This window comes from Crinia signifera, chromosome 6 (genome assembly GCF_055691185.1).
Source record: "Crinia signifera chromosome 6, ASM5569118v1, whole genome shotgun sequence".
In the NCBI taxonomy this organism is placed as follows: domain Eukaryota; kingdom Metazoa; phylum Chordata; class Amphibia; order Anura; family Myobatrachidae; genus Crinia; species Crinia signifera.
The window spans coordinates 214,392,386-214,464,474 of record NC_139222.1 but is presented as its reverse complement, the minus strand read 5'-3'; the positions used below and the strand labels follow the sequence as shown (position 1 = coordinate 214,464,474).

At 42.1% G+C, this 72,089-nt stretch overlaps 2 protein-coding genes across 3 annotated transcripts; one reads left to right on the top strand and one right to left on the bottom strand.

Moving 5' to 3' along the window:
- Window positions 1-515: 515 nt before the first annotated feature.
- Window positions 516-11,554, top strand: TSPAN10 (tetraspanin 10). The gene is made up of 3 exons (XM_083145565.1): window positions 516-725; window positions 10,145-10,758; window positions 11,207-11,554. The coding sequence occupies exons 1-3, from the start codon at window positions 624-626 to the stop codon at window positions 11,511-11,513; spliced, it is 1,023 nt and encodes a 340-aa protein (XP_083001691.1). The 5' UTR covers window positions 516-623; the 3' UTR covers window positions 11,514-11,554.
- A 24,640-nt stretch (window positions 11,555-36,194) lies between these two features.
- On the bottom strand, window positions 36,195-65,960 carry PDE6G (phosphodiesterase 6G). 2 transcript variants are annotated; one of them, XM_083148779.1, is made up of 4 exons: window positions 65,728-65,960; window positions 45,382-45,611; window positions 43,348-43,388; window positions 36,195-41,368 (listed from the first exon to the last, which is right to left on the bottom strand). In XM_083148779.1, exons 2-4 carry the CDS (start codon window positions 45,525-45,527, stop codon window positions 41,292-41,294), a joined length of 264 nt encoding a protein of 87 aa, XP_083004905.1. In that variant the 5' UTR covers window positions 45,528-45,611; window positions 65,728-65,960; the 3' UTR covers window positions 36,195-41,291. The 2 variants fall into 2 exon arrangements, with proteins under 2 accessions (XP_083004905.1, XP_083004906.1); XM_083148780.1 differs by lacking the exon at window positions 65,728-65,960 and adding an exon at window positions 59,657-59,719.
- Between the last annotated feature and the right edge of the window lie 6,129 nt (window positions 65,961-72,089).

The window sequence follows — 72,089 nt, the reverse complement described above, 5'->3', positions numbered from 1 at the left end:
CCTCTCCAGGTGGGACACATTGTTCTGTTCCTGCACTTCCCTGGTAATGTATGATTGTCATCACCTGTGGTGAAACACCTTTCTTATCGATGAACCTGTTTCACACAGATGAAGGTAATCATGCATTAAGAAGAAAGTTCAGGAGCAGAGCATTGTGTCCCTCCTGGAGAGGATCATGTTAGGAGGTATGTATCTTGGTCCTCAGGGAACATTTCCGGTCCAGGTTTTAAAGATAACCATACATGGGCACAGGTGTCCAAAGTATGATCTCAGTCTATTTGATTTAACCATCTGTGCTCAGCCATGGATAGCTTTGAACCTGGACCTTTAGGGTGCCTTGAATATACGTTTGGGATCCACTGAAATAAAAAATATAGGTTACAGTTTTTTTATGTCTTCAAGGAAGTATAGTGGTAACTATGTATCCTGTGTCATCATTTACGAATAAACAATCTAAACCAAGGCCATTATGGGTTAACAAACTGAGATTAATTGTGCTTTTTTTTTCCTCCCAGAAAGGGAGCACTCACATGATGAGGGGCTGACCAACAGTCTGCTGATTGCACTGCAGGGAGATGGGGTCGGATAATCAGTAGAACAGTTAAAATATATTTTTAAACAAGATGGGTGCAAAAATATTGAAACTATTCCAAAAACTTTCCTCCTTTTCTGGGTTTAAGAGGAATACAGAGGAACATGATGAGTCCAGCAGCTTGTTGCCCAAGGTAATTCTTGTTTTGAGAAAATTGATTTATTTACCCTGTAATGACTATCTGTTTATTTTAAAGAAGTTACTAATACCCCTTTTGCACATACAGCCAGCTACGGTATATCCTGGAGTTTGCGCGTGTATGTATGCGTAACCAGGGATTTCTGCATGTGTGTGTCTGTACATGTGGTCGGGAATATAGATTGCAAGTTCCACCGGGGCAGGGACTGATGTGAATGTTGAACTATACTCTGTAAAGTGCTGCGGAATATGTGTGCGCTATATAAGAAACTGATAATAATTAATAGTAAAAATAATTATAATTAATTATGTGCAAGGAAACAACCCAGTTGTGGGGTTGTGGTCCCAGACTAAATGCTGGGACCACAACCCTTCTCTCACTCAGGGACATGGAGCTGAGACCCGGGAATTTGCAGGCTTGTTAGAGCTGGGAAATTCCTGGATCATGTCTGAAAACGGCATAAGTTATAGATTTTTATACTGTAACGTGATTGCATACAGATACGTTTATTAGGAAGCTTAAGTTCAGCTGGAGGATTGTGGAATTGTCACTTCCATGTATACGTGTCTGGTTTTACATAGTAAGTGTATGGTGATCCCCCCCCCCCCCCCCCCCCCTCCCCCCCCTCCCCCCTCCCCCCCCTTTGCTTTATTTCTTGCATTTACTTTGTATTGTGGTTGTATTAGATTTAAATGTGAAAGCAATGGCATGGAAACTGCTGACTGTAAACACTGATACTGACTAAAGCCGTGTACACACGGCTGCAATAGGGGCTGAAATCACTGGGAATATGGTCGCTGCCGACCATATTGCCAGTGATTGGAGTGTGCCTCGGCGATAAATCGCCGGGTGCGCGCTCCCGTTTTTAGCCCCATTCTAATCGCTGGGCGCAGGAGCTTACCTCTCTGGTCGCTGATGAAAAGGAGAATCTGAGCAATATATCTCCCCCGTGTTTACGCACCTTAAATGCTGAGTAAAACCATCACTATACCTTAAACAAGAGGTCCACAACTACAGTGCTCAAGGCCCACTGAAGCTGGGTACACACCTAAAGCGGTACTTATGTAGTATCTGGGCGTCCGATTTAGAAATCGGATCGCATCGCATCGTATCGCATCGCATGCGACCAAATCGTATGCGATGCGATGGTCAAGATTTTTCCATAGGATTCAATGTTAAAATGGTCTGAGTCCATTTTAACATAGAATTCAATGGGAAAAAGGGGTCCTTTTCCTTTCCCCACTATCCAAGTGGGCATGGAGTTGGATATAAACCTGTGGCGAGCGGACACAGAATACTTTTTAAGAAATATGCGTCCCCTCGCGGGGCTCGCCACGCTTCGGGCTCGGTGGCTCGCTGCGCTCGCCACGCTATATAAAATCAACTCTATGCCCACTTGGATAGTGGGGAAATGAACAGGACCTTCTTAACATTGAATCCTATGCAAAATCGCATCGCATCGCATCTGATTGTATGCCTTAAGGTAAGGCATACAATCACAAAATCGGCAGCCCAGATACTACATAAGTACCCCTAAAGCTTTATCTGTCTGGCCGACAATCAGACCTTTGCTCCCAAATACTGAATAACAGACCCACACCCTCTAACAGGACGCATTCCATTAGGTATAAAATGCTCTGCTTCTGAACTTCCCTCTTAATTGATAATTGCAGTTACCTGTGTTGATCTAGCTCAGTAATGATAACAGTGTGTCAAACACAGGTGATGGCAATCCTACATTAAGGAAGAAGTCCAGAAGCAGAGCAATTTGTACATAATGGTTTATGGTTTTAAACCAGCAGTGAAATAAAAAGGGAGGGAGAGTAGGAGTAGAGGGGGGAGTTCAAAGGGCTTCTATGTTGCAGATGATTAAAATGACTGAGCTGTCAGTGCAGGACCTGTGCTAGGGTGTTCGGCGACCCCCTGAAAACGATAAGTTTGCGCCCTCCCATACTTTACAAAGAGCACGTGCTGAAGGCACACACTGAAAAAGCGGGTGTATAATGCCTGTAGTAGTGCCTCTAATACCACTTTTACACCAGAATGCCGGTAGGACCCGGGAAATTGAACACGGGAAATTGCAAGGGCATGCCCTGCCTCAGACCCCATTTATACCCCTTTTACACCAAAAACCCTGGTCGGACCCTGGTCTTTGAATGCTGGAGTATCCAGGGTCTGACCCTGCTTTATACCCCATTTACACAGCACTTTGACCTGGGTCGGACCTGGGTCTGCACCATTTACACTGAACCTGGGTCAGCCCTGCCTTAAATAATATTTTATATATATATTTATAGAAAAATATATATATATATATATATATATATATATATATATATATATATATATATATATATATATATATATATATATATATATATATATATATATATATATATAGAAATATATATATATATATATATATATATATATATATATATATATATATATATATATATATATATATATATATCAGGGCTGACCCAGGTTAAGTGTTTTTTTTTTTTTTTTTTTTTTTAAGGTGCTGGGGGTGCCGGAGGGTACCTGTCCTGCCTGCTGTGCTTGGTGTACCTGGGGGTACCGGGGTGCTGGGGGGTGCAAGGGGTGCTGAAGGTACCTGTCCTGTCTGCGGTCGGATCTCAGCGGAGAAGATGATGTGCGCCGTTGCTGTACCACCCCCCCCCCTCCCCGGCAGACGGTCCCTGCGGCGTATGGAGTGTCAGTGGCGGGGGTCCCTCTGGCGCATGGGAACTAGTACTAGTTCCTATGCGCTGGAGGGACCGCCGATACTGACACTCCATACGCCGCAGGGACCGGCTGCCGGATGCGGGGGGGGGGGGGGGGGGTGATACAGCAGCGGCGCACATCATCTTCTCCGCTGAGATCCGACCGCAGGCAGGACAGGTACCCCCAGCACCCCTAGCACCCCCGTACCCCCAGCACAGCAGGCTGACAGGTACCCCCCTCTCCTCAGCAGCCGCAGGGACCCCCCTCCTCCCGCAGCAGCTGGGAACATCTTCCCCAGCGCTGCACGCTGTGGACCCGCTGCGGGTGCCTGCACCCGCAGCGGGACCATTTACACCGACATTTACACGGGTCCTATCCGTGTTCTACCCAGGTCAGGACCTGGGTAGAGGACCCGTGTAAATGGAAACGGATACCCCCCATTTACACCGCCGCGGATCCGGGTCTGACCCGCCGCTGACCCGGATTTTTCGGCGGTGTAAAAGGGGTATTACACCAGGGTTGCCGACCCTCCCGGAATTTGCGGGAGTCTCCCGAAAATCGGGTCCTTCCTCCCGGCCCCCGGAAGGGTGGGCAACCCTCCCGAAATCAGGGGGACCCCCACTGAGCCCCCCGATCGCGGCATTTATATGCCGCAATCCGCGGGTCTCAGGGGAGGGGGCGGAGCTAAAACGGCACAATCGTGACATTTTAGCACCGCCCCCTCCATGGATAACTGTCATTTCGGCTATTTCTTGTAATGGGGGCGGGGCTTAATGACGTCACAGTTAAGCCCCGCCCCCAAAACGAGTAATGCTAGATTCCTCTCCGGGCTTCTCCCGGAGAGGATTTCTTCAAAGTCGGCAACCCTGATTTACGCTCAATCCGGGTTATTCCTGTGTAATGCCCTTTTACACTGAAAACGGATCAACCCTGTCTTTCCTTGCTGGTGTCATTAAAAATTGACATTTTGGGCTGTTTGAGATGAGGTCACAAGAAAGGCAAAAGGGAGGGGGTGGGGTCTGCTCCCAGCATTGCAGCAAAGATGGCAGACGGAGTAGCTGTGTTTCACTTTCTGCTGTACTTTTCAGCAATAGAGAGTTTGAAGCAGCTTCTCACACTGGGCCTTATTCTCGTTCACTCTTTCTGACAAATTCCTTCTTAGATGGACAAAACCATATGCACTGCAGGGGGGCAGATGTTACTTGTGCAGAGAGAATTAGATTTGGGTGAGGTTTTACTTCAAAGTGAGATCTATATTGCAGTGTAAAAATAAAGCAGCCAGTATTTACCCTGTACAGAAACCGAATACCTCGCCCAAATCTAATTCTCTCTGCACATGTTAAATCTGCCCCCCTGCAGTGCACATGGTTTTGTCCATCTAAGAAGGATTTTGTCAGAAAGAGTGAACTAGAATAAGGCCCACTGTGCTACCTGCTGCAGTCTTGGAGGAGAGCGCAATTCTTAGCTGAGAGGTCTAGATCTCGATGCCAATGATTTGCAGGAGCTCACGTACCTCCTTATCAGACCAGTTGGATGTAGTGGACATGATGGTGCAGGTCAGGTTTCGGGTCTGCCAAATAGTCATGCTGAGGGTGATGCTGTGGGACACAGTGCGTGACGGCCAGCATGTGCTGCTGCAGATGAGGCCGTAAACACATTGGGGTGAGTGCTTCTAGCACAGACTGTTGCTGTAGTGTAAGGAATAGGCTGCAAACAGCGTGGCAACGCTGCTGCAATGCTCCATGCGCGGGCATGTGCCCTGTGCGGGTCTCTAGCAGATTACATCATTTGCCAGAGCCGTAGAAGCCCCAATCAGATCTACGCGGCCTTCTCCCCGGCAAATAACCCGTATAATGACCATTTATGCCATCCTGAGCTCTGGATAAGCCCTGTGTCCGACCCTGAACATTTGCCGGGTCAGATTCCCGGGAAACAGTACCGGCGTTTATTTTTTTTTCAGCCCATTTACACCGCACCCCGCACCGGACTGGAGCAGCAATATTCCGGGTCCAACCTCCGGTGTATAAGGGGTACATTTATTAAGGTCAGTCCTGGTACAAAGTTAGTACGAACGGGATTGGCTGTGAATGGGCTGCCAATAAGTATGGAGAAAGCAGCAAATTTTAAAAGCTGCCGTATTCTCATGCTTCGTATTTCCTGATATCATAGCCAGGGCCGTTTCTAGACAATTTAGCTCCCAGGGCACAGAAATAAAAATGCGCCCCCCCCCCCCCCTCCATCCCCAAATTTATAGAAGAAATTGTGCGGGCCGAAGGCGCACGCGCCGAAATAGGGGGCGTGGTTTATTTTAAAGGGGGTGTGACTTAATAAAAGGGCGTGGTTTAGCAGGTAAACAATTACCTTACATCTTACTTTCGCAACCTGTCCAGACATTGGTTACCGCAGGAATTGTCATTGTCCTCCCGCACTTAAGTTGGCCGGCTGAAGGCCACATAGTGACATAAAAATATAAAGGCCCACACAGTGACCTAGTATGCCTCACAGATCAAGGCCAAACAATGACAGACTACTTAAATCATTATACACTATTTATCTGTGATGACAATTACACATTACGCCGCACACTGTGATGACAATTACATATTACGCCGCACACCATGATGAAAATTACACATTATGTTGCACACCGTGATGACAATTACACATTATGTCCCACACAATGATGCCCATTAGACCCCACACTGTGATGGCAATTACACAATACTCCCCACACCATAATGCCAATTACACGTTATGCCCCACGCGCCGCTGCACTACAACTGATGCCGTTTAATAATATGCCCCCACAGTGCCATACATATATGCCCCCACAGTGCCACACATATACCCCCACAGTGCCACACATATGCCCCCACAGTGCCAAACATATGCCCCCCCCCCCCACAGTGCCAAACATATGCCCCCCCCCCACAGTGCCAAACATATGCCCCCCCCCCCCACAGTGCCAAACATATGCCCCCCCCCCCCCACAGTGCCAAACATATGCCCCCCCCACAGTGCCAAACATATGCCCCCCCCCACAGTGCCAAACATATGGCCCCCCCACAGTGCCAGAAGCAGCACAACTCACTGTGGCCCTGAGTGCTGGTGCGGGGCGCGCATCGCGCGTCTCTCCTTCCCCTTCACTGTGTACCTGAAGCTGTCAGCCATTCACACCTTGCGGGCTCCTGATTGGCTGCCGGCCCGCATTGGCTGACAGCCCAGTGAGCGAGGGGAAGGAGAGATGCCGCGCGATGTCAAAATCAAGTGGCGGCTGGGGAGAAAGGGAAGCAGCGGCGCTGGGGGAGCTGCCGGGCGGCTGTTAACAGAGGCGGACAAACCGTGCGGCGCCCCGGGCTGCTGCACGGCTTGTCCGCCTCTACAAACAGCCCTGATCATAGCCATTCGTATTTGGCTGGCATCCAAAAACATATGACCCGGGAACATTGCACGAATCTGACTGATCTGTGCGATGCTGCCGGGTCATACATATTTGCTGCCCTGTGTAAAAGATGGGATAAATAATAATAAAAAAAACGGCGTGCAGTTCCCCCCCCTTCCAGCCCTGGGCTCATTGAGCCAATCCCGGTTGCAGAAATACAAGGGTCCCCCTGTATCACAAGCTCCCACCGGCTAAAACATGGCAGGCTTAGCTGGTCAGCCCAGGCCGGATCCCTGGGGGAGTAGGGAGGGACCTTCCAATATCAATGGTCATGTTCTATCACCGGTGCAGACATTTGTACAGCTGAATTAATCTGACCTTGCCCATATATAATTAAATACGCATTGTAAATTTACTGGCCACGGGTCCTGGTTGTGATTTGGCTGCATTCGTACCCAGGGGTTAAAGTGAAGGGGAACGGGGCGGACCTGAGTTCCACCACCTCTAATGTTGAGGTGGAACAATTTAACCTCCACATTGGTCCTGCACAGTAATTTTCACAGAAAAGCATTGTAGTTTGCAGGAGGATGACAAAAACTCTACCACTGGCCCTGTCTCTGCCTAATGGGGGGGTAATTAGGTGGCTTAGAGAAATGAGTTCCCCCACCTCTGCATGACCACTTTAAGCCCTGTTCGTACTAATTCGATCTTAGTAAATATACTCCTTAGTCTCAGATTTAATGTGCCCAGCAGTGCCTTGTGCCAGGAAATTAATTGGTGCCCTCCCGCAAACACACAAAAAAAGGTGCCGAAGGGGCATGGCCAACTAATAGTACCAATTCACAATACACCACACAGTAGTGCCACTTATACACATTGCACACTTTAGACACACTGCCACCAATGACCTATTATGCTGCGCACCGTATTGCCCATTACACATTACCCCCCTCCCCGGCAGCGCTGGCAGAAGAGACTGCATGCATGTGTAGTGTAAATGGCGCTGTCCCAGGAATAACCTGAGTCACAATGTGAAGGTGCATGTCCCAGGTCTGTACCGGGTTGGAATTCCAAATCCCAGGTCATACTCAGGACATTTGTGGACAAGAGGTAGGCAGAGTGTGGGCAGAGAGTATAGCGGCCAATCCCACTGATTTATGAGGTTATACCTGAAATCCTAATTGGGAGATCATGGGCAAAGCTACAGCGTAGTGTAATACATATTTAGGATTGTTTGAAAATAATAAACTCCAAATGATGACTTAATGATACTAATAGTTTTAACATCTTTTAATAATGTGTTTAAAGTTAAATGGAGTTGGAACAATCATTAGGGGCATTGACATAATGATTTACTTTTAAAGTTGAATAAATGTTCCCTGTGGGGCCATAGCTACTGATCTGCACCGTCTCACACTGACCTCCTTAGGCTGCCTTAAGGGGGCCATACACTAGGGACCTTATTCTGGTTGACTCACAAGGCTGCGAAATTCGCAGCCTAGCGAGTCCACCAAAGGCCGCAATCCCCCGTATGGCTTCAAATAGATGATTTGCATAATCATCCATTCGCAGCCGGGGGGGGGGGGGGGGGGGGAGGGAGAGAGAGATATCATTCGATGGTCGGCAGGATGCGATTTTATCCCAAGTAAATTCCCAGGGAGCTGTGGGGCCAGGAGAATATATACATATATATCTATCTAGAGCGCTTCATGGTACAATATCGTTTTTATTAAAAAGAGATAATCTCAATAATCGTATCCACAATGATTGAATACAACTCGTACCCCACTGTTCCTAGAATAGAATACCACATGATTTAAAAAACAATAGGTCACCGGCAATGAGCTAGCATGTATCCACGGGTCCTGCTGCGGCGTCTGTGTTAAGCCGAACACTCCCGGCACCAGCAAGCAGCTCTCCTCTCCTAGACGTCCGGCTAGTCATTACATCTGATGGGTGTCGCCCAAATGCGTTTCGTCAGAGACTTCGTTAGTAGGCCCACTATTTGTCAAAACCCAGCTTGTCCCCAATACATCAATCTAAATCCGCTTGTTGTGCTTATGGTCACACCAAAACTTCACCGCCTGTCTTCCTGTCTATTATGGGATCACAATTTAATCAAATAATTGTATCATACAGATTTGTAGCATCACATAAAGATGAATTTTTGTTATTTTTTTTATTCTGAGTACCAATACATCCATTTCTTAAGTGTTGTAGAAGGGTTATAAAAAGGACACGCATTAATAAACACAGGTTGAGTATCCCTTATCCAAAATGCTGGGGGCCAGAAGAATTTTGGATAACTGATTATTCCGTATTTCAGAATATTTTTATATTTCAATGATGTATCTTGCATTTATGTTGTACAAACACATGAACTACACACAAATATATTTTATTTGTGCATAAAACAAGGTTTCAAAACGTGAAACAAAGTTTGTGTCCTATCTCAGGTACTGAATTCATGTTTTTTTTACTTTCTGGAATGTATGGTTTTTGGAATAATTTGGATAAAGGATATTTAGATAAGGAATACTCAATCTGTATATGCAAATCATTATCCTTATGAAAATAAAAAAAAAGGGGATTTAAGTTATGTTTCCCAGGTGATTGCTCCTCAGTGACCAAAAGCATGACCGATCTAAGGGTGCAGGAAGTCAGAGGGGTCAGGTGGTCCTGTGAGCGACCTTCTGTAGAAAGATTATTTTCTATATATCTGATTGGTCACACTGACCATGCTAGGCAAGTGGTTAAAGCATATAAGCAAATATTGGAAGGTCAGTAGACACTAGAGAAGGTTTAGGGCATTGATTTATTAGATTTTCCTTGACTTCATTTTAAAAGATGTACTATACTTACCTACTCTCCTGAAAGTTGGGAGACTTGCGATTTTTCACTCAGTCATCTGCACCCCTGGAAAAGTATACTGCTCTCCTGCATCCACCCTTTTTTAACCTTTCCTGCACTAACTGTGCCCCTGTTTGTTTTATATTGTTTTATAATTATTAATTGCACTTGTTGAAGGGTGTTTTTAGGAGAGTCGTGTTTAGCTACAGATCTTTTTTTTTTTTTTTACTTTTTATGGACTAATGGTTTTAAAAGTATTACTTGTACATGAAATGTTATAAACTGGGTGTTGCCTTGATTTTATGATTATTTTTTTTATTATTTTAAATTCCTATTATTATTATTTTTTTATCATAATTTAGATGAAATAAATGATGCTCAATTGAGCCCTGTGTTGTAAAAACATACTTTAATGAATGTCTTTTTTTTTTTTTTTTTCAACTATTTTTTGCAGGATCCTACAAGACAACAAAAGGCAGAATGTACTCCACAATCAAATGGATTCCAATACTATACCCATGATAGTGGTGCTGGAGTGGACGACTGCATAGCCTCTACTTCCATGCCACAGAAAGATTTGCAACTTAATACCTATCGACCTGATCCATTTGTACCGCTTATTAAATATCTCATGTTTTTCTTCAACTTCATCTTCTTTACTGTGGGATTTTCCATATTGTGCATTGGATTTTGGGGGCTTTTTGACAAGCAATCATTGATGGGTGAAAAAATTGGTAATCTAAGTACTGACCCTATGCTCCTATTTGTACTGGTGGGCCTAATCATGTGCATCTTTTCAGCATCGGGATGTGTGGGCTTCATCAGAGAGAATGCAGGCCTTCTCAAGTTTTTCTTTGTTGGAATAAGTACTCTGATATTTGCACAATGCTTGACAGCGTTGGTAGTCCTGTGTTTCCATGATCAAATTCAAAATTCTGTGAAGAATACCATGCTGGTGTCTGTGAGTAGATACCAAGATGATTCAGATATAAAGTTTATATTGGATGAGATTCAACTTGGCATGGAGTGTTGTGGCGTGCAGTCCTACAAAGACTGGTCGGTTAACCTGTAAGTACCAATGTTCTCTAATGTAAAAGTGGAGTCCAAACAATAACCTATTACCATTCCCTTAATTTAGATATGTTCCTTCTCCCCAAGTCTGGTTGTTACTGCTGATACAAGGCCCATAATCCTTTTGTTTCAGAAGAATTCAAAGTTATTCCCCCAATTAGCGACTTAGATTTTTTTTTCTTGGATAAATCACATTAATTGTTACTTAAAAATTACTGTTACTAATACTACTACCTTCTTAATAGAAATATTGTGTGCTGAGAAATTGGCCAAGATGATAGTTTGTTCTGAAGATCCTTCTGAATGCTGATGGTGTGACTATTTTGAGATCTTAGTATCCTAGGAACCTGAAAGAAAATGTCAGTCTTCAATGGAATTTATTGATTGTGTAATAGAGATTCTAATTGCAAAAACAAATCTTCTCCAATTTTTTTTACCCCTCCAGGTATTTTAACTGTAGTTCTCCTGGAGTTCACTCTTGTGGAGTCCCTTACTCATGTTGCATTGACCCACTTCAAAATGGCACGGTACCTAATTCGCAGTGTGGATTTGGAGTCCTAGGAATGAGTGAAATTATGGCTGGAAACCTGGTTTACCTTGGAGGATGTGTAGCCCAGATGGCTGTTTGGCTGCAGCGCAAAATGTGGGACATTTTTGCAGGTTTCCTCTTGCTCACTGTCGCTGAACTAATCTGTGTTCTGTGTGCCCAAAGAGTAATTCATGAGCTACAGGTAATAAAATCCCTATGTTAATGTCTGCTGTTCATTAAAAAGATACAATCAATAAAAATTGACCTTACTTTTTATTTATAATTTAACCGGTACTTATATGTTAGTTGGCGCCCACTAAGATATTTGCTTAGTTTTCCGCGTCCCCTCGCGGGGCTCGCCACGCTCGCCACACTATAGAAAATCAACTCCATGCCGACATGGATAGTGGGGGTATGAGCGTACTAACTATAGTGGGCGCCCAACTAACATATAAGTACCATTTAACCCAATAATCAGAGTTGGTTATTAACAAAGACATTTTGGCCTAACTACGTGCGGACCTTCACTTCTATCAGTCATTTTAGAGGCATTACCTCTCTGACTTCTTAGACACTGAGTAGTATTGAATACATTATTAATATTTAACACTATAGATCAGGGGTGGCCAACCCATGCGAGACAAAGAGCCCAAAAATTTGTCCTGATAAGACAAAGAGCCGCAACCATTTAAAAATGGGCGTGGCCTAGCTCCCAGAAGGTCACGCCCCATTTTGAATGTCTAGTACGGCACTCGGCGGACTTGAATAAAGGAGGTTACCACAAAATGCTGCTTTCAGGAGGTATATATAAGGACGCGTGTGTGTGTGTGTCCATTTCCAGTCCACTCACAGTAACCATTACTCCATTGCTGGGATACGAATCCAAGAACAAGGCACTCGCATAGCTCCCAACATGACCCTCCCCAGGAGGGACACAATGCTCTGTTTCTGGACTTTCCTTTTAATGTATGATTGCCATCACCTGTGGTGAAACGGGATGCAGTTAAAATCCCGGCGGTCGGGATCCCGGCATTCAGAATCCCGACGCCGGAATCCCGACCGCCGAAATCCCGACACATTCTCCTTCCGTGGGTGTCCACGACACCCCTGGAGGGAGAATAAATTAGTGTGCCGAGCGTAGCGAGGCACCGGGCCCGCTGCGTGGCGAGCGTAGCGAGCCCGCAAGGGGGGGCCATCCACGTCCCCTCCCTTGTCGGGATTTTGGCTGTCGGGATTCCGGCGTCGGAATTCTGAACGCCGGGATCCCGACCGCCAGGATTCAGTACTGAATCCGGTGAAACACCTTTCTTATCAATTTACCTGTTTAAAACAGGTGATGGCAATCATAAATTAAGAGAGAAGTCCAGAAACAGAGAATTCTGTCCCTCCTGGAGAGGGTCATGTTGGGAGGTATGCACTCACCAGACTTTCTGTATTTTCAAAGATATTTTATTTAAAATGACTGCATATTTCCTCCAACGTTTCGGACCCTTACAGGGCCCTTAGTCATGGCACAGTTCATCTTTAGAGACCCAGGTCGCGAATGACTCCCTGTCCACCTAGACCAGCTTATATAGGCCTGTAATGAGCTAAACACCTTGCAGGTGTTCATTTGACATTACTTAAACACAGGGTCACATGACCATTCATTAGATTTCCTTACTCTAATACACCTACTAAAATGAGAGAAACCGAATATCCAAACTACTGCGCCAGTATCAAACATTACTATTTTTATATAGCCACTGATCATTGATGTTTTTAACTTTTATTATCTAATATGGATGCACAGACCTCCTTCCAGGTCTGCGTTCCATCTATGTTACGCCCCCAAGGCCGGACTAGTGGGTTCTGCCACAACTCCACTGTCCTGCACAACAAATCATGGGGCAGATGCATTAAGCCTTTATAAGAGATAAAGTGGAGGGTGATATAGAGATATATGAACACCTCCTAACTGTTACATTGCATGCTGTGTTTGAGAAATGACAGTTGGAAGCTGGTCCTTTATAACTCTTTATCGCCCTCCACCATCTTTTGTTAAAGCTTAATGATGTAGCCCCATGAGTGTTGCAGTTGGCTATACTGATTTATGCCCTTATTCCCTTAACCTTACGCAAGGTACACACAGACTTTTCTTTTTGGGGGGGCAAATCAAAAATCAAAATGTTTTATTTTTTTTTCACACCACACTGAATTTGCATATGTCCATACACTACAAAGATGACACAGGCCCTAATTCACCATAGATTACTAACACCCCTTTCACGCCGCACAAATAACCCTGGTTCACCCCGGGGTTATGCCGGGTCAACCCGGATCTCTCCATTTTCAAAAACCCGGGTCTAGCAACCTGGCTTTCCGACCCGGGTTAAAAGGAGGGTTTTACCGGGTTGCTGGGCTGTTGCTTGTTCACTGCTATAGAGAAGGTAGCAGGGTCACTTCAGGGCTGCCTCCTCCATACCGCCTAACGTTTTCAAGTTGAGAAGAGGGACACTCGCATGGCGAAGCCGCGCCAGTTCCGTGAAAAACGGGACAATTGGGAGGTATGCTCCTCTCCCGGAGCTGTCACCCCCGGATGACATCAGGGACAGCCCGAAGGTTAGCGCAAATGCTGGGTCACCCCTGGGATGGACCCTTGTCCTCATCCTGGGGGTGACCCGACATTTGCAATCTGAAAGGGGTATAAGCTGAGAAAAAGCAATTGTCTATGATCAAAAAGGGAATAAAATATAAGAAAGAATAAATGGCTATTGCGAATGAATTGCAAATTGTGACGCATTCACAGATTCATTTGCAAAAGTCAGAACATCGAAAAGAAGTACTTTCTATCTGAGTGGTCTAATGGTGTGTACACACTTGTACAATGTGCATGAGATTTTGACTATATAGTCAAAATCTCATCTGGATCTCATGCAGATTGCACAGGTTTTAACCCTTGCGATCCCAATGCGCGCTCCCGTATCGCAGCCAGACTATCTGCACTATATAGTCTAAATCAGGCATGTCCAACGTTGGCCCCTCCAGATGTTTTGAAACTACACATCCCAGCATGCTTTGCAATAGTTTTAGCATTCTCTAATAGCAAAACTATGGCAAAGCATGCTGGGATGTGTAGTTTCACAACATCTGGAGGGCCAACGTTGGACATGCCTGGTCTAAATTTTATATATTGTATGAAGATAGTCTAAATTGTACAAGTGTGTACACACCATAAGGCTTCTACAAATCTGCTAAAGAAACAGTCTTTAAAAGGCCTACGCTGATGTTACAGACCAACCCCATAAATGCGTTGCAACGCCTGAATTTTGACAAACCCACCCAGAAAACACCATGTTTCCTTCCATAAATGCTGACTTCCTGTCAATCAAACTGTGATGCATACAAATGTTTTTTTTTTGCAATTTGCTTCTGCACATGCACAATGCAAATGCTGCGCATGAGCAGTCTTTTGATAATCACCCGGATTGCAATCCATACAGAATTAGGCCAATAGACATGGAAAAACTTTACAAAAATTTTGTAGTCTACAGACAGTACGACATCAGGAGATTGAAATCCTGTCTTGGCTTACCAATTGGATAATGGACAGCGAGTTTCCATTCGACCATGAGCTTTTCTGTTTAACTGTAACATTCTGAAGCTATCATTTTTACACACTCAGGGGGGTATTCAATTCGGTGCTGAATTTTTCGATAGCTGAAAAATCTGCACTTTTAGATGTTTTTCGGTCAAATTTACATTCGACCTATTCAAGTAAAATGCAGATCTTACGTGTTTTTGAGGGGCGGGGGTGAAGAAAGAAGAGGGCTTGGATAATAGACATCGCCATTTGGTGTTCTTGTACTCTCTTTTAATATTTGTATTTACAGGTGCTAACAGGTCCTTAATGTCAGGACCTGCTGGTACTTGAGGTCTGACAAGTACCATCATGTAGTGCCAGGTGTCACAGAGCCGGCCCTAGCCTAAATGATGCCCTAGGCAAGATTTTGGCTGGTGCCCCCTAGCACCGCCACTAGTTCCGCCTCTGACACTGCTCCCCTTTCCCAGCACCATCAACCCTCATCATAGCAGTCATCATTTTGGTGCTCCTACCTGCAATATTTTAAATAGAAACAGTGCACACATTTGGTGCGCAGCCCAAATAGGGGTGCGGTCTTGCTGGGAAGGGGCATGGCCACACAATTTTACCCCAAATTCAAATTATGCCACACAGTAGTGCAACTTTATTCACATTATATCATGTGAGAGTGTCCCTTATTCATGTTGCATCACATTGTAGTACCACTTTACCTTATATACATTACTCATCAAATTATACCCTTAGAAAAAAATCCTGAGAAAATATTGTATTTTAACCACCTCCATGGCCACACTGCAACCCAGCACAAAGCAGTGTGTGCTGGGCAGAGGAGAAGAGCTGCAGCTGCTGCTGTCACTTAAGGGAAGGGGGCCCAGGGCCCCCACTGCGCCCTCCCATCAGGCTTTGGCCTGGGTAATTTGTACCCCCTACCCCTTTCTCTCGGCACCCCTGATAATACCACACAGTAATGCCCCTTACACATGACACACATTATTTATGTCCTTATAACCGTAATGCCCCTTACACATTATGCCAACCTTTATTAATGCCCTTCATACACATGACACACATAATGCCCCTTACACATGTTTCACATTATTAATGCCCTTATACACATGACACACAAAATGCCCATTACACATGTCGCACATTATTAATGCATTTATACATGACACACATAATGCCCCTTACACATATGCCGAACACTATTGCACAACCAACCCACCCGCAGACCGCACTCGCACAGCCGCTAATACTGTGACCTCTGCCTCTGCTTGGATTCAGATGTTTCCTCATACATCTTGTCTCAATAGGCCATGCAGCTCCTGGCCCTTCTGCTAACGTTGGGTGCCTTTTTTGCTGAAAATTCGTCTTATTTGCATTGTTATGACCAGCACACACAAGGAGCTTCCGATGATTAAAATGATATGCGGCATGCCTATATTTTGTGTGCGACTGTGGCTGTACCTGCATACGGAATGCTATGTTACAGTGATTTCCATGAATACACTATTTCATATGCAGATACAGCCTCACTCACACAGAATATAGGCATGCTGCATATCATTTTAATCAGCAGAAGCTGCTGATGCCCCTAGGAATTCCAAATGCCCTAGGCAATTGCCTAGTGTGCCTATGCCTAAGGCCGGCCCTGAGGTGTCATGAAACACACAGGCCACCTGTAGGAAATCAGGTTGCCTGAATCTAACAAACGTTCTACATATTCATCAACAGACATGTAGTACTGGTCTTCAGGCTAGACAGGCAATGAAAACCAGATTTCTGATAGTACCTACTGTGTACTGAATAAAATTTTGTAGATTCAACAGTCATTTATAAATTATACTAAAATGACCAAACCTATTGCATCGAAACATTTTTCCATTTTTTTTTTTGTATTTCTTGATGGATAAGATCACTTCCAAACTAGTAAAAATTTCAGTTGTTCCCCCAAAGTTATTACATTTGTGACCTTATCACTTACAATCATCTTCTGCAGAAAATGAATGACTTGTCTATAGCCCTGTACACATGCATGCGCATATATATATATATATATATATATATATATATATATATATATATATACAGTATGGACCTCGCTTTGCGCTGACAATAATCTGCTGCTGCTCCAATAGGGCTCCCCTGTTAGTGGGAGTCAAACAAGAGATTTTGAAAAGGGGGGGTTCTATTGGAGTGCGCTGATTGGTGTACCACCTAATTACTTCAATACAACATACAATATTAATACAATTTTGTGTAATGACAGTTGATATTTGTCCCTTTCCCGAATGAGACGTGCCAATCTGTTCAAGGTATAAAAAAGTTCTTTATTGAAACCCAACGCGTTTCGTCAGAACGACTTCATCAGGGGTAAAAGCTAGAGGTGGTACAGAAAGGAAAAGGGATGTACTGATCAGTTATGAATTACATCATCTTGTTTATCCAAATGGCAAATACATCTACTGGTTTCAGATACATACCAATAAGACTTTCAAATATGTGGTTTGGTCCACTTTTAGTACTTGTACAAAGTAAAATCTAAAATCATTAAAATAACATAAATTACAATCTAGAACGAAAACAACGTGAAGAGCAAGCAAAAGGATGAAAAAGGAAAAAGGAGAAAGGTTGGCGTTTTAGGCCAGACTACATACCCATATGTGGGGTTTGGGCCAGTACACAGGCTTAGTGACAAATGTAGATCCGCGAATAACAATTAGGAGATTTAAGTCTGTAAATCATTATGAGTAGATTTGATTAATATTAATATGGCCCATATTGATCATAAGAATTAATTTAAATTTTTAATTTTTTAACATACCCCTATTAAGGATGGTTCAGGGGAAATTCCGTGTGGTTTGAAGATATCAGGTCTGTGGACACTGGAGGCACTGGTTTGTGAACCTAGGTAACCATATATTAGTCAATTTTTAATATTTTTATTACAAAAATGGAGTAAATTAGTTTATATAGTTTTACCCACCAGTGGTGGGTGACTCCGTAGTATAAGCACAGGATCTATTCAGTAGAAGATTTTAGTGGTTCTGGAGAAGAATCTGAATAACAGAGTATGGTATCAAATTAGTTTATGGGTCGGTTTCTTAGAAGACATAACCAAATGTGTTGGACATACCGATTATAAGGTGCATTGACGTGCAGAATTCGGTCCTTTAATTGTAGGATCACTCCATTCCTATATATTAATTATACAGTTATGCAATTATCATAATGATTCCCAATGAGAAGTATGGAGGGGGGGGGGGGGTGGAGTAAATCTATAAATTTTACGTACCAATGTATGTATTTGGTGAAGGCTCCACCAGCCTTATATGGATAAAATATAACGATTGTCAAAGAGATAAAAACCCAATCTAGAAATAAAAGAATTTTTATTTTTATTTTATTTTATTTTTTATTATATTTTGTTTTTAAGTTCTTTTTTTATTATTTTTATATAGAGGGGGCGGGTATATGATAAACATACCGTATCAACGTAGATTAATTGTTTCCCACCAGACAGAAGGAACACTTGTTTTCTCAAACAAATTCTCCTAAGAAAAAATGGATATAATTCACCTTAAACCACATGGTTTTTATGGGGGAGGGGAATATTATAATTTTATAATTATTAGTCTTTTCAATGCATTTGCTTGCACTTTTACAACCTTTACTTTTACAACCTTTATATACTTATCATAAATAATGTTCAGGAAAAAAGGCAATATAAAAAGATTTTTTTGCCATTTTTATATATATATAAGTTTAAGCAATGTATTTATTTGTGCTTATTACATTATTTCTAAATAAATTCACATACAATGTATTGGATTACAAGGTGTTACTCGGATAAAAAAGGGGCAATAATTGCAATAATGAAAAAATTGTCATTTCTTTAGACAAGTTTTAAACTAAACAATATACTATTTATACTTGCTACATTCTTTAGAATGTGCAAATGAGTTCATATACATTGTATTAGATTACAAGGTGTTACTCAAACAGAGTAACTACAAAAGATTGCAAAGATACAGACTCACCACAATGTAGCACTTTCCTGAGGCTCCTTCACTGGCTGGTAGTACTTGCCTAGTGAATACTGAAGCCTATATAAAGGATATGAACCCAGTTTCACTTCCGGTATTCATTATTGTCAATTATAGGCTAATGGTCTGTTTTAATATTGTATAAGTATAATGGGCTGGTAGAACAGTATTAATTATATTACTCTATCAATAAAGATAAATATTTTACAAGTGTTAATATCCTAAACGCCAGCTCTATAAGTGGTGGAACGCACGCCAGCTCGTGTGCATTCCACCTGTCAACTTCCTGTTAGGGCGGATATCCATTAAGGCGCAGTTCGGATCGTTATCTCCGTTTTACTGCATATTGGCTGTTTGCTGTAATGACGCGATCACTAGAGAGAGTATGCTTAGATCGCTCTCAAAATTCTACTTATAATAATAATAATTACGTATGTGTCTGGTGTATATATTTCACAATGTGCATATTTAAATGCTTCCCCGTTAGTCTCAAATATAAGGTTCCCTATGTCAGTTGCTAAACTGAATGGGTGTGTGTTCTTATTAGTTTCCCCGCTATTCCCTACTTATTAGTTCCCAGTGTGGAACTCTATAACTGCGTTCACTTTAGATTATACAGCATATACTCACTTAATAGTTCCCAGTGTGTAACTCTATAACTGCGTTCACAATATATGCCCTATTGGTATTTTAATAGCGCTAAGTGATTACTTATATATTAATGGATAAATTATATCAACAAAGTGGGATTAGTGATGTGTCTCAATAATAGCTTCCCCGCAATTCCTAGTTACTTGGTATTTATAATAGCGCTAAGTGATTAATTATATTTACTATATTTATTATAACAACATAGTGGGATAAGTGATGTGTATCAATAATATCTTCCCCGCAATTCCAAGTTTAAGGGATATGATAAGGTTTTTTAGCCCCCGTTCCTCATCTATATAATAATTTTTTTTCATGTTTCTGTTTCTTTCTTTTTATTCTTAGAAATTACAATATATTGAATGATAATGAGGAATATAACCCAAGATATTTTTATATATATTGTAACATCGCACAGTGGCTATAATGTTTTGATTGTACATTGCAAAGATACAGCTCAACCGGGTGTTTTCACAATTAAAAAAATTAAAAAATTAATCACATTATTACATCATAGTACCCACTAATAAGAGATCACTTAATTAAATAAAAAATAAAATAAAAAATCAAAAATAAAAAAATTTAATACAAACATAATATTTTTATAATATATTTTTATAATACAAACATAATAAATAAATAAGAAACACATTAATTATAGAATTATTAATTAATACACCATTTAATGAAGGTCTATTAAATAGTTAAACCTTCCCTTAAACTTGGAATTGCGGGGAAGATATTATTGATACACATCACTTATCCCACTATGTTGTTATAATAAATATAGTAAATATAATTAATCACTTAGCGCTATTATAAATACCAAGTAACTAGGAATTGCGGGGAAGCTATTATTGAGACACATCACTAATCCCACTTTGTTGATATAATTTATCCATTAATATATAAGTAATCACTTAGCGCTATTAAAATACCAATAGGGCATATATTGTGAACGCAGTTATAGAGTTACACACTGGGAACTATTAAGTGAGTATATGCTGTATAATCTAAAGTGAACGCAGTTATAGAGTTCCACACTGGGAACTAATAAGTAGGGAATAGCGGGGAAACTAATAAGAACACACACCCATTCAGTTTAGCAACTGACATAGGGAACCTTATATTTGAGACTAACGGGGAAGCATTTAAATATGCACATTGTGAAATATATACACCAGACACATACGTAATTATTATTATTATTATAAGTAGAATTTTGAGAGCGATCTAAGCATACTCTCTCTAGTGATCGCGTCATTACAGCAAACAGCCAATATGCAGTAAAACGGAGATAACGATCCGAACTGCGCCTTAATGGATATCCGCCCTAACAGGAAGTTGACAGGTGGAACGCACACGAGCTGGCGTGCGTTCCACCACTTATAGAGCTGGCGTTTAGGATATTAACACTTGTAAAATATTTATCTTTATTGATAGAGTAATATAATTAATACTGTTCTACCAGCCCATTATACTTATACAATATTAAAACAGACCATTAGCCTATAATTGACAATAATGAATACCGGAAGTGAAACTGGGTTCATATCCTATATATAGGCTTCAGTATTCACTAGGCAAGTACTACCAGCCAGTGAAGGAGCCTCAGGAAAGTGCTACATTGTGGTGAGTCTGTATCTTTGCAATCTTTTGTAGTTACTCTGTTTGAGTAACACCTTGTAATCTAATACAATGTATATGAACTCATTTGCACATTCTAAAGAATGTAGCAAGTATAAATAGTATATTGTTTAGTTTAAAACTTGTCTAAAGAAATGACAATTTTTTCATTATTGCAATTATTGCCCCTTTTTTATCCGAGTAACACCTTGTAATCCAATACATTGTATGTGAATTTATTTAGAAATAATGTAATAAGCACAAATAAATACATTGCTTAAACTTATATATATATAAAAATGGCAAAAAAATCTTTTTATATTGCCTTTTTTCCTGAACATTATTTATGATAAGTATATAAAGGTTGTAAAAGTAAAGGTTGTAAAAGTGCAAGCAAATGCATTGAAAAGACTAATAATTATAAAATTATAATATTCCCCTCCCCCATAAAAACCATGTGGTTTAAGGTGAATTATATCCATTTTTTCTTAGGAGAATTTGTTTGAGAAAACAAGTGTTCCTTCTGTCTGGTGGGAAACAATTAATCTACGTTGATACGGTATGTTTATCATATACCCGCCCCCTCTATATAAAAATAATAAAAAAAGAACTTAAAAACAAAATATAATAAAAAATAAAATAAAATAAAAATAAAAATTCTTTTATTTCTAGATTGGGTTTTTATCTCTTTGACAATCGTTATATTTTATCCATATAAGGCTGGTGGAGCCTTCACCAAATACATACATTGGTACGTAAAATTTATAGATTTACTCCACCCCCCCCCCCCTCCATACTTCTCATTGGGAATCATTATGATAATTGCATAACTGTATAATTAATATATAGGAATGGAGTGATCCTACAATTAAAGGACCGAATTCTGCACGTCAATGCACCTTATAATCGGTATGTCCAACACATTTGGTTATGTCTTCTAAGAAACCGACCCATAAACTAATTTGATACCATACTCTGTTATTCAGATTCTTCTCCAGAACCACTAAAATCTTCTACTGAATAGATCCTGTGCTTATACTACGGAGTCACCCACCACTGGTGGGTAAAACTATATAAACTAATTCTCTCCATTTTTGTAATAAAAATATTAAAAATTGACTAATATATGGTTACCTAGGTTCACAAACCAGTGCCTCCAGTGTCCACAGACCTGATATCTTCAAACCACACGGAATTTCCCCTGAACCATCCTTAATAGGGGTATGTTAAAAAATTAAAAATTTAAATTAATTCTTATGATTATCAATATGGGCCATATTAATATTAATCAAATCTACTCATAATGATTTACAGACTTAAATCTCCTAATTGTTATTCGCGGATCTACATTTGTCACTAAGCCTGTGTACTGGCCCAAACCCCACATATGGGTATGTAGTCTGGCCTAAAACGCCAACCTTTCTCCTTTTTCCTTTTTCATCCTTTTGCTTGCTCTTCACGTTGTTTTCGTTCTAGATTGTAATTTATGTTATTTTAATGATTTTAGATTTTACTTTGTACAAGTACTAAAAGTGGACCAAACCACATATTTGAAAGTCTTATTGGTATGTATCTGAAACCAGTAGATGTATTTGCCATTTGGATAAACAAGATGATGTAATTCATAACTGATCAGTACATCCCTTTTCCTTTCTGTACCACCTCTAGCTTTTACCCCTGATGAAGTCGTTCTGACGAAACGCGTTGGGTTTCAATAAAGAACTTTTTTATACCTTGAACAGATTGGCACGTCTCATTCGGGAAAGGGACAAATATCAACTGTCATTACACAAAATTGTATTAATATTGTATGTTGTATTGAAGTAATTAGGTGGTACACCAATCAGCGCACTCCAATAGAACCCCCCCTTTTCAAAATCTCTTGTTTGACTCCCACTAACAGGGGAGCCCTATTGGAGCAGCAGCAGATTATTGTCAGCGCAAAGCGAGGTCCATACTGTATTTTTGTGTTAGTAATTGACTGTTAGAGGCCCTCGTGTGCAGCTCATTATTTAACATCCCATTTGTTTCACAATAATAAGGCATTATGCCAATCTTTAGAGATAGAACCAAACGCTTACAAAGAGTGAAAAATATTTTTTCAGAAGAAGAGCAAGCAATACAGTTTGATGAAGAGGACTATTACTGTTATCTCAACGTCTTAGAGAAATTAGCAGTTAAAGAGGTCAAAGGATGGTATGACATCATGACCCTTGAGAAATATATAGAAGTAGGACGTGTACCTCGAGGTCTAAGGATCCAAAAAACACCTACCTTAGGTGGAGGTAGTGAAACGTTCATGAGCAACTGGAATGCCATCCTGGACGAATGCTCAAGGAAATTAATTTCCTTGATCATTTCCGAAAGGAAGAAGGAGGTCTCAAAAATCGAAGATGAGATCAACAAGATCGAAAAAGCTCTAGAAAAATTTGAAAACAGTGAAGAACTAAAAAGGGACATGATTGACCTACAACAAAAAGTTGAGAATTTGGAGAATGAGATCATTTCAAAAAAACAGAAAAAGTTCCTAAGAGACAGAAACGACTACATTAGTGGACAAGTCCACAATTGGAGTAATCAAGAAAGAAGAATTGAGCATAATAATGCCAATCAACGTTTCGACCGAAGACGATTTAATATAAAACCTAGGTGGAATGAAGATCAAAAACAGAACCAACTGGATCAAGACCGCTACAGAGGTGATCGTTACAGGGCTGACCAAAGGCAAAATAGAGATTACTCTCCTAAATTTAAATATGAGAGAAGACAAACAAGTTCTTACAACCACAATAATTTCCGCAATAGGATACCATCTTACCAGGGTAGACAAAGAAACAGATACCCGTCATTAAAGAACAGATACGACACCCTAAGGTCACCATCACCAGGAACACATAACACCAACCCATCTCACCATTTTTTAGAACTAAAGAAGGACAACGCACGTTCCTTCATTCACAGGAGAGAAGAATTGCACACTCGGTTAGATTCCCCTCAAGGGAGAAAACGAAGCCTCCGTGGAGAAGACGAGGCAGAAGAGGAGGAAGAACTAAGCCCAAAACGAAGCCGAGGACAGACACAACAACAAGGAGCTCAGAGACAGGGGTTGTCAACCTCAGTGAGAGGGAATTACAGCCTTCTCAAGTCTCGTTATTAGAAAAAGGGTTAAAATTTGCTCCAGACTTACATTTGAACAAATTCGAACTGTTCATAGATCTAAATAAATTTACAAGAAATCTGACGCTGCAACGACACTTCCTAAAAAACCCTATAACTCCAGCTATCACCTCTACTGAAGCCCCGACTGTGTCAGTTAAATCAAAATATTACCCAGTGGAATCGCGTGGTAGCTACATTGACGTGTTTTATGATTCCGTTAATGAAGACTTCAAAAAGATTAAAGAAACTAATCTGAAATATAAGAGCAACCTCAACCCTCAGGAAATTCGTGCCATAAAAGATCTAAAAAAGAACGAGCAATTGGTTATAAAAAGTGCCGATAAAGGGGGAGCAGTAGTCCTCCAATCAAGAGAGGCTTACATTTCAGAAGCTAATCGTATTTTATACGACGGAGTGACCTATGAGGAGCTGGTTGAAGATCCAACTGTAAAATTCCAAGAAGAATTGTATGTATTACTCAGAGGAGCCCTCAATGACCAAATTATCAACAAAAAAGAATTTGAGTATATGTACCCAAAATTTCCAAGAATTCCTTTGTTCTATCACTTACCTAAAATACATAAAGGTAAACACCCACCTCCAGGAAGACCGATTGTGGCAGGCATCGATTCTGTCTCTTCCAACCTTTCACACTTCATAGATTTGAAATTACAACCGTATGTCTTGAAGAATCAATCACATCTAAAAGATTCCACAAGTGTTCTATTAAAACTTAAAGATAAAGTTTGGACAGATAATATGTTTTGGTTAACAATCGATGTTGAATCACTTTATCCTTCAATACCGCATACAAGTGGGGTGGAAGCCATCAACAAGATCCTAACGGAGGACACAACGGTTACACCTAAAATGAGCAAGTTCATATTAGACAGTATTCGCTATATCCTTACCCACAACTATTTCGAATTCGAAGGGAAGTTTTATCGCCAAACCCATGGAACCGCTATGGGCACAAAATTTGCACCATCTTATGCCAATCTGGTGATGGCCGTGTGGGAGGAGCAGCTTATCTATCAGTCTGAATTTTACCCAAAAATAGGATTCTATCAACGTTACATAGACGACCTACTCCTGATCTGGCAGGGTGACCCATTAGAAATTGACAGCTTTATGGCTCACTTACACAACAATCTGTTTGGCTTCAAATTCACATTCAAGATGAATAAAGAAACCATGGACTTCCTTGACCTGGTACTAATGGGCACACCGGGACAAAAGATCACAACTAAGACCTATTTCAAGGAGGTCGATGCGAATAGCTTTATTCCACAAACAAGCTGCCATTTACAAAGATGGAAGGAAGACGTACCATTCACTCAATTCCTTAGACTGAGAAAGAACTGCAGTAGTGACGCCGACTATTGGAGTCAGTCTGAAACCCTAGAAAAAAGATTCCTCGAAAGAGGATATAACTCTCTGAAACTAAAGGAAGCACAATGCAAAGCTTACAATCGGGAGAGAGAAAACCTGATAAGTAATACACGAGGCAAGAAAAACCTCTCAGACAACAAGGTCAGACCCTTTGTTACACAGTTTAATAGAGAAAACATCCAAGTTAAAAAAGTGTTAGAAAAACATTGGGATATCCTATTGAAGGACCCAATACTGGGACCCACCCTCCCGAAAAAACCACTTGTGACATTCCGAAGAGCTACAAACTTGAAAAGTATTTTGGCTCCGAGCAAACTGAGAGACATAGCTCCAAAACCTCCTGAGAACCAAATCTTTCTAAGTACACATAATCGCTGCATACCTTGCAACAAATGCATTTGTTGCAGATATATGGACAAGAAATCATTCAGTCACAAAACAAGTATGCATAAAAACTACAAATTGAATGCCAGCTGTACATGTTTAACCACATATGTAGTCTATAAAATTGTTTGTGGATGTGGACTTGCATACATCGGAAAAACTAAAAGACAATTAAAAATTCGCATACAAGAACACATGCGGAACATTAAAAACAAATTCACGCTGCATAGTCTCTCAAGACATTTCCTTGAAAAGCACAACTCTAAAATAGAGAAAGATAATTTCAGTTTTACAATAATTGAACATATCAAAATTGACCCAAGAGGTGGAGACCGAGAACTGAAACTGGCCAAACAGGAAAGCTATTGGATATATATGTTAGACTCGTTGATCCCAAAAGGACTCAACGAGAACATAGACATAGTCTCATTTTTGTGAAATATGGTGATAACATCCTTAAACGAACCAGGTCTTCAATAAATTGCCCCATAATGTAAAAAAATTTTGCCCCCATATGATAAGGTTTTTTAGCCCCCGTTCCTCATCTATATAATAATTTTTTTTCATGTTTCTGTTTCTTTCTTTTTATTCTTAGAAATTACAATATATTGAATGATAATGAGGAATATAACCCAAGATATTTTTATATATATTGTAACATCGCACAGTGGCTATAATGTTTTGATTGTACATTGCAAAGATACAGCTCAACCGGGTGTTTTCACAATTTAAAAAATTAAAAAATTAATCACATTATTACATCATAGTACCCACTAATAAGAGATCACTTAATTAAATAAAAAATAAAATAAAAAATCAAAAATAAAAAAATTTAATACAAACATAATATTTTTATAATATATTTTTATAATACAAACATAATAAATAAATAAGAAACACATTAATTATAGAATTATTAATTAATACACCATTTAATGAAGGTCTATTAAATAGTTAAACCTTCCCTTAAACTTGGAATTGCGGGGAAGATATTATTGATACACATCACTTATCCCACTATGTTGTTATAATAAATATAGTAAATATAATTAATCACTTAGCGCTATTATAAATACCAAGTAACTAGGAATTGCGGGGAAGCTATTATTGAGACACATCACTAATCCCACTTTGTTGATATAATTTATCCATTAATATATAAGTAATCACTTAGCGCTATTAAAATACCAATAGGGCATATATTGTGAACGCAGTTATAGAGTTACACACTGGGAACTATTAAGTGAGTATATGCTGTATAATCTAAAGTGAACGCAGTTATAGAGTTCCACACTGGGAACTAATAAGTAGGGAATAGCGGGGAAACTAATAAGAACACACACCCATTCAGTTTAGCAACTGACATAGGGAACCTTATATTTGAGACTAACGGGGAAGCATTTAAATATGCACATTGTGAAATATATACACCAGACACATACGTAATTATTATTATTATTATTATTATTATAAGTAGAATTTTGAGAGCGATCTAAGCATACTCTCTCTAGTGATCGCGTCATTACAGCAAACAGCCAATATGCAGTAAAACGGAGATAACGATCCGAACTGCGCCTTAATGGATATCCGCCCTAACAGGAAGTTGACAGGTGGAACGCACACGAGCTGGCGTGCGTTCCACCACTTATAGAGCTGGCGTTTAGGATATTAACACTTGTAAAATATTTATCTTTATTGATAGAGTAATATAATTAATACTGTTCTACCAGCCCATTATACTTATACAATATTAAAACAGACCATTAGCCTATAATTGACAATAATGAATACCGGAAGTGAAACTGGGTTCATATCCTATATATAGGCTTCAGTATTCACTAGGCAAGTACTACCAGCCAGTGAAGGAGCCTCAGGAAAGTGCTACATTGTGGTGAGTCTGTATCTTTGCAATCTTTTGTAGTTACTCTGTTTGAGTAACACCTTGTAATCTAATACAATGTATATGAACTCATTTGCACATTCTAAAGAATGTAGCAAGTATAAATAGTATATTGTTTAGTTTAAAACTTGTCTAAAGAAATGACAATTTTTTCATTATTGCAATTATTGCCCCTTTTTTATCCGAGTAACACCTTGTAATCCAATACATTGTATGTGAATTTATTTAGAAATAATGTAATAAGCACAAATAAATACATTGCTTAAACTTATATATATATAAAAATGGCAAAAAAATCTTTTTATATTGCCTTTTTTCCTGAACATTATTTATGATAAGTATATAAAGGTTGTAAAAGTAAAGGTTGTAAAAGTGCAAGCAAATGCATTGAAAAGACTAATAATTATAAAATTATAATATTCCCCTCCCCCATAAAAACCATGTGGTTTAAGGTGAATTATATCCATTTTTTCTTAGGAGAATTTGTTTGAGAAAACAAGTGTTCCTTCTGTCTGGTGGGAAACAATTAATCTACGTTGATACGGTATGTTTATCATATACCCGCCCCCTCTATATAAAAATAATAAAAAAAGAACTTAAAAACAAAATATAATAAAAAATAAAATAAAATAAAAATAAAAATTCTTTTATTTCTAGATTGGGTTTTTATCTCTTTGACAATCGTTATATTTTATCCATATAAGGCTGGTGGAGCCTTCACCAAATACATACATTGGTACGTAAAATTTATAGATTTACTCCACCCCCCCCCCCCTCCATACTTCTCATTGGGAATCATTATGATAATTGCATAACTGTATAATTAATATATAGGAATGGAGTGATCCTACAATTAAAGGACCGAATTCTGCACGTCAATGCACCTTATAATCGGTATGTCCAACACATTTGGTTATGTCTTCTAAGAAACCGACCCATAAACTAATTTGATACCATACTCTGTTATTCAGATTCTTCTCCAGAACCACTAAAATCTTCTACTGAATAGATCCTGTGCTTATACTACGGAGTCACCCACCACTGGTGGGTAAAACTATATAAACTAATTTACTCCATTTTTGTAATAAAAATATTAAAAATTGACTAATATATGGTTACCTAGGTTCACAAACCAGTGCCTCCAGTGTCCACAGACCTGATATCTTCAAACCACACGGAATTTCCCTTGAACCATCCTTAATAGGGGTATGTTAAAAAATTAAAAATTTAAATTAATTCTTATGATTATCAATATGGGCCATATTAATATTAATCAAATCTACTCATAATGATTTACAGACTTAAATCTCCTAATTGTTATTCGCGGATCTACATTTGTCACTAAGCCTGTGTACTGGCCCAAACCCCACATATGGGTATGTAGTCTGGCCTAAAACGCCAACCTTTCTCCTTTTTCCTTTTTCATCCTTTTGCTTGCTCTTCACGTTGTTTTCGTTCTAGATTGTAATTTATGTTATTTTAATGATTTTAGATTTTACTTTGTACAAGTACTAAAAGTGGACCAAACCACATATTTGAAAGTCTTATTGGTATGTATCTGAAACCAGTAGATGTATTTGCCATTTGGATAAACAAGATGATGTAATTCATAACTGATCAGTACATCCCTTTTCCTTTCTGTACCACCTCTAGCTTTTACCCCTGATGAAGTCGTTCTGACGAAACGCGTTGGGTTTCAATAAAGAACTTTTTTATACCTTGAACAGATTGGCACGTCTCATTCGGTAAAGGGACAAATATCAACTGTCATTACACAAAATTGTATTAATATTGTATGTTGTATTGAAGTAATTAGGTGGTACACCAATCAGCGCACTCCAATAGAACCCCCCCTTTTCAATATATATATATATATATATATGTAACGCTGTTTTCCACGCTGAGGATATGTGAGAGTTATCAAGTGCCTCCACCCCAAGATTTGATGTGACAAATGTATATTACATATATAGTTAATTATAACTATAGGGGTGATCTTGGGGAATCACCCGCAATCATCTTCCAAAGGAATACTCTTTAACAATTTATTCTCACAAGTTACAGAATACAATATGCAATGCTCTATACACTTTCAATGTTAGTAATGGCTTAAGTACCACCATAAATTACAACAATTTTATTATACTGGATCCGGAACTTGGATACTGGGATCCCCAGGACATATAAGGATTCCTACAATAAAATGTTATAACACCCTACCTTAGAGTGCTGCAAACAATAAAAACAAGTTGTTATACTAAGCATTTAACATTAACATTCCAACAGGTTCTCATAGATGTTCATACAATCTCCATTTATCGGAGGATCTTTGCTCAGAATTATTATTTCGCAATAATAGACTGGTTAAGTGTGCACAGTTTATACAACAATAAGCGCTTGTTTGTGTTAATGTATATTAAAGTACCAAGAACTGTTCCCACCTGAGTCCTGTAAGGTGAGTACCCCAATTATAGGGGGTAATTACTACTCCCACCTGAGTCCTGTAAGGTGAGTACTCCACGTATAGGTGTGAAATTTCATATAAGTTGTTTGTAATCCATTAGGGTAAGACTTGAACCCACTAAATGCTGCACCTCTATATACGACAGTACTAACTAGCCGAAATGAAGTCTTTCCTGGTGAATTGATGTTAACTGAAAAGTAACAATGCTTGTTAGGTCATCTTATGAGGTGAAGTACCTTTGGCAACATTGTAATCCTTCTGGTAGTTGAGGTGAACTATGCTGGTCTATCTCTGTTAGATTATGCTTGCTGGCAACAAGGTACTGGGCTCATACCATGTATATCTGTTCTGCCTGCCTTTTCCCAAGAACATAGTTTTTACCCTGCACTTTCTCTGGAGAATATATCAGTCTGTACAGGTGCATAAATTCTCTATTTCATGAATGCCTTGACTCAAGGAGGATTTAATTTATATGACTTTTATATCCAGGCGAACTCTGAATAGTGTGTCACCACAGTGCTATTTCAGGCTAGTGCTACACGGTGGCATATGATATACTCCATTATTAACTGATGTCCCGTGCTGGAGAAGGGAGCTGAGTCCGTACAACCAGTCAGTATAACTTGTTCTGAGCACTGGTTCTGCATTAACAACTCCGGTATGACAATAAGGTTTAAGCCCAAGTGCAAAGTACGGTCACACAGTGCCATCTCTATCCATCTCCCCACCGCAGTGACCCATGGACAGGCACTAATATTGCAAGGAGGTTGTTTTTTATGCAGGACTATGGTAATTTACAGGGGTGGCACCCTATCTCCACTCACGACTCAAAGCTCTCTGATCAGTCTGTACTGTACACTGACGGGGGAGGTCCAATGGCTGCTCTATGCTGTACAGGGGCTGTTTAGACACTCACCAATCCCCTTAGCTGGCTGTCACTTTTCAACGCCGCCTTCCTCACCGCCCTCAAGATGGTGCCGCCTCTCATAGGACGGAGATGCAGCCCGCCTCCTGAGGTGTCACGAAATGGCGCCGCCTCCTGAAGACGCTCCCGCCCCACTCAGCACTTTCAGTGCAGCTCCGGGGATGACGCTGCCGGAGTCACTCTGCCTGTCAGTAGTATATCTTAGCTGCTGTAGGAGCCGGCGCTGTACACTGAACTCCGTCTCAGGTAACAACGCTGTTCTCCCCACCGTCAAGCTGTCCGCCCTGCTTGCTGCGTCACTCCGCTGTCCCCAAAATCTTCCCAGGCTCTCTCCCTTCCAGAAAGTTCTCACTCTCGCTATATTAACTCTCTCCTCGCGCGCTTCTCCCTTCCCTCCGTTAACTGTCCCAGCAGCGCTATCCACGCGCACCATAACTTTATTAACCCACTGTATACAATGCTCCGATACAGTCTTTATATCAGCTGCAGAGATGATGTTACTGTCCTCCACCATCAGTATTTGGGCACTGAACAGTCCTTGTGGCCCCCATCAAATAACATCCCCCAGCAATTAACACTATAGTTCACAACACATTGTGCACTTAACACTATAGTTCACAACACACAATGTGTGATCTATATACATATGTACATGAAGGGTATTACATATATATATATATATATATATATATATATAATTTTTTTTTTTATTTTAAATTTGCTTATAGAATCAAAATCCAATCGAATCCTAAACGAAATCCAATGCTTTTTGTGTCACTTTCGATCTACATCCGATTCGATGGGCGCTCCCGTTTTCACAAAATGGAACAGAAAATTCTAATGCAAAAGTACAGATCTAGTGCCAAATCGAATGGAAAGATTTAATGCTGCCCATACACTTGTGCGATCGGATTCGATGCGACATCGCAGTGCGATGTCCATCGAACCCGATCACATTTTGTGGTGCTAAAGTGCCCCCTTTGCAGCACCCGATGTCGTATGCCATCTTGAGATGGCACATCGGGTGCTGGAAGAGGGCGGCATTATGTAGCGCAAGAAGCGCTAACGGGCAGTGGGGGTCAGTCAGCGATGGTGGCAGAATTGTTTAAACACTGGGCATAGCTCAGCCAATCAGAGGGCTGCCAGTGTTTAAACAATTCTGCCGCCACAGTAGCGCTAGCAAGCACTGGGCAGCCCTCTGATTGGCTCAGCCAACCAGAGGGCTGCCCAGTGTTTTAAACACTTCTGCCGCCACCACTGACAGACCCCCGCCACCCTCTAGCACTACTTATTGCACTAAATAACGCCGCCCTCTGCCCGCTGTCTCCCACGCCGCCAATGATCCCTCCGGCCCCCTCTCCCCATACCCACGCAGATGAAAAAGCGTTTCCTCTGCCTCCTACCTACAGATTGCATTCGAGCATCGCATGTGGTTAAAAACCACATGCGATCACTCCTGCGATTCAATAGATATTATGTGCAGCACATAAGATCTTGAGACCCGACATTCGACCGGCGTGCTCCCGCATCGCGTCGAATGTCCCCTTAAAAATGCATACAATAATTTGATTTATCGGCCAGATGTGGTTGAAATGGAATGATTGCATGCAATATCTCACAAGTGTATGGGCAGCATAATGCCAGATCTAATAGAAAATCGAATCTAATGTCGAATCAAAAGCAAATCGATGTGTGTGTACAGGGCTTAAGTGCTTGAGCAGCCTCGGGCTTCTATATAGGCATTCCCAGCCATTACTGCCAGGTGCAATTCCAACTCTTTCCTGGTTTGGTGCTGTCGCTCCAGTTGTCCTCTGTGGCCACTTGCTGAAGACTAGCAGCGTCTTTCTGCGCAACTTCAGTCTGCATCAAGTCCTATCCTCCATATGTAGACTTGTAATACAGACTTTTCCCAAAACAAAACTTAGTGGCTGACTCTTCTGTACTTTTCATTGTTTTTTTTGACAACTGTTACTGCTATCAGTTTTTATTGCTTGCTGTCCTTTTCTACCAAGTACCAATTAAAAATGGGTATTAAATCACATTTATTTGTGTGTGTGTGTGTGTAAAAATTTAATCGAGCGCTTGTAATTTGCTATGTGTGAGTTAAACATATAATGAAAAACTGAGTGGGCACGGCACCTATGGAAAGAAAACAAAATAGTGGTAATAAGTTGATGCTATAAAGCACTCTGAGCCTGTCTTACCCTGCCGTTCCAATGCCAGCGGCATTCCTCAGCCTGAGTTGTGGCTGTCTGCGGCTCTCTCTCCATTCTTCCATGTGTATCGCAGCAATGCTTCGTCAGGGTTACAGCTATAAAAATAATGGCTTATTTTTTACAATAAAACACAATCCTATAAAGATTACATACATTTGCTAATAAATAGATGTTATATACATGTTTCCATAAACCGATATCTAGAACCGAAGAGGATGATTGTGGATGAGAGAAAGCAATCATAAGAGGTTAGTGTGAGAAACAACTGCTGATGGGCATGACCTAATGGGGAATGGGTGTTGCCACAAAATGTAAAGATTCACATTCCACCACACTAGTGTCCCTTATTTACATTATGCCACACAGTAGAAGTGTCCTTTACACATTATGCCCACACAATAGTAGTGTAGTTTTTCACATGGCCTGTTGCACGCCAGGTGTGCCTGAGATGGAGGCATGGGGGGGGAGTAAATTTGGTACTTGTTTCCTAGCACGGCCACAATCTTCTTGGTCGTGTGCCTTAACTTTAAGGCACACGATGCCCACGATGGACCCGATTTTCTTTCAAATCAGGTCCATTTTACCGGTAAATGGAAAATCGGGTCCATCGCGTCGGTCGTGTGCCTTTAATAAGGCACACGACGCGACCGACGCGATGTACCCGATTCTCCATAGGTTTCAATGTTAAAAATATTTTAACATTGAAGCCTATGGAGAAATCGCGTCCATCGGGTCCATCGCGTCGGTCGCGTCGTGTGCCTTAACATGGCACACGACGCGACCGACGCGATGGACCCGATTTCTCCATAGGCTTCAATGTTAAAATATTTTTAACATTGAAATCGCGTCGGTCGTGTCGGTCTTGTGCCATTATAATGGCACAAGATAAGATGGACTTGATTAAGTCCATCTTCACATAGTAATCAATGGGAAAGGGGCCAATATGGGCCATTTCTCATTGTATATGGCCCCGTCATGCCCCCACATTGTAAACGCCACCCCACTATTGACGCCAACCCGAAGCGTGGCGAGCCCGCGAGGGGCGGCGGTGCGCGTCCTCCGACCTTTTCATACCCCTACTATCCACGTCGGCGTGGAGTTGAGAATAGAATAGTGTGGCGAGCGCAGCGTGGCGAGCGCAGCGAGCCCCGCGAGGGGACGTCGATACCTTCACAGGTATCCGCGTCCCCTCGCGGGCTTCACAGGTATCCGCGTCCCCTCGCGGGGCTCGCTGCGCTCGCCACACTATTCTATTCTCAACTCCACGCCGACGTGGATAGTAGGGGTATGAAAAGGTCGGAGGACGCGCACCGCCGCCCCTCGCGGGCTCGCTGCGCTCGCCACGCTTCGGGTTAGCGTCAATCGTGGGGTGGCGTTACCAATGAGGGGCCATTTCAACCATCAGGGGTGCTGAAATTGGGGTCTGGGGGCTATTTTACATTGAATCCTATGTAAAATCGGGTCCCAGGGACCATTTTACATTGGATCCAATGTAAAAATCGGATCGCATCGGTCGCATCGCATGCGACCAAATCGCATGCGATGCGACCGACGCGATTTTTCCGACACGACCATCCCGATGCTAATCGTTGTGGCCATGCTAGGAAACAAGTACCGTAAATTTAAAGTGGCCAAGCAGTGTGGACCTTTGTTTAGCTTGTTGCTTCCTACCATGTCATCACTTTCTCTGCACTTCTTTCTTCTGTTGCTGGCTTATCCTGGCATGACGTGCCGTCTTCTTGCCTCTTCAGTGGTCAACAAAGCTTCTGATTGGCTGCCATGATAAGCCAATCATGGCCACCAAGTTCCAATTACGCACGCTGCCAATTGCGTTCTGCAGGCCTTGATTGGATCATGGCAGCAGGGGCGTAGCGAGGGTGGAGGCGGCGGAGCACGAGCTCCGCTAGATCACAGGGTGCCGGAACTGTGTCTGCACCACCAGCTCACCTGCTCGCTCCCGGCTCCCCGCTGTGTCCAAGTGATGTGTTGTCCGCCTCTTTTTTCAATTCACGTCTCCCGTTGGACCGCTAGCCAATAGGCGCTTGCGGTCCAGCAGCCAATCAGAAGCTGCATTGGTGGCTGCTGGACTGCGAGCACCTATTGGCTAGCGGCCCAGCAGGAGACTTGAATTAAAAATAGCGGCGGGGACAGAAGCCAGGCACATCGGAGGGCCAGGAGCGGGTGAGAAACATGCCCTTGCTCTGGGCACCGTGGCACCTAGCTACACCACTGCATAGGTGGCATTCATTTTAAACTGGTGTCGCAACCGCTTCGTTGGGCATCTGCCAATAGAATCTAAGGCAGTATCCAGTTTTGCCTACCGGAATCCTCTGTTACATCTAACATTTTTGTTGTTGTTACAAGAAGGATACTTTGATGAGTATTTCAAATCTGCTTCATCATAAAGTGTAATATTGTTCTGTCATTTTGTGCAACCGGATTGTATTTAAAGCAATGTTCTAGCTTGTAACTGTGTAATTTGATAGCAAGGCAATGTATTCTATTTTTTCCCACTCTTTAAGTAGAACAATAAAAATAATAATTATTCAAGGAAGCACAGACATTTATATCACTGTGTTTATTCATGGTCATACTCTTATTATCCACAGGATTTCTCCAACACGTGATCATTTATCTTATAAAACAGTTGTGTAGCAAGGATTAGATGAGCAGATTAAAGGTGATTTATACTCTGTTGGGAGAGATGAGTATCAAGGGCAAGGGAATATATACAAAGAGTATATTGTCTTGTAGACAGGAAAGGATTCATATATATATATACTATGAATAGGCAGTAGATTTTATAGTCAGGAAAACATATACTATAATAACAAAGGTCATCACAACAGCAGTGTGGGTGTGCCTGGGTGTGTTTGTGTGTGTAAATATACACACATATATAATAATTTATTAATCAGTACATATATTTTTTGCCCCAATGAATAAAATCCTAGTATATAGACATTGTGCATGCTGCTAAAACACTGATTTTGATACTCTTGCTCTGTAGAACTGTAAAGGTGTGGGCACACTATATGATATGCTCCACTACTGATATCATTAACGATTTCTGTGCAATGCCCAGGCAAACTATATAGTGCTTACACACTAAACAATATTGCTAACAATTCAGTGTTCAGTTAGTTCAGTGAAGTCACCCAGCCCCGAGAACATGCAGTCATTTACAATATAGTCAAAATGACCCACGGAATCACGCATAATTAACTATATAGTGCGTATGGTTAGCATCAGGTGGATGGTCATATGGGCATGATGCTGCTTGTAATTGGATTTTACATTGCCTTCATCTGCTGTACTCCATGACTTTTACGGACACCAATGGGCAAAAACAGTTATGGTAAAAAAAAATGATCTGCTGCTCTACTTGTGCCTACTTTCACCACCAGTTCTTTTTTCCTTTCCTTCTTGATGAGCAGTGCTGCAGACCAGACGGTCTACATTCATTTTCTTTGTAGTAAGTGTTCGTTATACTGTAATCCTGCTATTAGATTGTAGCTATATCAATTATACTTTTTTTTTTAATTGAGCACATCTTATGGGGCTACACACAGGTCAATTCCAGGGCTATTTCTAAGCGATCTGACTAGGTCGCTTAGAAATTGCTGGTAAATTGCTATTGACATTGCTGGTAAATCCCATGCTTGCCAGAGATGTGTACTGAGCGATCTGTGCTAACCTAAGTCGCCCCATGTGTGTGCCGCATTATAGTCACTCTGCAAATAAGACACAGACCAAGGCCATCCTCATGAGCTTGCAACATACTTAAGTAGCTGAACGTTACCCTACTCTAAATATCTGTACTGTACTGTCGATGCTTTGCCTGTGTCATATTACACTTATGTACCGACATACCACCCCCAAAACCCAGCTAGGATAAGATGGTCTATCCATGGGGGCATGCTCAAAACAAGACTTCAAAAGAAAATAGGAGTTAAGCCAGTGTCCCATACGCATGCAAAAAACATGGTTAAAATCATACTTGCCTACCTGACCCTCTCCATGCGGGAGAAAATGCTCTGTAGACAAAGATCCAACTCAAAAATATTTAAGGGAGTTGAGAAGGCTTGTCAGGGGGCTGTCAGCAGAGTCTACAGAACTTTTGGACTTGATACCTGACAGTCCCAGAATTGGAATATTCTACATGCTTCCCAAAATACATAAGCCCGGCAACCCAGGGAGGCCAATCATCTCATGCGTGGGAACCCTCACTGAAAAAATCTCAGGATGGGTAGAGGGTGTCCTGAAACCACTGGTGAGACATACAACCAGCTTTCTCCAAGATACCACGGACCTACTGAATAAATTATCAACCCTAGGTCCCCTCCCCAATGGAGCCATCCTGGCCACCATGGATGTGGAATCCCTATATTCCAATATCCCCCATGAAGATGGACTGACAGCATGCCAGATATATCTTGAGTCCAATGGGATTGCTCCTGGTCCTGCAATACAGCTTACAAAATTCATCCTTACACACAATTATTTTTCCTTTGGCAAAGAAATATTTCTACAGCGCACCGGGACCGCCATGGGCAGTAAAATGGCACCGCAATACGCCAATCTGTTCATGGCAAAACTCGAGAGTGACTTCCTGGCATCCTGCCCAATCAAACCCTTGGCTTACTTCCGTTACATCGATGATATCCTGATCATCTGGACTGATTCTGAACAAGAACTCATACATTTCCATGAAAAATTTAACAGATTTCATCCAACAATAAACCTGACAATGAATTACTCATATACCGAGATAAACTTCCTTGACACCACTATAACAATTCAAAACAACGCAATACAGACAACCCTATACCGAAAACCCGTGGATCGGCCTTCATACCTCAGATGGGACAGCTTCCACCCGAAACACATCAAAAAATCCATTGTCTACAGCCAGGCCATCAGATATCATCGCATCTGCTCCAGCCCAGCAGATAGAGATGTCCACTTAAAACAACTTAAAGGGACTTTTTTAAATCAGGGATATCATCCCACATCAATCAACGATCAGATTATCAGAGCCATCAGGATACCCAGAAATCAACTTCTCCAATATAAAGAAAGAGAAAGAAACAACCGTGTACCTCTGGTAGTCACCTACAACCCACAGCTTGAGGTGCTAAGAAAAACTGCAAAAAAACTACATCACATCATACACAAAGATGACCGCCTGAAAACAATATTCCCAGACCCTCCACTACTATGTTACCGACAACCTGCAAACCTGAAAAATATTATAATCCGAAGTTCACTGCCATCCATTACACAAAGAGGAACCTATCCCTGCAATGTAAGGAGCTGCAAAACCTGTGCCCATATCCTCACTACAGACAGTGTATGGATCCCCAACACACAACAGGACTATAAGATCCCAGGGACATTCACATGTTCTACTACCAATGTAGTGTACCTGATTCTGTGCACCAAATGTCCTATTGGGGGTCTGTATGTTGGAGAAACAGGACAAAAACTTAAGGCAAGGATGAGGTCCCATCGCCACACTATAAAGGAAAAAAAGACACACTTTCCTGTGGCCAAACATTTCTGCAGCCCAGGACACAATCAGGATCATATGAAAGTGATTATACTAAAAGGAAATTTCAAATCACAAAGGGACAGGAGGGTCTGGGAATACAAATTAATGACAACGTTTGACACCCTTAACACAGGACTGAATCTATCCGAGGGATTTATGGCCCACTACAACATCTGAGGAATCTGGCCCAGAGAGAGTGAGGGCATCGGAGCTCTAACTCTGGTCTGTCATCAACTTAGAGACAATAAAACTTTCACACTACTTATCTACAAACTAATTAAGGACTCAATCTACAAGCTCATTCTGTTATTTTGTTTTGTTTTGATCTTAAGAATGTCCATCTATCACATCTTGTTCCTACTCTGCTGTGTATATATATGTGCTTCTCCACACACCTTGTTATACCATGCCTGAGGAAGAGACCTAAGTAGTCTCGAAAGCTTGCATTTTAACAACATTTATTTTTGTTAGCCATTAAAAGGTATCATTTTTGCTAGATTGCTATTTTGTTTTTCTCACTGAGGAACAATAAAACTTTTCTTATCAACTGGCTAACACGGTACCAAACTTTTTTCTTTGGACTTCCCTGGTAATGTATGATTGCCATCACCTGTGGGGAGCTAGGTAAAGGTCTTTCAGCACAGGTGATGGCAATCATACATTACCAGGGAAGTCCAGGAGCAGAGCATTTTCTCCCGCATGGAGAGGGTCAGGTAGGCAAGTATGGTTAGAATATGCTTTACCCTGTAGTTGGCATATTAAAGTCAAAAAAGGGTCTGGAGTTGGCCTTTATGCATTAAACTAATAACTACAAAGCCCATATCTCCCAAAACTAACCAGAATATTATCAGGAACATGTGTTGTGGTCACAGCACATTGTGGCCAGAGCTTCTGAAGTGCTATGCCACTTGTGTCACAGAGTGTACCAGATACAGCAGCTCCCCATTTTGATATCCTCGTTTGCCGAGAGTTCACACATGACAACTTATCCCTTCAAACTCAGACTGTCTCGCATCAGGACAGATATTAAAAACTATTCTACTGTATACTAATATATATGCTGTATACTATGTAATACATATTAATGTTTCTTAAATTTGTCTTTTTTTTTTTCTTTTTTTAAACTGTTGATGACATTTTAAAACTTTGATATAAACAAGATCATCCCATAAAACTGTTTGTTATGGATCAAATGTTTCAAGGATTTACTATACACAACATTTACAGGGTTTCAGGATGGGAATATGACTTCAGGGCATTTATAAGGGCATATAATTGTACAGCATAGGCAAAAGAAGAGAATGTCTAGGCTGCCATACACTAGTCTGACTTGTCTGAGGCACAAGTCGGACCGGATTACCCTTGAATTCCATCAACAGCTCCCCAGGGAGGGCTTCCATCCGATTTGGCACTTGGTGTGCCATTTTTACATTCGATTTATCACAAAAAAGGACCCCCGGGAATCTGCTGGAGGAGTTCAAGGGAAATTGGAAAAAAGCACCCGTGATGTGCACTGATGGCTGCATGTCTGACCCCCGACTCTGATGCACACGGGATGGGATGTCAAATACATGCCATTTGGCCACTTTTCACCCGATTTCTAGGCCCGTTCCGTTGGAATCGGGGGGAAAGTAGCCAAAGCGCACTAATGTATGGGCACCTTTAGATTGTATGACAACTGGGAGGTAAAATACCTGTTTAGTCTGAGGTAATATATTTTGTTACAAAATTAAGCAAGGCAGTAGACTGCCTATCAGGCCTGAATAACTTGATAAAAAAGAAATGTTGGTATAAAAAGGGTGCTGAGATGTGTATTTGGGTGATAATTTGAAAATAAGTGGTAGTTTCATTAATTGACTAAATGGCAAAATGTGTAGATTTATCTTTCTCCCACACTGACTGGAGCGTATAGCACATTGATGGGGACATGACCATTATGGCTGCTGAAGTTTGTGCTGAGGAAGAAAGCCAGCAGCTCAACACCAAGAACTCAGAAGCAGATTTGGGAAACATTTGTTTAGTAATGAGTCCTACAAAAACTACGTCTCCCTGCATTGGCCAGGCAGGAGGAAAATAGGCTTCAGCATTAAAGGAACTGGGGTCTCTAGATGATTCCATATTGGGCCAGTTCGTGCAGCTCCAAATGATTGAAGGCTTCCCAGGGGCAGATGACAGTGATGTCTGCAAAGAAAACAAAATGATAAATTCTTTAATCTGTCTGCTGCCCATATTATTATACAAATTAGTCTGTCCATAAGCTGGTACCTGGATAGCTTGATAAAAGGCCATCAGTGCATTTAGGCCCTTATTCTAGTTCACCCGCAAAGGCAAATTCCTTCTCAAATGGACAAAACCCTGTGCACTGCAGGGGGGCAGATGTAACATGTGCAGAGAGCTTTAGATTTGGGTGAGTTATTTTGTTTCTGTGCAGGGAAAATACTGCCTGCTTTATTTTTGCACTGCAATATAGATTTACTTTGAAGTAAAACCCCACCCAAATGTAACTCTCTCTGCACAAGTTACATCTGCCCCACCTGCAGTGCACATGGTTTTGTCCATTTGAGAAGGAATTTGCCTTTGGGAGTGACCCAGAATAACCCCCTTAATGTAGTTGGCAAAAATATAATCATATAACATGACAAATATTATGAAAAAAAAAGAGCACTAAGAGCTAGATGTATCAAGCTTCAAAAAGTGATAAAGTGGAGATGATAAACAACCAATCAATCAGCTCCTACCTGTCATTTTTCAAACCGATCCTGTAACATGGCAGTCAGGAGCTGATTGGCTGACTGTTTATCACTCTCCATTTTATCACTTTTTGACGCTTGACGCACCTGGCCCTCAATATTTGAGCAGAACACAGAACACTTATTCCATTATCGCTCAGCACACAGGGGGATATTGAGGTTGATTCGCTCAGATGCAATTTTGCATCCTTGCAAGTCAACCAGATCCCGCCTTGTGAATGGTGGTACACCAGACCACCATTCGCACGGTGTGTAAGTTTGCACGGCATGTGAGTGGATGGTTTACATAAACATCCATTTGCAGAATGCAGGGGAACACCCACATCATTTGATGACCATCGAATGATGTGGAACATGCACGCAGATCTAAGGTCACTCAGAGCAACCCTAGATCTGCGTGCAAATTCTGAAGGAAGTGGGTGGGTAGCTGACATCCGGTGATCAGCCCCTGCATCATCGGTCCATTAGCATGAGAAGGCCCAGCATTCTCATGGGAATGCCCATGAATGGCAGTGGGGGGAGGCTGGCTGTCAGATAGCCAGGCAGAGGGAGTGGCACAGGAAGCTGGGCAGAGGAAGAAGACGCTACCTGATGCGCGCCAGCGGGAGCTGGGGGTGGCGCAGGGAACTGGGAAGGAGAAGAGAAAACGCTGCCGGGTAGCAGGGCAGCACCAGCGGTGGGATCACAGGACTTTACAAAAAAAAATCCATACAAATAAATTGGAAGCCATTCATTGGCTGAGACCTCTCTCAGCCAATCAGCGATCAGTCACTGCCCATTCATTTGTATGGGCTTTTTTTTTTTTTTTAAGTCCTGTGCTCCCGCCGCTGGTGCTGCGCCGCTACCCGGTAGCATCTTCTCTTCTCCTGCTCCTGCTGACGCACATCAGGTAGCGGCTTCCGCCCCTGCCCGGCTCCCTGCGCCGCTATATAAATGTGGTGCCTGCATGATTCCCACAGTGGTCTGCTTGTGATGCATTGATATTCTCTGAATAGGCTTGTCCTAATTATGGATTCAGTATGAAATCCCGGCAGTCGGGATCCCGGCGTTCAAAATCCCGACGCCGGAATCCCGACCGCCGAAATCCCGACAAGGGGGGGACGTGGACCGCCCCCCCTTGCGGGCTCGCTACGCTCGCCACGCAGCGGGCCCGGTGCCTCGCTACGCTTGGCACGCTAATTTATTCTCCCTCCAGGGGTGTTGTGGACACCCACGGAGGGAGAAAGTATCGGGATTTCGGCGGTCGGGATTCCAGCGTCCGGATTCTGAACGCCGGGATCCCCACCGCCGGGATTTAAACTGCATTACCTAATTATGCTGTTCAATGTTACACAATACAGAAAATTGATTAAAAAAATGTCTGTCCTAAATCAAAAATATCTTGAATAAGAGAACATAATATGTTATCACCTGTTCCTAGACCTTCCATTCCAGGGATGTCATCTCCAAATCTGTAACAGAGAGATGTTTGTAGGTTAGAGAGATATCTGTATTCTCTGGAGTTCTGCACACTTCTCCAGTGATGTGAGTGGATATAAATAATATTTGTATTTATCTCACTATATAATGGGCACCACCAGAAGCAGCACTATCATTGGTGAAGCAGGTGCAGTGAGACCCCTATCACCATCTTCCTGTTACCCACCATTTTTTCCCAGTCATACTCTGTCGGCCCCTGCCTCTCCCCGTCACCCTCTGACTCTCCCTGTCACCTACTGCCATGTGGCATATTATGAACTTGGCTTGGGGTGGAGCAGTGGGGCCCAAATTATATTTTTGCACCTGGGCCCACCACTCACAAGTTCCGCCCCTGGGCACCAGGGTGGCTTTGTATTTAGTATCACTGTCTCACAGCAATTCCTTATCAAGACCATTTCTGTATGGGGTGTGTATGTTTTCTTGTGTATGACTGGGTTCCTTAAGTGTAGCAGTATCCTTCCACACTTCAGAAACACACCTGGTAGTTTCTGGTAAAAAAATAAAAAAGTGTGTATGTGTGTTAATGCGATAGGGAATATGGATTATAAATGCCACTGGGGCAGGGACACGTGGGAATTACTTGATATCTATACACCATATGGTGCCCACTGCTTCAAGAGGTGTAGCATAACATCTTTTTCCATACATTTTGTGTCTAGAGTTGCATTGCAGATACTGCCAAACACCACATGCACAAAGTCACCGATGAACTTGACATGATCATCGTAGCACTTCGTATACAGATTCAGATTCGTTCACACACAGATGTACAGATGTCACATATCAAATTTATCAGTGTGACCTAGCACAGTAATATTGTCACTAGCTGCTAGCAGTTATTTTTTTCATGTGAACAAGATGCACATTTTCAGCACGAACTACTGTAGTCACCCAGGACCTGCATGCAGAGAGGCAGTAGCGCATGCAGGGGGGTTTCTGAGTACCCAGAAACCCCCCAGGAGTCTAAGGACCCTCAGCTGAAAGCTGAGGGTCCCCTATTTCCATGGGTATAAGAATTGTAAAAATCGGCCCTTGGGAACCGGAGATATCTGACTTCAAAGCAGTGGTCCCCATCCAAGCCTGTTAATTGTTATTCCCAGTCAGATATTTCAGGTTCTGTCTAACTTAGAGTTTTTCTGAGGGTATATTCCAAAAGCTCTCCCCCTTTGAGGGACACTAGTAGCTTGTCTCTACTGTGCCCAGAACCAGAGATATGAGCCTTCCAGCAGCTGGTTACTGCTCCAGCTCCACACACCTGGTATGTAGTTTTATTTACTCGTTGGCAGATTGCTCTGCCTCCTGAACTCTGATCCCCTAGTCCATAATACCATTTGGTAGGTGGGATTCTCTAGTTTTTAATTCCATTAAAATCTAAGAAATCTATTTCCGTGAACTGGAGATATCTGCAGTCAAGCAAGCTGTCCTCCCACCAGAAAATTATGAATAATAACTCCACTCCACTATACACCCCTCCTCTGCATATTAAACATCCTCTACCACCCTGGAAGTTATGTATCAGGGCCCCTTCATTCAGCTCAATGCCCCCTTCTCCCACCTCATCTCCCACCATCTGTGCAGTAAAGGGGTAATTAGTGAAAATTACTAATCCAGGCCCTACATGCTAAGCGGTTGATATAATACCCCCTACCAAGCGGGACATCAAAGCTTCCCCCACCCCTACCGCTGGAGGATCGGTAGGGGCCCCAATACATTGCTATGCCCAGGGTCTACACTGCTGTTGGCGCCCCTGTATGTATGTATGTATGTATGTATATGTATGTGTATATATATATATATATATATATATATATTATATATTTGCTCCACCCCTCTGGAAACCCCCTTCTGAAAATCCTGCGTTTGCCACTGAGAGGAGTTGTTTGCGTGACTGAAGGCACATCTGTATATACATAAAACAATTTACTGTATTTGCACTATATAATATTGTCTGAAGAGGTCTCCTACCCCTGAACTCCTTTTTTCGGTGGTTTACTCTTGAACTGCCTAGTTTGCCGCTGCTTGAATTTTGGTGGTCCTTTCCTCGGGGTAGCTGGTCCCCCTGTCACACGGGTGGCAGATTTAATGTCAGGCTTTGCAGGTTCCAGGTTCATGTCGAGTTTGGAACCTCCCTGGCTCCAGCTGACTCACAGGCAAAGTGGTTATAAGTGGAGGAAGTGGAGGAAGTTGAGAACCACCTATTAAGAAGACAAATAGAAAATATAGAGAAGTTGACATGAAGAGTTACCCGGATTCTCATCCAAATGAGTAATATGCAGCTCCTAAGATATGGCGGTTTTGAGTAATATAGTAAATCGGCACATATAGGGTAGTATTCAATGCTTCCATTTCGCTTTTTTATCTGGTGAGGTTCGCTTTTGTTTGGCGAGAAGGCCAGACCTCTCTCCAAAAATGTTCCTATGCAACGTTCCCGGTTCGCCGAAAACCCCCAGAGAGCTTTGCCCTGTTCGCCGCTTGGTCATCGCCGTTGCTTTGTTATGGGAAATTTGTGTACCTCGCCATTTGTATATTCAATGCAAAAACGGAGAACGCTGCTCACTTTTTTTTTGGCTTGCCTCTCCGTTTTGCTTTCGGCATTTTTTAGGTGAACTGAACTGAGGTACTTTTAAAAAAAAATGTTCTTTTCTTTTTGGTGTCTACAAGTGTATTTTTTTTATTATTTGAAGGATATATATTATTATTTTTGCCACATTAATATATTTTTATTTTTTGTGGTATTTTTCCCCCCTCATGATGCATTTTTTTCTCACTGTATATTCTACCCAAGATTCACCTCTCCTTCCTCACTCCTTCATTTGGACATACACCGATTTAGCTGCTTTGGAATAGTTTTTTTAGGCTAATTTGTGTTTTTCTGCATATCTCTGCAATATTTGAACACTGCATACAAATGGAGCCATTAACTCCTCGTACGCCGCATTGGTCAATGCTCGCCATCAGGGGCGGTGAGCAGCTGACACACTGGCAGGTATTCAATGCGGCCGGCGAGGGGGTTAAACAGCGGGGATTGCAGAAAACCAGCGATCCTCGCTGTTCAACCCCCGCGCCGGCCGCTCGATCTATTCAATGTTCTGGGGAAATCCTCGCCGTCTGCGAGAATTCCCCAAAACAGCGAGACCCGCGGCTAATGCAGGAAATTCGCTGTATTTAGCTGCGAGTCTCGTTGGTTCAGAAGTAGCATACGCCAATTCCCCCTCCACTCAAAAAAATGGAGCGAGGGGGAATTGGTGTATAAGGGGGCTGCGTTGAATACTGACAGGGTGAGTGGTGACAGCGAGCAGGAAGCTCTGCTCACTGTCGCTGCTCGCCCACAGCATTGAATACCCCCCATTGATTAGGGTGAGCAGGAGGCATGGCGAGGGGTGCCAAAAATGGAGAATGCATAGAGAACAAAAAAATGGAGAACCATGTGCTGTGCTCGCCGGAGCATTGAATACTGCTAATAGTATAACATCAATTGTATGCAGCATAAATGACATGCACAGTATTGGCCTGGAAACACTGCTCCACTAAACACTACATCAAAAACATGAAAAAAAAACAACACATCTCTTGTGGGACAAATAACATGTAATATAAAACAATGCAGTAGATGCAGAGTAGAACTATACCTATATTGAGATTACTGGCATTGTAGAGCTGGGAGTGAAGCTACGATGATGTGATCAGTGCAAATCTGTGCACTGCCCACTTGCATTAGGTAATCGTTGTATTTGAGGGTGTATGGATGGAGTGTCAGGCGGGGCTGGCTGGTGTGGGCAGGTTTTGGGAGGCTTAACCATCTTTTTGGGTGGGCTTATCTGGCGCCTCATAGCCGCAGCGCAGGTCACACATAGCATGGGAGGGAGGTTAAAACATATAATCATACCTTTATTGTTACATGTCATATGTGGTTCCGGTTCATAGGTTGACAGTCAATAGGTAAAACACTATTGGTCGACAGGCAATAGGTCGACACATGGAAAAGGTCGAATTTCAAAAGGACGACCTTGACAAAAAGTAAACTTAAGCAAAATGTTGACACATAATAAAGGTTGACATTGAATTTTCATGATATTTCCTTGTATTAACCGACTTGTTCTTACGTCTGCTCTCATGTTAGCATAGAAAATAACATTGTGTTGAGAGTAGAGAGGGGACACCATACACTAATCGGGGGTCCATGTCCACATAGACACCAAAAACCCATAAAAAAAAAACTTGTGTTGACCTTTTCTGTATCGACCATTACCTTGTTTGTGTTGACCGTTTATCCATGTCAACCGATTGCATGTCAACCCTTTCAATGTGTCGACCTTTTGCCTGTCAACCAACAGTGATCGACCGAAAGATCCACACCTGTAATATGTATGATTGCTGTCTGACACCTGGAATCGGCAGTTCTGTGTTTCACAGCTGCAGCTGTACCCAGGACAGAGCACTCAGCTTCAGTTCTTCCTGTATAAACCTGCCCCCATGCTCCCATTGGCTAGTTACACAGCAGTATAGGAGCAGGCTTATAAAGGAAGAAAAAACCTGTTGTGCTGTTGTGTCCCGAGTGCAGAAGAGACTGTGATACACACAGAGCTGCCAACCCGCGGGGCCATTGTATTATTTTATTAGAAATGTATTCGTCACAAATCTAATGATACAGGTAATAGGCACTTAATAGTACTATGTACACAGAAAGGTATTGCCAAATTACATATTTACTGAACAGTATTTACTTTCTGATTTTGGGGTGGGACTCTTCACATGTTGGGCCCCTGACAACTGCCAGTCTAGCCACCCTGTAGCAGCACTAAAACTAGGATTTTCGTCACCCGGGGCAAGACAATAATTTGAACCCCCGCCCCTCTGTCAGACTAAAATAGATTATCAATTATTTTGGAAAAAGGGATATTGGACAATTTTGCACTGTGTGCCCAAATGCCCTAAGCATCTCTGTCACATGGCCCCCCAGCAGTGTCCCTATAAACTGCACTACACCACTACACTACATTCCCTTATGCTACACTACACCCATACCTCCTAACAGTCCCGATTTTAGCGGGACAGTCCCGATTATCAGGGCTTGTCCCGCTGTCCCACCCGCGGGCGGCAGTGTCCCGCGGTGTGGGGGGGCTGTTGGGAGTCCCCCCTGTCAGCTGCTAAGCAGCGGGGAATAAACGCTGTGCGCATGCGCACAGCGTCTATTCCCGCAGCCAGGGGGCTGGGGGCATGGATAGAGGCTCACAGAGCCTCTGGGTCATGCCCCCATAGCGGCAAAATGGGGGCGTGGCCTCGCGGGAGAGCCGCGAGTATAGGCCACGGCCCAAATTAGGACACGCCCCTCGAAAATTTCAACGCACCTGCGGCGCGCATCAGCAGCGTCCCGCATGCTGAACACGCAAAGTTGGGAGGTATGTACACCACTTTGCTACATATTCTATATGCTACACTACACCACTATGCTAAATACCTTAAATGCTACACTACACCACTACGCTGCATACCTTATATGCTATGCTACACTACACTACACCACTACACTACATATGCTATATGCTGAAAAATAGAAAGTGTGTGGAAGTACTGTGCTGGATTTAAACATTTACACCATGTATCAATTCACATTCACCAATATTAATATATCAATTGTATTTACTTTGAAAAAATGATATAAAATAATAAATACCAATTTATTGTGGTGGCCACCGAAAATAATTAAAACAAATTAATTACATACATGTATTTAAAGTTCAATAGCTTCAAATATCAATTTAGCTAAATAGAATATAATAGAATCAACTTTATTGGCCATGTATGCTTGCGCACACTAGGAATTTTTTGTGGATTACAGTGCAGCATCAAGCAGGGATGAAAAGGATGGGGGGGGGGGGACATTACATATATTACATAAAGACATTAGGTACTTATGTAGTATCTGGGCGCCCGAATTAGAAATCGGGTCGGATCGGGCACATCGCATCGCATCGCATGCGACCATCGGATGCGATGCGATGCGATGCGATGACCCGATTTTTCCATAGGAATCAATGTTAAAATGGACTGAGTCCATTTTAACATGGAATTCAATGGGAAAAAGGGGTCCTTTTCATACCCCTACTATCCAAGTGGGCATGGAGTTGGATATAAACCTGTGGCGAGCGTAGCGAGCCACCGAGCCCGAAGCGTGGCGAGCGTAGCGAGCCCCGCGAGGGGACACAGAATACCGTTCGCTCGCCACGCTTCGGGCTCGGTGGCTCGCTACGCTCACCACAGGTTTATATCCAACTCCATGCCCACTTGGATAGTAGGGGTATGAAAAGGACCCCTTTTTCCCATTGAATTCCATGTTAAAATGGACTCAGTCCATTTTAACATTGATTCCTATGGAAAAATCGGGTCATCGCATCGCATCGCATCCGATGGTCGCATGCGATGTGATGCGATATCGCATCGCATCTGATTGTATGCCTTAACTTAAGGCATACAATCAAAAAATCGGGTGCCCAGATACTACATAAGTACCAGACATGACATGCATTCCATTTATACTCTAGCTACGACTATAGTGGTCAGGTCACCAAGTAGGGACACGTTGTTTGGCTGTTGATATTGGGATTGCATTTGCTTTGATTGGATTGTTCAGGTGATGGATAGCTAACGGAAAGAAGCTTCTTGCTTCTATACTTATAGCGATTTGATGTTATATAGGGCCTTATTCTAGTTCACTCTTTCTGACAAAATCCTTAGATGTACAAAACCATGTGCACTGCAGGGGGGTGGATGTAAAATGTGCAGAGAGAATTAAATTTGGGTGGGTTATTTTGTTTCTGTACAGGGTAAATACTGACTGTTTTATTTTTACACTGCAATATAGATCTCACTTTGAAGTAAAACCCCACCCAAATCTAATTATCTCTGCACAAGTTACATCTGCCCCACCTGCAGTGCACATGGTTTGTCCATCTAAGAAGGATTTTTTCAGAAAGAGTGAACTGGAATAAGGCCCATAGTGCTTGCAGATTAAGTCAAACTATTGCTTTAAATATTGAGTGTATGGGCAGGTGGGAAGTGTCCTCCGCTCGCCGCAAGCCAATGCCGGCCGGGCTGGCTTGCTGATACATGAGACAGGCGTCTCTCACCTGCCGTGTCTGCGTGTACAGGTGATTGAGCAAGCCGGTGGATGCTGGAACTCCCAGTGGGGGAACACGCTGAGGGGTGGGCTATGGTTTCATTTGCTCAATTACATTGCCAGATTTGTGTTTCCACTATACAGTTGGACAGATAAATCTTTAGGTGTGTACCCAGCATAACTCTCTCTGCACATTTTACATCTTCCCCACCTGCAGTGCACATAGGGGGGTCATTCAGACCTGATCTCTGCTGAGCGAATGTGCAATATCCAGCAATCAGGTAGACGCCGCCCCACTATAATGAAATGTGTACGGCTAGCAAAGACTTTGCCGAGCAAATATGTCAACATACATTGCAAGATGCTCACCATCAAATGATTGTTACACTGGTCACCGATCATCAAAAGCTAGGAGTAACCGGGGACTTACTCGGCGGCTGCGATGAATACAGGCATATCTGTCCAAAAGCTGATGTCACACACCCTCAGCTTAAATGCTTGGGCACATTTGCGTTACCACCCCCAGACGCCAGCTTCCTGTCAATCACCTTGCGAATGGCTAGGGAAGGAAAAAAGTAGCAAGAGTTCTTCACTAGCAAGCATCGCCCACGCACATTCCGGCCCATATGCATGCGCAATCTATCGATTATCGGCTGCTGTGTGAATTTGCACAGCAGCGATCAGATCTGAATGGGGCCCATGGTTTTGTCCATTAGAGATAGATCTTGCTTTTGTGGTCCATGCTGAATGAATCTCAGATGAGAGCAGCCATACTTTATTTATTTTTTATAGGCATGACTAACTTTAATTATGCTGTGCAGCTGTTGCTGGTGATAAAACGCTGTACTGAAAATACCAGGAAAAACACATACTTTATAAGAATAGACCATGCTAGATTGATATTTAGTGCCAAAAACAGGAATTTTTTTGTTAGTATATAGATTTTACAGAATCATATGGAGTTTATAGTCTCCTTACGCTCAAAAAATAACATACTTGTGCTAGACATCATACAGAGTCATTAATATTTCTAGTTATTTTTCATTATTTTTCTTCCAGTAACACTCCACTTAATGACCCATTTTCCTTGTAGTGTCTCTCGGATACTGTAATCTCTGCTGACCTGAGTATTAACTCAGCTCAAACCTGATCCTCTTAACCCAAGGACGCAAGAGGCAATTATGAGAATGTGATACATAATGAGAGTGAAAACACTGGAAGAAGCCAAAGAAGAGAAAGTTCATGGAGAGAACATTCCATAGTGCGATATAAAATAGGCAAATGCAATTAATGACATATATTAAGGGGGGTAGTCAATACCGGGTCACGACTGTCGATGCGTCCCGACAGCTGTGAACCTGGCCCGGTATTCAATGTCCCGCTTGGCCATCAGCAAAAAGGGGGCGTGTTCGCATAAACGGCCATGGATTGCTGAGATCCGGACGCTATTGTGACAATTCACGGCACTAATCGGCAAAACGGGCCTGACAGCTTTTATAGTTGGTCCTGTTCTGTTGATCTGCCTATTCTATGCTGTCGGGCAAGACAGCATTGAATAGGTGCCCGCCGCTATTACCCCCGTCGAAAATAGCGGCGGGGATTGAATACCCCCTAAAAATCTTTCAGAGTGTTTCAGTGCTTTAGTAATGTGTCAAGCGGTGTTTTCGAGACAATAGCACCATATCACATTTCTTCCTCGTGTTCTGATCACTTTATTTGTTTATCTACTTAGTGTATGATCCCGCATGTTCAGAAAGTCATAAAAGCAGCAGTATGCACCACTCGTTAACGATAATGGTGCCGCGAATCATATAGTGTGTATGGGGCTTAAGATACCTTGCATAGCACATACAGATTTGTAAAAACAATAGTAAATATAGTAGCATAGTAATATTACATGTAGCTACAAAATGTGTGTCAAATTAGAGACCAATTGAATGATGTTCTTTAATGATGATAAAACAAATGCATTAAATTTAAAGAATGTGTGCAGGTCAATGCTAACTAATGGAATGCTCCTAGGTCATGCAGTTGATCCGATGCTGCATCCCCAGATGCAGCATTGGATCAGAGAAGCAGTGTACAGTACATCTTTTAACTCAAGGCACCTCCTGTGGCTTTTGAATATTTCTGCACCTGTAGTCCCCCTTGGTGCAATTAGTGTCCCCCACTGGATCAGCACCAAAAAGAGGGGTTGGGGGCAGGATGAAATCACTGAGAATCATGTTGTTATGGCCAAGCACATGTACAATGCCGGAGCTACCCAGTCAGGAGAGGATGCACAGCAGGGAGGCACCGGGCAGCAGAGGTGCTCTCAATGCTCTACATCCGCTGCTGTCCTCTGTGGCTGCTGCTCCGCCTGTCACACTGCATGACAGGCAGCAGCGGCGGCAGCACAGAGATCCCTCCCTCCTAAACACCCTGGTCAGTGACATGGCAGGGGCTGAAAAGGGGCAGGCCTAACAGCCCGAGGGGGCCGAGCTACCCGGATGGAGGGAGCGAAGCTATAAGGAAGCAAAACTGATGAAAATAGAAGCAGTTGAGTAAAATGTGAGTGTACTGCAACTGGTATGGGCATATAGATAGGCACAACTACTAGTGTCGGCAACTGGTGTGGGCATATGTATAGGCAGCACTACTAGTGTTGGCAACTGGTGTGGGCATATGTATAGGCAGCGCTACTAGTGTCAGCAACTGGTGTAGGCATATGTACAGGCAGCGCTTATAATGTCTGCAACTGGTGTGGGTATATGTATAGACAGCACTACTGCTGTCGGCAACTGGTGTGGGTGTTGTGTATAGGCAGCAGTATTAGTGTCGCAACTGGTGTGGACATATGTATAGGCAGCGCTACTGCTGAAGGCAACTGGTGTGGGTATATGTATAGGCAGTGCTACTATTGTCTGCAACTGGTATGGGTGTTGTGTATAGGCAGCAGTACTAGTGTCAGCAACTGGTGTGGGCATTACGTATAGGCATCACAACTACTGTCGGCAACTGATGTGGGCATTACGTATAAGCAGCGCTACTCCTGTCAGCAACTCATGTGGGCATTGCGTTTAAGCAGTGCTATTCCTGTTGGCAACTAGTGTGGGCATATGTATAGGCAGCGCTACTACTGTCAGCAATGGGTGTGGGCATATATATCGGCAGCGCTACTACTATCGGCAACTGGTGTGAGCATATGTATAGGCAGCGCTACTACTGTCGGTAACTGGTGTGGGCATATGTATAGACAACACTACTGTTGTCGGCAACTGGTGTGGGTGTTATGTATAGGCAGTGCTACTATTGTCAGCAACTGGTGTGGGTGTTGTGTATAGGCAGCCCTAGTAGTGTCAGCAACTGGTGTGGGCATATGTATAGGCATCGCTACCGCTGTCGGCAACTGGTGTGGGCATATGTATAGGCAGCACTGCTACTTTCGGCAACTGGTGTGGGCTTATGTATAGGCAGTGCAACTTCTCTTGGCAACTGGTGTGGGCATTTACATATATCGGCGGTGGTACGGGGAGGAGGCTTATTGGCGCTGCTAGATTTTAATTAGCACGCCAGGCTCTTACCTGATGTAGCATCTGGCGCTGTCTTGCTTCGTTCCTTATCTGGCCCTGCCGCTGAATGCCAGCTTTTCTAGCGCAGTGGGTCTCCAACCTAATGCTCCATGCTGCTTGCTGGTCTTCAGTGACTACAAATTAAAACAGCACATGCACCGGGTTTACAGCGCCGTCCATTTCCCAGCATCCCATGTGAACATTACCCGGTGCATGCTCTGTTTTAAATTGAAGACGCAGAAGACCGGCAAGCGTTGTGGAGCATAAGAAGGTTGGAGACACAGCTAACATCCATTATCATGTATTCCCATAACGGATGCCGATGTCCGGGCCTGCTTCATCATGATAGCATGGTGAAGCGGGTCTGGGCAGTTATGGATCGAAAAGACAATATTGATACATCTACCCCTCAGTCACACACAGAGGTGTAGCTAGGCGACATGGTGCCTGGAGCAAGGGTATGTTTCAGCACCCCAATCCTAAATTAGTGACAGTGTCGGTTCTTGACCTTTGTGAGATCAGGGTAAGAGTTTCCTTTGGTGCCCCCATGTCTAAAACAGTGCATGGCGAAGGGAAAGATAGGGGCATGGCTACATGGGAAAGGGACACTGAATAGTACCAATTCACAATATATCCATTATTCATATTACAAAACACAGTAATACCCCTTGTATGTTACACAAAGTAGAGCCCTTTTACATTTTATGCCACACAGGAGAGCTGTTTATAAACATTTATGCCACACAATAGATTATATATACACATTAACCACAGTAGAGCTCCATATGCACTTTATGCACACAGTAGAGCAACTTATACACATTAACCAACAATACACGTTAGCCATGGTAGAACCACTTATACATCTTATGCCACAGTAGAGCCATTTATACATCTTACGCCACAGTAGAGCCTCTTAGACACACTACACCACAGTAGAGCCCCAGACAGAGGTACTGAAATACCATTAAAAAAAAAAGAGTGCTCTTTGTGGCACTATACTTCACATCGCAAATTCCAGGTCGCATTTGCATGTGACCTAGCAGCTCACACGCTGCATGTTGAGGCTAGAGGATATATTTATTAACTATTAGTTAGTATAATTTAGAAGTGGAGATGTTGCCCACAGCAATCAATCAGATTCTACTCATCATTTATTTAGCACCTTCTAGAAGATAGTAGCTAAAATGTATACCTATGGAAACAATAGAGTGTGTGTGTTAGTCTGTGGTGCTACAGTGGGGACAAACAGATGGAGCCTCTCACATTCACTGCCTGCGCTCTCCAGAACGTCCCCGCTGGCGGAGAGGGACTTCATCAGACTGTGACGCGAGAGCGCCTCACATGCACGTGCGTCCCAGTCACTCGGCGGCTTGGTGGCTTGACCCTGCCCATCTCCGCTTCAGGGAGATAGGCAGGGTTAGGGGGGTGTGGGGAGGTGACGGGGACCGGCTATGGTTCCGGTGGAAGCGGCAGATGGCGGCGGGGAGCTCCGTCAGAAGGGGGCACGCGAGCGTCTAGCGTGTGCCCCCTTTCGACGGCTGGCAGGGGCTGGGAAATGCTACCGGGTGAGTTTATTATCACTTTGGGCGGGGGGAGGGGGGGGGGAGTGGAGACTAATGCTAGACACCACCTAGTTTTATCCCCCCATACATCTAGTGGTATATTTATAAGTGCAGGTCACCAGGGTCCATGTCTCCATCCTAATATGGCCCAGCCATCCAATTCTAGAGGCAATAAATGTCTCTGTGGCAATAAATCCCAGGTAATCCGGAAATATGTTATGCAGCAAAGATTTCCACTTAAAATGCAGGGATATGCAGCAGGAGCGCACTATGGAATGTCAGAAAGCCTATCTGACTGCAGCCGCATCCCATGCAATGCCTGATAAAAATAATAATAATAATAATCAATCAATCAGTAGATAAAGGACTCTGAGCAGTACCTAGAATCTCCCTTAACTCATCTGGTGGTCAAGCTTTTAGCCAGGCAGCTCAGACTCTATGAAACTCAATCCCCCCCACAGTTCAAGAGGCCCTCACTCTAGATTGCTTCAAAAACAAGACTTCCTTTTCTGAGCTTAATTGTTTTTATACTGTATTATGCTCATTCTACCTGTTTAGTGCCTTGAGTCCTATTGGACAAGTGACCTAATTCAGCAAGGCTCACTAAGCAGCGGTCATTTGCTGCTGAGCGAGCCCTAAGATGTCGCTTGGCCAGACGCACGCCCCCCTGCCGCCGAATCCCCTCAGTACCATGCTCAGCACACAGTGCTGACACATTGCTGTGTGCTTTATACACTCCTCTGGAGTCCCACATCAGTGGCAGTATTGCTAAACAAATCAAAAAAATGCTGGGAAAACGGCTGCGGCGACATTTTCCAGGAGTCCTATGCATAAACATTGGACTCCGGTACAGCGCTAGGATCTCCTAGTAACTGGGCTACTCAGAGTCCCAATGCCATGCAGGTTAAAGAGAAGGGGGCACAAATTGAGACTGCACATGATTATTATTATTATTGCTTATTTATATGGCGCCACAAAGGTTCCACAGCGCCTAAAAAATACACAAATGAGCAAAAGCAGATAACAAATTATAGTACAGGACAATTTAGGACAAGTACATGGTAAATATGGATGTTTGCATCAGGGGACAGGACACTGAAACAATCATCAGGGTGGCAGAGGTTTATATATTCAAAGAAAGGCACATGAGGACAGAGGGCCCTGCTCGTGAGAGCTTACATTCTAAAGGGGAGGGTTAGAGAGACAGGGTGACACAGAAGGGGAAGAAGTGAGCATAAACAGAAGGATAGGATGAGAGATGGTCAGGTTTTATGCAGGAGGGTTGGAAGAGGTAAGCTTTAAGTCTAAAAAATCTCTGGGTCATCCAAGAGTAGATTTCACAGAGACAGTTGGAGATATGAGTGAGGATAGAGGGAGAGAGAGCAGGAAAGGAGCGGTAGATTTCAGTATTATCAGCATAGAGTGGAAGTCGAGTGAGCAAATGAGCTCACCCAGAGAGGACATGTAGAGAAAGAGAAGAGGACCAAGAAGAAAGTGTTGGGACACCTACAATCAATAGAAGTGCAGGAGAGGTGGAGGCATGAGAGGTACAGCTGGGCATTTTCAAAACTGACAGTGCAATTCAAGAGTTAACAGTGATATTCAAAGTTTTAGCAGATGTAGAAATGGTGATATCACAGCTGAATAGCCAGATTAAGCAGCCAGGAGTAGTATGTTGTGTGTATGAAGTGAGCTCACATGGGCGTCTTCCTCTCTTAAGACACCTCCTGATAGGTAAAGACTTTATATACAAAACAAACCTGGTCATTAGTCTGACAAGAAAACACCCATTTATGTACCCTGAGCATTATAAGCATAATAATAATAATAATAATTTGGTAGACAGTACAGATTTCTCGCTATGATACAAGTTAAAGAGATAACGGAGGATGGTTTTCTGGACATTTTTAATAGAAATAGAAATGTAATGTCTTTAGGCGCTGGCAGTGGTCCACAATATACAGAATGTATACCAGCAGCCACTACGAGAGAAGTATGCCAGCCTCCAAACAAGAAATAAAAACATAAACATGATACATAAAAATAAATAGTAATAGAATTTTTTGTTTGGGAGGCACACTTATCGGTGCCTCCCAAACTATTTTACATGGTACAAATTGATAAAAGTATGTAAATAAAATAAACAGAATATGTGTAATAGGTATATTCTTTGTATTATTTTAAACAAAATGACAGGGGAAGCACTGCCTCCCCTAACTGTACATTCCTGGAGAAAACATTGGTCTTATGTAAAGATGCCCACGGAAATACACAACTTGTATATATATTACTGCACACAAAAAAATTATCAACAAATCTATAGAGAACAATGTTAGAATTATGATCATTCAGGATTAATATGTTGAACCAATATATGAAATTAGTCACGGAAATGTCTATGTACTGTACATGCAGTTGATTGGCTATTTGCAAATGGGCATTATCAAAATGCATGCATTACACAATGTGCACTCACAAAGGTGCTGCTGCAATCGGGACATATGGTATCAGAAAGGTGGCGGGACAGTGATAGGCGTTCCTGGGCAGTGACTGGGAGGTGGCTAGCAGATCACTTAAAAATGGTTTGTTCAGTGCGTATATTAGGAGAGTATTAATGCAAGAAACTTTGTTCACAGCCACAAGCATAGGATGCGCCATGGTCAAAATCTGCACCTGCCATACAGCTGATACAATTTTTGATGGAATAAGTAATAGTGGTGGGAAAGAACGCATTAAAGGTATTATAACGTGCACAGGCCTTGCACATTTGGCCACAACACAGACGAACACAAGAAAAGGAGTTTGTATGCCAATTGCAAAAGTCATAGACAGGTGGCTGCCAATATACGCTGCTACATTTGCTTTTGCGTGTGACTCAGAATTGGGCACTATGTGCACCAAAACAGGGTGGGGAGCGGGTACTCAGGTCCACTCCCCCCCCCCACACACCTTTATAGGTTTTAGAGGTATATTTACCTTGACCCAGGTAATGAGCCCCTCCTCCCTCGCAACACCTACTTCACAGTGTTAACTTCGGAAAAATGGCACTCACAACGTAAGCAAAGACTCTGATACTGTGCTAGAGTCTTTGCTCTCTAGAAGAATGAGAAGTATATACCTGCCGCTAGGAGGACTAGGTCAAGTAAATCTTACTCAAATAGCTGCTCACCACAGGAGGGTGGGCCGGCCCTTATAAAAAAAGACAGGGGAAAATGAGCCCTAATAAAGTAAAAAATAGGTTAGTCTCCAATTGGAGACCAAAGTCGCTTACAGTAGTTTGCGTAGTGGGGATGGATCCCCCCCTAGAAAGAAGTCCTGGTAACGTGCAGTGTAGAATGTACGATCATAAGCAATCTCTTATTTTGCTAATACTAACATATTAAGTCTATCAGGTTTGCTTTGTTTGTGTACAAATTACTACATTAATTATTTTTTAAGATAACTTAAAATTTTATTTCTTACAGTAATTGAATGCAAGGAGGTTTCCAAGCAAACTCGTTTCTACAGTAACATGTGTTAGATCGCTTTGCACACTGTAACTTTTCATTTCTGCGTGTTCCACTTAGATTAGTCATCAACCGAAATCTGAAACATAACCAGGTAATAGTGGTGCTAAACATTTTAGTGTTTTTTTCCAAATCAGGAACAGCCTTAATCTGCATTAAGTAGCAGGCTAGAATATTCCTGGAAAGTTAATTAGTAAATAGAGAGACGACACATGAGCTGCATTTGGAATAATGAAAGTAGGCTAAACGAATGACAAATGACAGATTCATAGCCAGAGCTTTCAAAGCCAGTGATAATTTGACCATCATCTTTTTTCTGTGTGTGCAAGATGTTGTCTGTTGCTCTCAGTGCTGCCAAAGGGATATCTAAGCCCTGATGCTTTATTTGACTCCCCTTCATGCTGTAGATGCACCATCTGCAAAAAGCTGGTGTTGCAAGTATAGCCTGGGATGTGTGACTACACTGACAATAGAAAGTTGTTGGTTCATGGAGGCACTCACCTTTGCTCACAATATCATTTGCCTTGTGAAAAGATCTCTCTGCCCACCAAACCAACACTGCTGAGGATGCCTTGGCCGGGTGCCTTGTACCATCCCACTATTGCTCTTCTCAGAAGTCCTGAATGTTCTAAGACAGGGGACTTTAACATGCAGCCTTCCAGCTTTTTTTCCCTAAACCTCCAAGCATGTCCTACCACAGTCTTAGCATGTTCTAATAGCAAAAATATGTTTTGGTAGACCATAGTTAAGGCAGTACAGTCCCAAATGTATTGGACTGTTAGCCCTTTCTGCCACTTAGGTTTGGCATTTATGGCAGAGCTACAGTACAGTCATTTTTGCAAAAAAAAATTTTTGTTCAACCTAAACTATGGGTGCAGAGCTTGGTCCCACGAACCAACGTGCCACTAAGTCCCAAACTCTTCCTCTATTTGCCCGCTCTGCAGCATAAGTAGAGATTGCCCATAGATGGGTGAAAACACCAACGGGTTCTAGTAAATCATTTAGTATCATCAATGCTAAGCCCCAATGTCACCATAGATGGTAGGTAGTCCTTCCATGGCCAACACTATTGGCCAGGACAATTAGGTGTGGCTTGATTTCCAGCCGAATAATGTAGTAAATGTGAGACAAGTATGTAGATAAATATGAGATACTGTACCTGACACTATACTATAAAGATATTAGAGCTCACCATAGTACCACAAGGCTACCAGTCAGTTGTTATTGTACAGGGAACAGAATCCAAAATTCATTCTAATATCCATATTCACAATAGAAAGTACATCATCCATAATTTCCTTAATTCATAATGGTACAATAAACTCTTTACTTGTACCAGACATTTGTTTGTAAGAATGCCACTACCATTTCCTCATCTATCTAATTTCTACTGTCTATGTTCAATAAAGCAATTTGTTACAGTTCTATTTAATATCATCATTATAATAATTACTACTACCATTTCTAATTGATTTATTATTTATACAGAATTTTTCACCGTATTTATTTCTAAATTTATTGGCTCCTTTCCCAGACGCTGTGATCCAATCCATTTTTTTCTTTTTCCTTTTCACCTTTTGGTGGGGACAGCCAATCCCAAGATCACATGCAGCAGGGATAGCCAACTATACATATGGTCCACAATTATTGTCATTATCGTTAACTCATTATTTAAACCCCTTTGTATTTCACCTGTCATCAGTGTACTAGCGCCAGGAGAAGAAGAGCGTCCAATCTCTCGATTATTATACATCTGAGCATGCCACTCATCTCTATATTCAAACCATCAAACACAACAGAATGAGTTTACCATCATTGTAGGCTACACATTTTTTAAATACCTAATAGCATTCAGTGGAATGGTGGAGAAAAAGCTGAATCTGAAATGAGTTTTCTAAACGTGACAATTTTTCCAACAATTAAAAAAAATTGTCACTTTAATTGAATAGGTTGAATGTAAATTCAACTGAAAATCACTGAAACATGTTTTTTTTTCCAACTGATGTAAAAATCAGCACTAATTGAATACCCCCATAATCTGTACAACTAACCACTTCTCTCCACTTGTACGAAACAATCTCTGCTTTTCTCTAATCTGATATATAATGTAACATTACTTAGCACGTGTCACTTTTACTGGCTTTTTTTAATTACTTTTATGAGTTTCTGTAGCACAATATTTACATTCTAGCACTTAGCGAGACTTTCAGACTATTGTTACCTATGAGAATGACATAGCTCTACTGTATATCAAACCATTTGTTTCAAACCAATCTAACATCATATTTAAAATTGGTGATAATATATGAAATTGCTATTTGGCAACTATATAGCATCAGCTCTACTTCAGTTAAAATGTGAACATCCATATAGTGAATGCAGATAACGTTACTGGATTACCTGGACGTTCAGCTGAGGCAGCAAAATGGGTTCACCCCAAGCAGCTTATAGTGAGACAAATCCATGTCTCTTACAGATCTGCCTATGACAGAGGCACTTCATCGACAGTCCCATGTACCTGCTTAATATGCAATCATCTCATAGAGCGTCATAGGTCCCATTCTAATACTGTATACAAAACAAATAGACTCGAAATTCTGTTGCGCAATCAAAAGTGCTGCTGGTCTCCTCAACCAGTGTTATCAAACTGGTTAAAAACTACCATATATCACAGACAAAATTTTGGGAGTACAGCGCTCTACTGGGGATATAATAGACAATTGGAATATATTGATATATTACCAACTTGGGATCCTAGATACTATCCGTTCCTTTGTTACTTCATACGGTTCACATGAAAAAAATAGAAAAATATACAACATGTGTAATAGTCCACAAATACATATAGTCCAATAAATATATAGGGGACTCTTGGAGCTAGATGGATACAGTGGATTCCTCTATGTCCCTTGTGTGGTGGTAGGCTGGGGGGCTTTCTTTTTACAGGATCACCTCGTGTCAGGATATATGAATCGCTTACACTCTGCTTACATAAAAAGGTTTCGAACCCCGTATATAACGGTTTCTTTTTCTTTATGGTAATCAACAAACGGTGCTTACTTATAGCTTACATGGATCAGGGTGATGGAACTCTCATCAAGGTTTCTTTATGCAAAAGACATCTCCATTTTGAATAAAAAAACTTTTTCCATTTATGAAAAAGTTTTTTTTATTCAAAATGGAGTTGGAGATGTCTTTTGCATAAAGAAACCTTGATGATGATATCAATATATTCCAATTGTCTATTATATCCCCATTCTAATACTGTTTTGATGCATTCTACCAGTAGTTCCCAACTTCGGTCCTCAAGTATCACCAAAAGTTTGCAATTTCGACATCATCTGTGGATCTTTAAAATGTGACAGTTGGTGATACACAGTGTGACTTGGAAAAGCTGAACTGTTAGGGGTACTTGAGGACCGAGGTTGGGTACAACTGCATTAGACCAACATACATCATGTTGAAATGAGAATGTCAATATGTTCATAATGCCAGCATTCAGCATGTCAGCACATATGAAATGTGGTTCTAAGGTAAATCTATTCATAACCCTAATGTCGACACTATGTCGTTATCAATATATTTCACCTTTTAACATTTTAACCATGTTGACATTCTGCCTACTGTGGGAGAAATGGGTCTCCATAATATGTATTGGACTGTTACAATAAATAACCCACACATATGTTTTCTATTTCTAACAGGCAAGTCTCCAAAATAAAAATGGATGTTAATTAGTCTATATGGCGGCTCCTCTGCACTTTTACTCTTTCATGCCTGAGGCCACTAACCCTAATTCTTCTTCATTTTTAGCAATTGATTATTATTTATAGTTATATTAGGTTTAAGCAGAGTTTTGCTTTAATAAGGAATCATCATTCATGACTTTATTGTATTTGTCTTAAATCTTTAGAAACTACTTCCCACAGTTCCTCTGTTCTTGACCGTTTCCTGCCATATGATATGAATGTCTAGTAACAAAGGCATACGGTGAAAAGTAAATATGTGACTGTGCCTTGCAATTACTTTCAGCTACTGTAGCCACCAACATGGATGAAAACATTGTTCAGAGACTACACATAGGTGATAGTGAGTCGTGCCGAAAGCAGTACGTGGAGGTAAGCCACTAACAAGGAGCAGAAAGTGATGCAAGCAATACAGTTTGTAACCAATAATGGGGAGGGGGGGGGGGTTTATTAATTTGATGGGGATTATGCGTGCAAGATAACTTACTAGTTTCTACTTACAGCAAGTAGGGTGTGGTTCAGTAGGCAGGGTTAGCTTTACTATTAGGCAGATTTAGGCAGCTGCCTAGGGCACTGGGACCAGGGGGGTGCTACCAACTCTGCCTATCACAAAATTAAGGATGTCTATGAGCAGCAAGTCATCCTTATTGTACTTAATGTAGGTGGCGGCTCCACACTTTCAATTGAGGGTCTGAAAAGAGGGTGTTGGTGGCAGTGTGGGGTTGGCTGGGGGCAGTGGATGAAAGTTTTGCCTAGGGTTATAAAAAACCTTTTCATCCGGCCCTGCCAGTAGGTTGTCAATGTCTAGGTTGTCGCCTATAGGTCATCATGCACAAGGTCAACTCTGGAAGAGGGTTGACACAAGCAAAAATTTGACACGGAAAAGGTTGGCATTATTTAAAAAAAAAAATGTATGTTAAAGTCGGTACCTGAGCATGTGGACCGCAAATAGTGTACCACTCACTAGCCATGTCTCAGGCCAGGTGTCTTACTGTACTTGGCACTCTTTAACATTCCCAATAAAAGTCCACATGGATGGTAAAGTAAAAAAAGTTCAAAATATGAAAAAAAAATTATCCCAAACTCAGGTTGATCTTTTCAAGTATCAACCAAAACCAAGTTGACCTTTAGCTTGTGTTGACCATATGATTCATATATATGTCAACCATATGGTGCTGACCTATTGTAAATCTAGACATTGCCTATCAACCATCCAGATACCCAGCCAGTAACCATAAATAAACAGTGCCATTCTATTTGCAAATGCTTAAATAGTTTATATGGTCACAGCTGTTTTCCTTTAATATCGAAATATGTTCTTTACTGAATCTATGACTACCTATGACTAATAGTCAGTGTTCTCAGAGCAAACCACAGCACATTGATAGAAATACTGCATACTGTATATTGGTCCTAATTCAGACCTGATTGCAGTACAAATTTGTTTGCAAAATGGTCAAAATCATGCGGCACCGCAGGTGGGGAGATGTAACATGTGCAGAGAGTTAGATTTAAGCAAGTTATTTTGTTTCTGTGTATGGTAAAAACTGGATAATTTATTTTTACACTGCAATTTAGTTTTCAGTTTGAACACACCCCACCCAAATCTAACTCTCTCTGCACATGTTACATCTGCCCCACCTGCAGTGCATATGGTTTTGTCCATTTTGAGAACACATTTGTTATGCGATCAAGTCTGAATTAGGCCCATAGCAACCAATCAGATTGTATCATCTTCTAGGAGGTGCTTAATAAATAAGAAATATAAGGTGAAATTTAATAGGATGAGAGATTCAGAAAGTAAGAGATTTGGTAAGCAATCTCCAGTTTTTTAAAAGTGGCAATCATTTACACTGCAAAATCAAACTGGTATTGCAGTGTAAATGATTGCCGATTTAAAAAAACCCTGGAGATTTCTTACCAAATCTCTCACTTTCTGAATCTCTCATCCTATTACATTTCACCCATAATCTGATTGTTTAATATGGGCAACATCCCATTTTAATAAATGTATCCCCTATCTAAACAATGCTTTGTTGTGTTGTTTTGTTTTTGTGGTGAGACTAGAAGGCTACTAAAACTGGATATTTATTTCTATTAGAAAACTATTTAGCAGAAAACAAATGAAACTACAACAAAGGATTAGAACGTGACCTGGAAGACTGTACAGTCTATGTAAAAATTAGATTTGATAAAAAAAAACAAAATAATGCCTAATCCTTCCCATTACATACCTTTATATGTATCAGGGCAATGAAAATGGTGTGAGAATGTGGTAAATTTGCATTCAATATACTATATAAATGTATTGGTAACTGCATGTGGTCTCTCTAATCACCATAGGAATCTTTTTATTCTGTTCTGTTCATTAATTTAGTTTGTGAATGCCACAGAATCCTAGTTTGTATTTCCTTCTTTGCAACGTTTTATAAGGCAAATAAGTCTTTAATAAACCTAGACGATGGTCAACATGGGAAAACTGGTTACATATACTATAATATCAACTAACTGCTATAATGCTCATATTCTCACCCAAATTTTTTCAGTCAAAATCGATTGTTTTGTTTCAGACATAACTATATACAGTATGTGGGCTCCTGTGTGACCAATCAAAATTGTCTGACTGGGAAAAGACCGCCATGGATCCATTTGACCTCACGCGTAGTTGGGCAAAGTAAAAACAGATTTATTGCTCTGGCCAAGTGACAGGAACAGCGCAAGTAGGATAGGGTACAGTATGCACTATTTGCCATCAAAGTTGATACAAAGCTACAGTTAAATGATAAGATACAATTTAGAATTTGGAAGCCTGGAATCATCACTTACCCTATGTAATCAGCTGTCACATATCCAGCCACAGAGATGCCTGGTGCTCAGTGCTCACCCCCTTCATGGGCTCTCCTCTGGGACTCAACTGATCCGCACCCCCTCTCAGGCTTCGGATTTATTAGGCTCAGAGGTAATAGGATTACATTACTCTATCTCACATTGTAATCTGATATTCCATCTGGGGACATGGATAGTGCAGCATTGCGACTAGGTATGACCCTTTCCTGTGATGTACAAGTTACCATACCTGGAAGTGTTTAATATTTTCTTACAATAACAGTAGTTTAAAGGAGAATCACAAATTCATTGATCGTTGATAGATCAGTCTGTATCTTTAAAAGTAATATGGCCATTGTTGCAATTAAATTAGGATCTCCTTCTCAGGCTATCTGTACTTTATCATTACCATTTACTTATACAGCACCACAGCTAAGAGGACCCTGTTACAGAGGAAAATACGCATTTCACGCAGATTAAAATTCATCCAGCCTGGGGCGTAACTCCCAGAGGCAATTGAGGCTTCAGCCTCCGGGCTACAAGCCTGAGGGGGCACCTGCATGTAAAGCAGCACCTCACAGCAGATTTCAATTGTGACCACTTAATTGGCTCTACACCAGGAGCCCTGCTAACATACAAAAGGGGACAGGATGGCTCCTGTCTGGTACCTCTCAGCCTGCGCTGCAGCAAGTGATGGTGCTGGACTCTTTAGATGATATGCACAAGTGTAGACACACAGCTTATTTGGGTTGGGGGCACCAAACTCCAACTTGCCTTTGGGCACCCGAGATGAACTTATACCCCTGGATCCAGCCAGACAGCAATGGGAACAACAACGTAATGTGTAAATTTAGTCATTTAGTTTGTTACTTTGGTTTAATGCCCCTTCAAAAGTTAGTAATCTTCCAGGTGCTATAACAGGCCCCAGTATAAACATCTAATTTTGTTAGACCATCCATGTATGACTAAATTGCAAAGTACCTGAAGCCAAAATAAAGGATTGCCATGTGGTGGCTTACTGATGCTAAACAAATACAGGATGGTGGCATTACCTATAACAACAACAACAAAAATAGCACAAGCAATGTTTCTACACTGCAGCTAGCTTTTGTTTCTTATGCTGGGTACACACTACACAATGTGTCTGTACTCAGTGACACCATAGCTGGGGTGGGGTGGGGGGTTTGCATCTACACTTGGGCTGACCAGTCGAGAGGGTTAATGTTTTTGGTCAGGGCCGACCAGTCAGGGGGTTAATGCTTTGGCCAGGGGAACTTGTATAAAAAGTTTCCCCCATCTGGGGCATTACCCTGATGGCTGTTTGGGCCCAGTGCTGGTTGTCAAACTATGGGGAACCCCTATATTTTGGGAACCAGGACTGGCCCATGAGCCTGGTGCTGGTTTTAGAAATATGGTGTAACCCCAATGTTTTGTCCCCCTGAATTTCTAAAACCAGGACCGGTTCAATGAGCCCAACGCTGGATGTAGCTTGGGGGGGAAGATGCCATCACAAAGGGCTGCTCTTAATGTTACTATTCGCATATGTAAGTACATATGCGATTACAAGCAGCATGTACTGCAAGAAGTTGGTACATCCCTCCCTTTGCCTTTAAACTGGTATACTTATTAATTACACATGTTCTGTGGCTGGCTGGCTTCATACCTGCATTTCACCTGGTTTTCAGTAGCTAGAGAACCTGTGTAGTCTATTAGTGACCATGTTTAAAAGGATAGGGTGGTAAGCCTACTTATGTGTAAGTAGAAGTATTTTATATTAAATTTGGTAGAACACAGGCAACCTATGTAGGCCTGACAAAGAAGAGCAGCAGAATAATAATGTTTTGGAAGGAAGATCAGCTTCGTACTTGTATTCAAAATAGGTTATAAGAAAGAAAGTATTTTTGGGGCAAGGTGAGTAAAAAAGACTGTTCCAGTAATCAATCTGGGAGTCCATAAATGTTTGTAGTGTATTGACTAATGAATCTTTGAATAATGTAGAGTTCAGGCTAGCATTGTGCTGTTTAGTGCTGCGCCCCACATTTTTTTTTTTAAACTGGGATATACAATCGACCCTTAATTAGGCACCTCACTGACCTCTGGACAAAATCCAACATTGAAAGGTGAGAAGAACCATCATTGGAAACGGTAGTTCTTCTACTACCTTGTTTACTATCTGGGGAGAGAGACAGTAGGCTGGGAATTATTTAATTGCAACAGAACAAGTAAATGTGAAAGGCTGTGATTGTATTTCATGAAAATGATGAAAACTATAGGGGATTGTCTATAAAAAAATTGCATACTATATACAGGGTTAGCAAAAAATAAGTTACCCACTTAAGAGGGTTTTGACGTGTTCTACTGCTCCGAGTGAGACAAAGTGTAAACTACAGATAATTCAAATACAGGTTTAGTATCCCTTATCCAAAATGCTCGGGACCAGAAGAATTTTGGATAACGGATTATTCCGTATTTTTGGAATATTTTATATTTGAAAGAAGTATCTTAAGCTATCTTGCATTTATGTTGTACAAACACATCAAATACACACAAATATATTTTATTTGTGCATAAAACAATGTTTTAAAAAATGAAACTAAGTTTGTGTACAATCTCAGACACTGTATATGAATGCCAAGCAATCATGTCCTTGCAGATATTTAGTGCCAGTTACATGTTATTACCCCAGTAGTGTCAGTTACAGATGTACCCAATAGGTTTTTAGCAAAAAATTAAAAATACATTTTGGAATAATTTTGATGGTACTCTTTACCTAGAACGGCGCCAGCGATTGAAATCGCGGTCGTCGGGGGTAAAAATCGCGGTCATCGCGGGTAAATCGGGATGGCCGCGATGACCGCGATCACCGCGATTTTCCCATAGGGAACAATGTTAAAACGGCAGATTGACCGCGATTTTACTGTTAAATGGCTCAATGGACCCGATTTGGGGCCAAATAGGGCAAATTAACCCTTAAATGTCCCCCCCAATTTTTAACGCCACCCCACGATCCACGCGAACCCGAAGCGTGGCGAGCGCAGCGAGCCCACGAGGGGCGGCGGTACGCGTCCTCCGACCTTTTCATGCCCTACTATCCACTAGGGCGTGGAGTGAGAATATAATAGTGTGGCGAGCGCAGCGAGCCACCGAGCCCGAAGCGTGGCGAGCGCAGCGAGCCCCGCGAGGGGACGCGGATACCTTCACAGGTAGACGCGTCCCCTCGCGGGCTTCACAGGTGTCCGCCTCGCCACGGACACCTGTGAAGCCCGCCAGGGGACGCGCATAACTGTGAAGGTATCCGCGTCCCCTCGCGGGGCTCGCTGCGCTCGCCACGCTTCGGGCTCGGTGGCTCGCTGCGCTCGCCACACTATTATATTCTCACACCACGCCCTAGTGGATAGTAGGGCATGAAAAGGTCGGAGGACGCGTACCGCCGCCCCTCACGGGCTCGCTGCGCTCGTCACGCTTCGGGTTGGCATGGATCGTGGGGTGGCGTTAAAAATTTGGGGGGACATTTAAGGGTTAATGGGCTCTGTGGCCCATTTAACATTGATTCCTATGGCCAAATCGGGTGGATTGAGCCATTTAACAGTAAAATCGGGTCCATCGCGGCTTTTAACATTGATTCCTATGGGAAATCGTGAGCATCGCGTCGCGGGCATCGCGGGTACATTTATGGCCGGCCGCGACGCGACTGACACGATTTCCATGTTTAACATTGGTTTCAATGGGAAATCGCGGGCATCGTGTCGCGGCCATACATAAATGTACCCGCGATGCCCGCGACGGGCGCCCTTCTAGGTAAAGAGTACCATTTTGATAACATATATTTGGATAAGGGATACTCAACCTGTAATGCACTAGTCATTTGTTAAATAAAAATGTATATTTCATAATATTGCCAAAAGGTGGCGCTATAGCACATAGTTTTAATGTCCAATAACCTGCACATAAATGTTTAATACGAGCAAAAAGGGGAGGTACACCATCATGCATGGAAGTAAAGATGAACGCGTTCGGTTTTACTTGGATCTCAAAGCGGGATCTTATTGGCTATCCAAAACAAGTGACAGCCAATCGGAAAACCCCAAACTTGTGAAATAGAAGGCACTCAAATGCCCTCTGAAGTGGATAACTTATTTTTCACTAAGGGCAGTATTCAATGTGAAATATCGCCGTGTGCAGCGAATCCTGTTTAGGATTCGCTGCACACTCGCTGTGTTCCGGAGGGCTGGCTGCCACTCGCTCTCCCTGTATTCAATGTCGGAGGGCCAAGTTGCCCCTCGCGGCTAATCTTAACCCCTGCAGCGGACGAGCGTTTGCGGCAGGGAGCCATGGGACGGTGGCAGGCAGGGAGATGGAAGTCTCCCTGCCTGCCCCAGAACGTATGTGGAGCCAGGCAGCACAGGCTGCCCCCCGGGAGAGCCAACAGGGGACCGGGTATTTACTGTACCCGATCGTGCATATGTAATGATCGGGTGCAGTGAATATATGAATATCTAATGAGCGGCTCGGCTCCCGGCCCCCTGCTGGCTGATCTGTGTAAAAAAAAAATATATGCATATATATTTATTTTAAATTAAAATATATATTAAGCTATAAGCACATGAATAAAAATAAATATAATAAATAATAATAAATAATAAAATAATAATAAAAATAGCATGCCCTTTCACAGAATAAAATTCCTGATTTTTTGACACCAAAAATAAAACAAAAAACCTTTTATTTAAAAAGTTCACATTCCACTTCTCCATGAAAAGATGGAGAATTGCTACACGGAGAGACACGGTGAAAATCACTCAGAAAGACGGCGAGAAGTGCACATTGAATAGGGTTGCTCGCTTTTTGAGAGCAAAAGTCTCCGTCCAATGCGAGAAAAGCACAAACTCGCCATAAAACACGGCAAATTTTGCTCATTGAATACTGCCCTAAGACTATATTAATAAAGTCATAATTCATATTTCCACATATAATGCAAATCAATCTAAAATATTCCTCAGCTTGTTCCTAGTGATAATGAGAGAATGTTAGTAATTAAGAGTTCTCAGTTCATGGGAGATGGTAATTTCCACTGTCCTCACTGCTGGAGGAATGTCCCAAAAGATCTTACTGATGCATGCTCTTTCTGGCTGGTCCTCACTAGAGTCACGGTGGGTATAAAGTGCCAGTGTGCAAATCCCGTGGTAATCTGTACGGTCTCAATAATTCCCAGCATGGTTCAGCGAGGTCAAGATATTGGTCCAAGCTCAGATATAAGTGCAGCCAGTGGGTGTTGGTAACTTGGATGCATTTTGCTGCAGCTTTTTCAAAGGTGATCATCTGTGTTCTCTAGCCTGATTATTATATATATATATATATATATATATATATATATATATATATATATATATATATATATATATACAAATCCAATAACTGCCGGCACTCTATGGTTGATGCAAACAGCTTGCTCACGGTGCCAGAACGAAATGATAAATAAATTCCAACTTCCCAAAGGAAAGAATGACGGCACTCAAGAGACGTGTAAATGAAAAAATTATATTCCGTCAAGGTGCCTAAACCATACAGAGATGCACGTTAAACTTATCAACCGGTTATATATGACCCCGGACCGCCTACATACTTTTTGGCCAACCTGCTCGAATAGTTGCTGGAGACGGTGCGGAGGCACAGGCACCATATTCCACATCTTCTGGTCCTGCCCCACAATTCTCCAGTACTGGACAGACGTATTTAACCTAATATCCTCAGTACTTAAAATGAAGGTTGACCCGACCCCTCCCTTGCTTTATTTCACATCTACCCCCAAGATGTTCCCACAGAGAAGAAACTGGTCCTAGGTCACATACTTATCGCAGCCCGAGCCAATCTGGCCCAGCAGTGGAAACAGCCCTCCCCCCCCTCCCTCCTACCAGTAATCTTGAAGACCAATTTCCACTTAAATATAGAAACAAACTTCACCCCATACTCGTCCTTGACTTCCTCCCCCCACATCCGCTGGCTCTCATGGCATGCCTATGTAACGGAGGGAGAGGGTGCCAAGTTCTTTCCTTCACCCCCTGCATCAGACCACAGCCAGTTTAGCCTGGTCGAACCTCCAGAGGACTGATGTGCTCGGGGGTATACGCCCCTGACCCCCACCAAGGGAACCCCCTGGTTTGGAAAGGTCTAGTTAAGTTATTTGTTTGATAGCCTGTATACTCCCTCATCTGGGAACCTTCTTTGATTGTTATTCCTATTTGACTGTTACATTTTGCAGTGTTCGCTCTGCGTAGCGAAGAAGTATATTTAATGTGAACCCTGCCCCCCCTGAACTCCCCCCCCCCCAAATGTCCCCCCCTTCTCTTTTCTGTACCCCATGT

Excerpts from the sequence above, each read along its gene's own strand:
- PDE6G (XM_083148779.1), bottom strand. The coding sequence starts at position 45,527 with ATGAACCTGGAACCTGCAAAGCCTGACATTAAATCTGCCACCCGTGTG. Across the intron at positions 43,389-45,381 it reads CCGAAAAAAGGAGTTCAGGG|ATTTGGAGATGACATCCCTG; the intron begins GTAGGAGACCTC and ends TCTCTGTTACAG. Across the intron at positions 41,369-43,347 it reads AATGGAAGGTCTAGGAACAG|ACATCACTGTCATCTGCCCC; the intron begins GTGATAACATAT and ends TTTTCTTTGCAG.
- TSPAN10 (XM_083145565.1), top strand. The coding sequence starts at position 624 with ATGGGTGCAAAAATATTGAAACTATTCCAAAAACTTTCCTCCTTTTCT. Across the intron at positions 726-10,144 it reads CCAGCAGCTTGTTGCCCAAG|GATCCTACAAGACAACAAAA; the intron begins GTAATTCTTGTT and ends TATTTTTTGCAG. Across the intron at positions 10,759-11,206 it reads AAAGACTGGTCGGTTAACCT|GTATTTTAACTGTAGTTCTC; the intron begins GTAAGTACCAAT and ends TTACCCCTCCAG.